The 72089-nt window shown below is 41.7% G+C and overlaps 3 protein-coding genes across 5 annotated transcripts; 2 read left to right on the forward strand and 1 right to left on the reverse strand.

Moving 5' to 3' along the window:
• Nucleotides 1-11558: 11558 nt before the first annotated feature.
• On the reverse strand, nt 11559-45284 carry LOC311138781 (mitochondrial import receptor subunit TOM34-like). Of its 3 annotated transcripts, XM_084173604.1 has the most exons (10): nt 45078-45281; nt 44701-44843; nt 44414-44513; nt 40469-40621; nt 40175-40326; nt 39871-40018; nt 39568-39694; nt 39376-39473; nt 38473-38520; nt 11559-12100 (listed from the first exon to the last, which is right to left on the reverse strand). In XM_084173604.1, exons 2-10 carry the CDS (start codon nt 44831-44833, stop codon nt 11869-11871), a joined length of 1191 nt encoding a protein of 396 aa, XP_084029730.1. In that variant the 5' UTR covers nt 44834-44843; nt 45078-45281; the 3' UTR covers nt 11559-11868. The 3 variants fall into 3 exon arrangements, 2 of the variants coding, with proteins under 2 accessions (XP_084029730.1, XP_084029731.1); XR_014614070.1 differs by lacking the exons at nt 11559-12100; nt 38473-38520 and adding an exon at nt 38084-38434 and having other exon boundaries at nt 39208-39473; nt 45078-45284; XM_084173605.1 differs by lacking the exons at nt 11559-12100; nt 38473-38520 and adding an exon at nt 38084-38434 and having other exon boundaries at nt 39347-39473.
• On the forward strand, nt 20722-30082 carry ywhaba (tyrosine 3-monooxygenase/tryptophan 5-monooxygenase activation protein, beta polypeptide a). Its single transcript, XM_084173278.1, has 6 exons — nt 20722-20850; nt 25743-26043; nt 26373-26496; nt 26752-26915; nt 28809-28904; nt 29050-30082. The coding sequence occupies exons 2-6, from the start codon at nt 25750-25752 to the stop codon at nt 29104-29106; spliced, it is 735 nt and encodes a 244-aa protein (XP_084029404.1). The 5' UTR covers nt 20722-20850; nt 25743-25749; the 3' UTR covers nt 29107-30082.
• Nucleotides 45285-55574: 10290 nt separating the features above from the next.
• cox6c (cytochrome c oxidase subunit 6C) lies at nt 55575-58637 on the forward strand. The gene is made up of 4 exons (XM_084173826.1): nt 55575-55647; nt 57665-57779; nt 58013-58144; nt 58572-58637. Exons 2-3 carry the CDS (start codon nt 57675-57677, stop codon nt 58136-58138), a joined length of 231 nt encoding a protein of 76 aa, XP_084029952.1. The 5' UTR covers nt 55575-55647; nt 57665-57674; the 3' UTR covers nt 58139-58144; nt 58572-58637.
• The last annotated feature ends 13452 nt before the right edge of the window (nt 58638-72089 follow it).

Consider the following 72089-nt stretch of genomic DNA (forward strand, 5'->3'; position numbering starts at 1 on the left):
ACAGATCTCCTGGCGGCTCCCTATCTAGGCGGTATGACTCCCGTTGCCGCTCCGTGAGTGTTCTGTCATCACCTGTCACCAAACCATTGTTTTTAGTTCCCCTAACGCTGAATGGTTCTTCCTTCTCTTCGCTTTCCACGGCAATGATAGATTCCGGATCAGCAGGGAACCTTATCGATAGGGAGCTGGTCTCTGAATGGGGGTTGGCCACCGTGCCACTGCCTTCTCTGCTACACGTCACCTCGCTGGACAATAAACCACTTGGATCAGGCACCATTACGCACGTCACTCTCCCCATCACCATTCCCACACTACCGGAGCACCACGAGGAGCTGTCCTTCCACATCGTCACGTCACCCCTTCACCGGATCGTCTTGGGATTGCTCAGACTACACAACCCCACCATCAATTGGATCACCAAGAGGATCACAGCCTGGTCCCCCTCATGCTGGAGGACCTGCCTGCCGGTGGTTTGTTGTTCCACATCAGTGGAAAGTCCGGAGTCCGCCCTCCAGCCCAACATTCTACGTGAGTATGCAGATCTCTCCGATGTCTTCTCTGCCTCCAAGGCTAAGTGTCTCCCTCCTCACAGGGCCTGGGACTGCGCCATTGACCTGCTGGAGGGACAACACCCCCCCCCCCCCCCCCCCCCCCCCCCCCACCCCGTTCTCTTTCCCAGTCTTTGCAATATTTTCGCCCATATTTTGCATATTTACATGGCATACTGACAGTAGAATCGTGTCATACCAGTAAACTAGCGTGTCAAATCGGTTTGTTCCTCTGTCCTCATCTCTGCACGTTGCTCCATCTCTCCTCTGACTTCAACTTTCTGGCCAATGTTAGCTAGCTAGCTAGCTAGCTACATACCCAGAGAGAAAGCAAATTGTTCGATCCTTTCTCCCTCTCTCTGAAACTGTTAGATGATAATTTCTCAGTTTATCTCCCTTGCTGTGGTGGCTGTAATGACTGGTAGGACTTGGGGCGGTCAGGATACAAAGAACGAAGCAAAGAATAATTTTGAGGGAGAAGTATGTAGTTAGCTAGCTAGTGCCGCTGTTCGTTGTTGAATCTCACATTACTTGTCATTATGTGCGCGCAAGCTGCTCTCCTCTCACTGACGTGACTCAGCTGAGCTACCTGCTGCAGCAGAAGCCGTCTCAACAGTATTACAAACACACCCCTCCGGCCCGCCCCTCCATTCCAATGACTGTATGAAGCTCCTTCCACTCCACCACTCACTCACTCAGCAACAGCAGCCTGTCTCACTGCCTGATAGTCAGCAGCAGCAGGTCACAGTGAAATTAATAGATAATAAAAAAAGAGATGGCATGGCGGCCGCAGTGCAATTTAGAAGTAGCCCAAAAACCTGCAACCCGCGACCAATACATTTTCACACGCGACATCATTTTCAAAGTAGACCAATTTGGCGGGAAAACCGCGAACATGGCAACCCTGAGTCTGGCACAGTGGACGCGTCATAACACCCATAAAACCTAGCAGTGAAACACGGAAATGGTTCCAATCGTTTTTTCACCATTTATCGCGAATTTTACAAACACTTCAAACTCAGTATGTGTTTGGTGTAGGCTTACCTTGGCATGACGTTTTTGATAACCATGTAATTCTCTCTCGGACAAGGTTGGTTTTTATCAATATATTCACCTCAATTTACTCTCAAAAATTCGAAATGTTAATTAGCAACAGAGAAGACCTCAGCAAGACTACAAATTCCTGCAGGAAGCTCCTGCATTTAATCTCTAGCTGACAAAGCTACCGTTCACCAGTGTGATTAAAGACCTTTGCCCAATCCATGATGAATCCATGTGCTGTATTGAAATGAATTGAATAGCGTTGAACTTCTTCCGTCCCGTTTCTCTGTCTTAGCTAGCCACTGACTACACTTTAGCTAGCTAGTTAGCAGAGCAGTAGTTCAAAAAATATATATCTTATTACTTTGCCTAGATAATTGTTTGTACAGTATGTCGACTTTGGTGTCTATTTCAGACCATATGGCATTTTTCAAGGACGAGCATAAGACCATTAAAAGGGGAGAAGACCACTATAAGTCTGGCCATGTGGCGAACTGCAGCTATAGTGAGGGGCAATTTACCGGTTTGGTCAAGGCCAGCATGAGGGATAAGGTTAAACCTGTGTTGGTGAGTGTAGCTATTAAGTTAAGTTTGAAAATCTTAGCAATACAATGGGGTTCTATACTGCTGTCAACATTCTACAAGAAAGAGACACTTAATCAATTATATAATCATTAACCAGATTACCCCGGATACCAGACTTAGATGAGTGATAACTCAGTTCTAGAATGTTGTCATTGATGAGAATGAATCTAAAAATCTATTGACATTCAGAATTGACGTTGTTTAGATATCCAGTCTTTATTGTAGTTTCATGAGACAAATCTTCAAAGACACAGTCTTGATTTATAGCATCCTTCCCACTATATTATTGACATGTCAAGTGATAAAATCCCAAGTTAACAATGAAACGTTTATGGAAAAATGCAACCTCCAAAGCAAATGGAGACATTTGCCATAACTGCAGGTAAAGAGATATGTATTGCCCTTTTAATTATGGAGTGTGGTGCCATCTGTAGATTATAGACTGTGTTGGCGCTTTAATAACGGTTTGTTTTGCTGTATGTTAGCTGTCAGTCAATCTGTGCAAAAGTGAAATAATAAATCATAATACAATGTATAGAAATCAAACAGGGAATGTTATCTAATATGCCTGATACATAACAAATCAGATGGTCTAGAAGGTATTTATGAAATGAACAGTATGTTATGAATATTTGATATCATATCAGTGCTGTGACTTGAAGCTGACAAGCGCTTCCTCTCACGAAATAGTTAAAATCAATGTGCCAACCACAAGCAGTTGGCACTTGTTTTAGCAGTCTGATCAATTTCTCCCAGTACTTCTCAACCTAGTTTCAAAGGAAAATGGAGGCAGGCCTGCCAGTGTAAATAGAAATTGAAGCTCTGATCTTGATGGCCTCCTTTTTATATTTGTAATTCCTCCCTTAATCATATGATGCTGCTCTGGCTGGTGATGTGGGGTGCAAAATGAAGATATCTAAACGTTTTGGGGAGGTTTTTGTCAACAATGAGACTTAAAATCATGCAGGTTAGTGTTTTTCGGCATGAATCTTGTTCTGGAAGCAACTCATATAATGTTATAAAAATCTCTATAAAAATGTAAGACCTTACTTTATGGATAGAATGGAATATACCCTTCAAATAGAATACCATAAAATAAAATAGCTTTATTTTTCAGAGAAGGAACTTCAGTTGTGGAAAGTCGGATAATATATGTAAAGATATTGCACATACAGTATACAGTGCCTTCAGAAAGTATTCATACCGCTTGACTTATTCCAAAAAAAATTCTAACCCATCTACACACAATACCCCATAATGGTAAAGTGAAAACATGTTTTTAGAAATTTTTGCAAATGTATTGAAAATGAAATACAGAAATATCTCATTTACATAAGTATTCACACCCCTGAGTCAATACATGTTAGAATCTCCTTTAGCAGCGATTACAGTTGTAAATGTCTTTCTGGGTGAGTCTCTAAGAGCTTTGCACACCTGGACTGTACAATATTTGCACATTATTATTTTAAAAATACTTCATTGCTAGACAGCCATTTACAAGTCTTGTCATAGGGTTTCAAGCCGGTTTAAGTCAAAACTGTAACTAGGCCACTCAGGAACATTTAATGTCATCTTGGTTAGCAACTCCAGTGCATATTTGGCCTTGTGTTTTAGGTTATTGTCCTACTGAAAGGTGAATTTGTCTCCCAGTGTCTGTTGGAAAGCAGACTGAACCAGGTTTTCCTCTAGAATTTTGTCTGTGCTTAGCTCTATTCTGTTTCTTTTTATCCTAAAAAACTCCCTAGTCTTTGCCGATGACAAGCATACCCATAACATGATGCAGCCACCACCATGCTTGAAAAATATGAAGAGTGGTACTCAGTTCTGTTAGATTTGCCACAAATGTAACTCTTTGTATTCAGGACATAAAGTTAATTTCTTTGCCACATTTTTTGCAGTTTTACTTGAGTGACTCATTGCAAACAGGATGCATGTTTTTGAATATTTGTTATTGTGTACAGGCTTCCTTCTTTTCACTCTGTCATTTAGGTTAGTATTGTGGATTAACTACAATGTTGTTGCTCCATCTCCAGTTTTCTCCTATCACAGCTATTAAACTCTATAACTGTTTTAAAGTCAGAATTAGCCTCATGGTGAAATCACTGAGCAGTTCCCTTCCTCTCCAACAACTGAGTTAGGAAGGACGCCTATATCTTTGTAGTGACTGGGTGAATTGATACACATGCTCAAAGGGATATAAAATGTTTATTTTTACCCATCTACCAATAGGTGCCCTTCTTTGTGAGTCGTTGGAAAACCTCCCTGGTCTTTGTGGTTGAATCTGTGTTTGAAATTCACTGCTCGACTGAGGGGCCTTATAGATACAGTGCCTTCGGAAAGTTTTCAGACCCCTTGATTTTTCAAAATTTTGTTAGGTTACAGCCTTATTCTAAAATTGATTAAATAGATAAAAATCCTCAGCAATCTACACACAATACCCCATAATGACAAAGCGAAAACAGGTTTTAGAAATATTATTTTGCACTCTTTATGCGATGCACACTGCAGAGAACACTGGAAGAAGAATTGTCACTGAATTACCACAGTGAATTATTGTAATGTTTGTTTATGGGTCAATTAATCCCATAAGGGATGGGTTGCCCATTGGCGATTTGACTCGGAAAAAAACATTCATTCATTCATTATTTACATACACTACTGTTCAAAAGTTTGGGGTCACATAGAAATGTCCTTGTTTTCAAAAGAAAATCTTTTTTTTGTCCATTAAAATAACATCAAATTGATCAGATATACAGTGTAGACATGGTTAATGTTGTAAATGGCTATTGTAGCTGGAAACGGCTGATTTTTAATGGAATATCTACATAGGCGTACAGAGGCCCATTATCAGCAACCATCAGTCCTGTTTTCCAATGGCACGTTGTGTTTGCTAATCCAAGTTTATCATTTTAAAAGGCGAATTGATAATTAGAAAACCCTTTTGAAATTATGTTAGCACAGCTGAAAACTGTTGTGCTGATTAAAGAAGCAATAAAACTGGCCTTCTTGAGACTAGTTGAGTATCTGGAGCGTCAGCAATTGTGGGTTCGATTACAGGCTCAAAATGGCCAGAAACAAAGGACTTTCTTCTGAAACTCGTCAGTCTATTCTTGTTCTGAGAAATGAAGGCTATTCCATGCGAGAAATTGCCAAGCAACTGAAGATCTTGTACAATACTGTGTACTACTCCGTTCACAGAACAGCGCAAACTGTCTCTAACCAGAATAGAAAGAGGAGTGGGAGGCCCCGGTGCCCAACTGTGCAAGAGGACAAATACATAAGAGTGTCTAGTTTGAGAAACAGACGCATCACAGGTCCTCAACTGGCAGCTTCATTAAATAGTACCTGCAAAACACCAGTCTCAACGTCAACAGTGAAGAGGCGACTCCGGGATGCTGTTGCAAAGAAAAAGCCATGTCTCAGACTGTCCAATAAAAATAAAAGATTAAGATGGGCAGTCTGAGATGTGGCTTTTTCTTTGCAACTCTGCCTAGAAGGTCAGCATCCCGGAGTCGCCTCTTCACCCCCAAAGCATAATGTTTCCACCTCCATGTTTGACGGTGGGGATGGTGTTCTTGGGGTCATAGGCAGCATTCCTCCTCCTCCAAACACGGCGAGTTGAGTTGATGCCAAAGAGCTCGATTTTGGTCTCATCTGACCACAACACTTTCACCCAGTTCTCCTCTGAATCATTCAGATGTTCATTGGCAAACTTCAGACGGCCCTGTATATGTGCTTTCTTGAGCAGGGGGAACTTGCGGACGCTGCAGGATTTCAGTCCTTCACGGCGTAGTGTGTTACCAATTGTTTTCTTGGTGACTATGGTCCCAGCTGCCTTGAGATCATTGACAAGATCCTCCCGTGTAGTTCTGGGCTGATTCCTCACCGTTCTCATGATTATTGCAACTCCACGAGGTGAGAACTTGCATGGAGCCCCAGGCCGAGGGAGATTGACAGTTATTTTGTGTTTCTTCCATTTGCGAATAATCGCACCAACTGTTGTCACCTTCTCACCAAGCTGCTTGGCGATGGTCTTGTAGCCCATTCCAGCCTTGTGTAGGTCTACAATCGTGTCCCTGACATCCTTGGAGAGCTCTTTGGTCTTGGCCATGGTGGAGAGTTTGGAATCTGATTGATTGCTTCTGTGGACAGGTGTCTTTTATACAGGTAACAAGCTGAGATTAGGAGCACTGCCTTTAAGAGTGTGCTCCTAATCTCAGCTCGTTACCTGTATAAAAGACACCTGGGAGCCAGAAATCTTTCTGATTGAGAGGGGGGCAAATACTTATTTCCCTCATTAAAATGCAAATCAATTTATAACATTTTTGACATGCACTGTTCAAATAAACCTACCATAAAAATTATAGACTGATAATTTCTTTGTCAGTGGGCAAACGTACAAAATCAGCAGGGGATCAAAAACTTTTTTCCCTCACTGTATTATTAGTCCATACAACGTATTATGTGACTTGTTAGCCAAATTTCTACTCCTGAACTTATTTAGGCTTGCCATAACAAAGGGGTTGAATCCTAATTGACTCAAGACATTTCAGCTTTTCATTTTTAATTAATTTGTAATTCCACTTTGACATTTTATGGTGTATTGTGTGCAAGCCAGTGACACAATCTCAATTTAATCAATTTTAAATTCAGGCTGTTACACAACAAAATGTGGAAAAAGTCAAGGGGTCTGAATACTTTCTGAAGGCACTGTAACAGCAACATTCACACATAACAGACCCAAATACTATACAAGATATACAACAAACATTTTACAAGAATTTCATTTTAAATTAAAAGTAATGAGAATTCTGCTTCAAGGGACACTATTAGGTACTAAACATAGTAACCATGAGGTTTAAGCAGCATGATCAAGTGTCCATATGTAACAACCATCAACATTGTGCAATGCACTGAAAGACCATCATGGTAACCTACACTCTTTAAAAAATTTACTCACTAGAGGCAGCATCTCTTTCAAACAGCAGCCACCAAAAGTCAAGTCGATATATAAACCAATCAGCATCACAACCTGGTTGAATCCCCAATGCTTATTGCTTTGTTTCCGCAAAGACTGCTGAGTAAACAAAACAGTGCCTTAACTTTGTCAAACGATGTCTCCATAAATTTACCAGGGGCCGATTGATTGTACAGAGATTACTATACCTTCTCAATGGACAATGTTTTCTGTATTGTGGTGATAGTCTCAAGCGCAAGATGAATCACTTTTTCTTCAATAAAGTGTACTATATCAAATGCAACATGAAACAAAATGGAGTGATGGTAGTTTAACATCCTTTGTCGAAATATAGCTCGATAAGATTAGAGGGAAATGTTTGCTGCTGATTAATGACAGTTTAGAATTGTTGTCATTCCCACTCTCTTGACTATAAAAGTGCTTCCATGAAATCTAACAGTATTTTCATGAAAGCTGGAGAGCCTCATTAACACTATAATGTTGTTAACAAGTTAAGACTGCAAAAACTGAAATCAGCAACCAACTTACAGGTTAGTGTCAATGCAGTATCGATACATTTTTGTGAGGCCTTGATACGGAATACGGAATCAAACTGCTCAAGTATACACTTTCAGTGATAAAGCATTGTTGATGTAGGCCTACCACAACTTTGATATGGCTGTCTCTTGCATTTGTACATTTTGGTTCTTTCCATACCCCTTCTTCAGAATTATTATATTCCTCTCCATTCCGGAGCACATCCACATCCACCTTCCGTTGAATGATTTGATGTCCCAAAATAACCCAAACCCATTATGCATTGAGTCATGCATAACAGTGTATCACAGAAAGAGGCCAGCGATAATCATCTTAGAGACGCTGCTCCATGCACTAATATGGTTACGTCAAGTCATAAAAGTAGCATCCCAAAAAAAGCTGAACTAGAATAATCCCTATTTTGCAAACAGTGGAAAAACTAGAACATTGTTCCAATTGCAAGATAGGATAAATGCAACGTTCTTTGAACAAAGTGTAAGCATGCTCCCAGTATGTAAGATCCCACTGGACAGACAGTGGTTGAATCAATGTTGTTTCCACGTCATTTCAATGAAATTACATTGAAAGAACGTGGAATAGATATTGAATTGACGTCTGTGCCCAGTGGGATGTGACCCCCTGCCAAGAAGTCTTGACCTTTGTGGCACAAGTGGTAGTGTGCTTGTCCAGGGTTGACAGTTCAAGCACCAATCTTAGCGGAAATAAATTTTTGCTTTGCAGGGGTAGGGGGTTACTTAACGGGATACTGCGGAATTTCAAGATTTAGGTCATTTATCTACTTACCCAGAATCAGACGAACTCATGGATACCATTTTTATGTCTCTGTGTGCAGTTTGGAGATGATTGAAGTTAGCATATTGATAGCTTCGCGCAATTGCTTGAAGTCTCCCGGTAAAGTAGCCAGCTCCTCTCAAAAGCAGGGGAATAGACCTTCTAACTACTCCAAAACTGGGTGGTTGGTCATTTATAGTCTTACAAAGCTATATATAGTAATGAATATTTTATAAATTCATTAATTTCACTGATAATCATAAGAAATTAGATTCTATCCACTTCCTAATTATTTCCCCGTTGTCGCATAAAGATGTATCGAGATAGATACAATGTTGCGGTCTCATTATGGCGTCTGTGAGCGCACGGGCAGCGGCATTGAGACAGATCCAACGCTAGTCAATAAAGATGGAATTGCATTGATGCAAAATTAATCAGATGATCCAATGATTTCACAGAGTCATCACAGAAGGTGAGTAATGCCATACATTATTATCACTGTCATAGATTTCAGTATCTGTGAGTCCAGCGTCTCAATGGAGTGTATCTGACCTCTTCAGGCTGTGGATAAAATTAATGGGAAGGAGCTGAATGGAAGACGGGTCTATGTGGGCCGTCCAGAAGAAAGGAGTGCGCCGGACGGAGCCGATACACTAGTTTGAGCAGATGAAGCAGGATGATCAGTAGGATGATGAGCATCTTCGCAAGTGGTGATCATGACAGAGGGTGGCCGCAGCAAGGGCTTCGGCTTTGTCTCAGCGGAGGGGTACGTATATCTGATGATGCACATAAATGATCCCATTTAATTTACAGTCTGTAGTTGGAAAAATGCATTAGTGATATGGCAGGCTATAATCACATCTTTAATCGTGAATATCTAGTCCTCAGCATTGTACAAGTAACGTTACAAGTACCCAGGCAGTGTACACAACCCATCGCATCATATGATTGCCCTGCCATAGGCCCCCATGCAGCAGCCTGCTGTCCATGTCCAAGGCCAGGAGCCTCTGATGGCCTCCATGCTGGCAACGGCTTGTCCTCAGGAACAGAAGCAGATGCTTGGTGAGTTTGGCATCCTTCTGTTCAGTTCACTTTATTAACCTCATTCTGGAATTTTGCAATCCTCCAGTGTGAAGTCCTTTATGATGGTTTGTTTTGTTCCAGCATCTCTCACCCAGATCATGCACCTCAGTCTGGCTGGGAAGATCACAGGCATACTGCTGGGGTTAGACAACAACGAGCTGCTCCACATGAGTCCCCAGAGATCTGCATTCTGAGGTGGATGGCTGTGTATCAAGCTCACTAATGAGGCCATACAGATAGCTGTCCATATCTCAACTTGAAACTTCCTTCACTGAAGAAAAAAGTAGATCATTAAATATTGAAAAATATATAACTCAATATAGATACAGTTTTTTGTGTTTTTTGTTTAATGACTGTCCTGTCTTGACGGTCAAACCTATGTCTGTCAAACCGCACTGCCAAATAACAATATTGTGAAGGACACAATTGATTTCCAATATATTTATTTTTAGGCCACTGTAAAGACTGAGTTATTATATTGTGTATTGATTACCTATTGAAAAATTGTAAATTCCTCATAAATAACTTTAAGCAAGGGCATAGAGAAATGTGTTACTTGTTAAATATATTTACTGTTGCAAGAAAAAGGCTTTTATATCAACAAACAGTTCAGTGGAAATGTGAATATGTAAGACTAATCACTCTTTCAACTGATTATTGAAGACGTCGGTTAATAATGCAGTTGATGCAAACCATACAACAGATCAATGTAAATAAACTGTTCTTACATTTTTGGTATTAGATTTATAACCCTTCGTTTAGCCTATTATAACACTTGACATTGTGCTCATAATGCCCCCAATTCCATATCAGTGATACTGATACCCTCATTATAAGGGTTGTGTTATTCATTTAACAATATCAAAATGTGAAAGTTATCATCTTGAAGATGATCCTATTAGCAGCATTTGGCAAGGCAGGTCAAGGTTAATCGTGAAATAAATTAAACTTAAGTAGGACTAGCCATCCAATACCATAGCCTCCACTACACCCTGCTGGCTGCTTCATAGCATCACACCACCACAGTCAAGAGCACCATTATAGGGGTTGTCTTAACCTTAAAGGGATACTTCGGGATTTTGGCAATGATGCCCACTTTCTACTTCCTCTGAGTCAGATGAACTTGTGAATAAAAACTGTATGTCTCTGTGTCCAGTATGAAGGAAATTAGAGGTAGTTTTGCGAGACAATGCTAAGTAGCGTTGTATCCCTCTACCCAGACTGCTAACCTTATACCTAACCCTAACCTTACATTAAGACCAAAAAGCACATTTTTGTTTTCATAAATTTTTACGGTATAGCCAATTTTGACTTTTGAGCTTGGCCATCTAGTGGGAACCACTCGTAGGTCATTGATACGAGTCCATTGCAAACACTGGTATAAAACATTTGCACCCACGACTTGAGGCTTCCATCTGCCCGGTACAGTGAAGAGCATACTTCTCCAGCATTCCAGTGACCATCGAAGGTGAGCATTTGCCCACTGAAGTCAGCTACAACGCCGAACTGCAGTCAGGTCAAGACTGAATGCGGTCGAGCACGCAGATAAGCTTCGCTGAGATGCTTTCTGACAGTTTGGCGATCCCGCAGGTGAAGAAGCCGGTTGTGGAGGTCATGGGCTGGCATGGTTACACGTGGTCTGCGGTTGTGAGGCCGGTTGGACGTACTGCCAAATTCTCTAAAATGACTTTGGAGGTGGCTTATGGTAGAGAAATTAACATTAAATTCTCTGGCAACAGCTCTGGTGGACATTCCTGCAGTCAGCATGCCAATTGCACGCTCCCTCAAAACTTGAAACATCTGTGGCATTGTGTTGTGTGACAAAACTGCACATTTTAGAGTGGCCTTTTATTGTCCCCAGCAGAAGGTGCACCTGTGCAATGATCATGCTGTTTAATCAGCTTCTTGATATGACACACCTGTCAGGTGGATGGATTATCTTGGCGAAGGAGAAATGCTCACTAACAGGGATGTAAACAAACCTGTGCACAAAATTGGAGAGAAAAAAGCTTTTTGTGCATATGGAACATTTCTGGGATCTTTTATTTCAGCTCATGAAACATGGGACCAACACTTTACATGTTGCATTTATATTTTTTTTCAGAGTGAATGGTGACATCTGTTTGGACACACCTACTCATTCAAGGGTTTTTCTCTATTTTTACGATTTTCAACATTGTAGACTAATAGTGAAGACATCAAAACTATGAAATAACACATATGGAATCATGTAGTAAACAAAAAAGTGTTAAACAAATAATTTTAGATTCTTCAAAGTAGCCACCCTTTGCCTTGATGTCAGCTTTGCATACTCTTGGCATTCTCTCAACCAGCTTCACCTGGAATGCTTTTCCAACAGTCTTGAAGGAGTTCCCACATATGCTGAGCACTTGTTGGCTGCTTTTCCTTCACTCTGCGGTCCAACTCATCCCAAACCATCTCAATTGGGTTGAGGTCAGGTGATTGTGGAGGCCAGGTCATCTGATGCAGCACTCCATCACTCGCCTTCTTGGTCAAATAGCCCTTACACAGCCTGGAGGTGTTTTGGGTCATTGTCCTGTTGAAAAACAAATGATAGTCCTTTTAAGCACAAACCAGATGGAATTCTTGAAATTTTCCAGATTGACTGACCTTTATGTCTTAAAGTAATGATGGACTGTCGTTTCTCTTTGCTTATTTGATCTGTTCTTACCATAATATGGACTTGGTCTTTTACCAAATAGGGCTATCTTCTGTATACCACAATTGCTGATGCTCCAGATACTCAACTAGTCTCAAGAAGGCCAGTTATATTGCTTCTTTAATCAGCACAACAGTTTTCAGCTGTGCTAACATAATTGCAAAATGGTTTTCTAATGATCAATTAGCCTTTTAAAATGATAAACTTGGATTAGCAAACACAACGTGCCATTGGAACATAGGACTGATGGTTGCTAATAATGGGCCTCTGTACGCCTATGTAGATATTCCATAAAAAATCTGCCGTTTCCAGCTACAATAGCCATTTACAACATTAACAATGTCTACACTGTATTTCTGATCAATTTGATGTTATTTTAATATCCCAAAAAAGTGATTTTCTTTCAAAAACAAGGAAATGTCTAAGTGACCCCAAACTTTTGAACAGTAGTGTATATACACACTAAACAAACGCAACACATACAAATATAAATGTAAAGTGTTGATCCTCGTGAGCAGCGGGGGCCCACGTTTGCGGTTTGGTGTTGTTTACCTCGAAGGTGTTTAGCTTGTCCGGGAGCGAGGCATTGGTGTCCGAAAAACAGGCTGGCTTTCCCTTTATAATCTGTGATTGTGTGGAGTCCCTGCCACATATGTCTCATGTCTGAGTTGTTGAATTTCGACTCCACTTTGTCCCTGTACTGTCGTTTTGCCTCTTTGATTGCCTTACAGAGGGCATAGCTGGTCTATTTGTACACGTCCATGTACCTTGTTGAGGTTAAATGTGGTGGTTAAGTTTTTGCGAATGCTGCCATCTATCCACGGTTTTTGGTTTGGATAAGTTTTAATCATCACAGTGGGAACAACATCCTCTATGCACTTCCTGATGAACTCAGTCACCGAGTCAGTGTATACGTCGATACTATTCTCAGAGGCACCTGGAACATTTCACAATCCACGTGATCAAAACAATATTGAAGCATGATTCCAATTGGTCAGACTAACGTTGAACAGTCCTTACCATGGGTACTTCCTGCTTAAGTTTCTGCCTATAGGTGGGGAAGAGCAGAATGGAGGCATGATCTGATTTGCCGAAAGAAGGGCGGGGGAGGGCTTTGTAGCCATCCCGGAAGGGAGAGTAGCAATGATCCAGAGTGTTCGTTGTGCGTGTAGCACAGGAGTGTAGCACAGGAGATGATAGAATTTCGGTAGCGTTTTCATCTGATTTTTTTCCCTTTATTAATGTCTTCATCGACTCGATTGGTTGGAAAACAGTTACGAACATAATACGTGATGTTGCACCCCTTCTACAGGCATGTGGGGGGGAGGGTTTTTGAAATGTAACATCAATCAAAATGTCCTGAACAGGACCAAGAAGTCAGACCCCATCACCCTGATCCTGGCCCAACTCCTCTGGCTACCAGTGAATTACAGGATCAACTACACGCTCTTCTCATCTCACATTTTCCCTTCGCTTGGGGACTTCAGGGCACAACACAACAGCTGTCTGTGCCTAACCATCCTAGCCTAACCATCATACCACAACCGTTAACCACTACTCACAGACTACATCATTGTCTCTATATTTGCTAACATCATAGTCAACATATCTATTAGAACTAACACATTAGTAAACCCACAATCCAATCCATGTGTACAGTCACGCAGTACAGTGTAGAGCAAGCAGTTCAGCAGTTACACTGGCGGGCCCTGGTGGCAATACATTTATAAAACCAAAAGCTTACCTTGACTTGGAAGAGCTGGAATGTTGGATAGCCTTAGCCAGCTGGCTAACATAAACAGCATTCCTCTCTGTTTGAGTCAGGTTGTTGAGTAGAGTAAATTAGCTGCATTAGCTAGCTAAGGAAGTGAAAGTGAAAAAAATAAAATGAAATATAGCTATCTCTCGCTCTCTCTTTCTCTCTCTCTTCTGCTTAATTTTTGAATAAATTAATTTGTTAAAATCTGTTCAACTATTGTCTTTCTTTCTCTTTGAATCAACTACTCACCACATGTTATGCACTGCAGTGCTAGCTAGCTGTAACTTATGCTTTCAGTACTAGATTCATTCTCTGATCCTTTGATTGGATGGACAACATGTCAGTTCATGCTGCAAGAGCTCTGATAGGTTGAAGGACGTCCTCCGGAAATCGTCATAATTACTGTGTAAGTCTATGGAAGGGGGTGAGAACCATGAGCCTCCTAGGATTGTATTGAAGTCAATGTACCCAGAAGAGGACGGAAAATAGCTGTCCTCCATCTATACTACCTTACAGAGTGTTGCAAATAACAATCAGTTATTTGGTGACGTGAATATATTTAGTATAGTTTTATCTGGGGCGGCAGGTAGCTTAGTGGGTAAGAGCATTGTGCCAGTAACCGAAAGGTCGCTGGTTCTAATCCCCGAGCTGACTAGGTGAAAAATCTGTCGATGTGCCCTTAAGCAAGGCACTTAACCCTAATTGCTCCTGTAAGTCGCTCTGGATAAGAGCGTCTGCTAAATATGTAAAATCTAAAATGGATAATGTCTTGCTTTGTACAAAATAATAAAATGCAGCACGACAGGATCTTTCTAAACGTAGCTCTTTATTAGTTAGCTAAAACTGGCATGTTCATGTGTCTCCGGCCATGATCATCTTGAAGATGACCTCACCACCTGGGTGGTCTTAACCAATCATAGCGCAGTATGACAAGACGGTAGCATGCATCCAATTACAATTCAGTATGCTGACACATATGAATATTACATCCCCCTTCTTTAAAAAAATAAAATAAATGTTCTACATATTTTAAGCGTTTCTTTTGCATACATGCTCTGTAGTTTGAACTCGAGGTAAGTAACCATTTATACTGCACCAACTGCATCAACATAACAGACTATGAAACAATGATTCAGCATACTGTTACTTTTAGAACAAATATTTCTCAGCAACTCAGCTTTTCACTGTAGCAATGACATCTCAACATTTCAAACAAATACAATACCAAAGCATTTCAAGTTAACATTTCAATAACAAGTTTACAGTCCGGAACTCTTTTAGGGCAGCGATCCGCCTACAACCTTTGACATTTCACAGGTCTAGGACAGCTCTAGGCTTGACCTCTCTTCCTGACCTTGTGTGATATGAAGCTGAGCATGCTTCTGTGTCAGTCAACAGTTCTTGTGGTGTTGCAGGTAAGTATGGTGTATGTTGTGTTGTGTCTGTGTTTAGTCCATCCCGTTCTCTTTCAGGGGAACAGTTCATCTCGTCAGTGTGTTGTTCTTTTGTGTTCAGTAGGTGACGACGATTGCGGCGGTACACCGCTCCTTCTGCGGTGCGAACGTGATATGAACGTTCAGTGTCAGCTGGTTGGATGACGACTGCTGGCTTCCAGTAGCCATGCTCCTGGATTCTAACTGACTCTCCATCGTTCAGTGGTGGCAGTGGTCTAGCTGACCTGTCGTAGTATCGCTTTTGGTGTTCTTGTCTCTGTGCACAATTTGCATGCATTTCCTTGTAGCTGACGACCTCAGGTTGCAGCTGCTGGTTGGTGCTGGGAAGAATTGAGCGAAGCCTGCGGCTCATCAACAGCTGGGTTGGTGATTCTAAGTTGTCAACTGGAGTGTTGCGGTATTCAAGGAGACTGAGGTAGGGGTCTCTCTTGTCTGCTTTTGCTTTGTCCATGAGTGATTTAGCAATCTGCACAGATTTTTCAGCAAGGCCATTACTTTGAGGGTAATGTGGGCTTGTGGTGACATGTGTGAACTCCCATGCTTTTGTGAAGGATTCAAACTCATTTGATTTGTAACAGGGGCCATTATCAGATATTAAAGTCTCTACAATGCCATGCCTGGCAAAGGCTGCTTTCAGCTTGTGTATCACAGCTGCCGATGTGGTGCTGTGAAGCTTGTCGAGTTCGAAGTATCTGCTGTAGTAGTCCACTGTTATGATGTAGTCCTCGTTGTTCCAGGTGAACAGATCGGATGGCACGACCTGCCAGGGTCGGTCTGGGATACGGTGAGGTAACATTGGCTCTTTGGTGTTTGAGGGGCGTCGTTCAAGACAGGTGGGGCATTTACCAACCATGTCCTCTATTTGTTTGCACATTCCGGCCCAAAACAAAATGTCCCGTGCTCACAGTTTGCACTTTTCCATGCCCATGTGTCCAGCATGGATCTTTGTCAAAATCTCTTCTCTGAGACTGGTAGGTATTATGATTTTCTCTCCTTTGAAAGTGATTCTGTTGATCTGTGATAGTTCGTCACGAAGGTTCCAGAACTCTGAGACGCTCTGAGGGCATTTTCTCCTCTCCTCAGGCCATCCTGACTGTATGACTTTCCTCAGCTGTGTGAGTTGTGTGTCTTTTTCTGTTTCTCGGATCTCCTTCAGTTTTGTGTCACTAACTGGTAAGTTGCTGTACACAGTGTGCACCTGCATGCCCATGCCTTCACTGAGGCTGCTGTCCTTGTAGGTAAGAAACTTCCTGGAGAGTGTGTCTGTGACAGGGATGTCTTTGCCTGGACGGTGAGTGATTGTGAAGTCGTATTTTTGTAGTTGATGGATCATTCTCTGTAGCCTTGGCGGGGCTGCGGCTAACGGTTTCCTCATGATTGACTCGAGGGTCTTGTGGTCGGATTCCACAATGACTTGTCGTCCATAGACTTACTGATGGAAACGCTTACATCCGAACAGAATGGCGTATAGCTCCTTTTCGATTTGAGCGTAGTTGATTTCACAGTCTTGGAAGCGTAGCCGATGGGTTTTCCTTCTTGCAGTAGCACTGCACCTAGTCCATACTTTGACGCGTCCACCTGGAGTCTGAGCTCTTTGTTGGGGTCGTAGTAGGCAAGGATTGGTCCTGGTTCTTTCGTGATCAAGTATTTCACTTTCTGGAAAGCGATGTCGTGTTGCTTGTCCCAGAGGAACTCACTGGACTGCTTTAGCAGCTGAAGCAGGGCTGCATTAGCATTGGAGAGGCTGGGTGTGAACTTCGCTAAGTAGTTGACCATGCCAAGCACTGTTTCCAGCTCTGTGCGGTTCTTTGGTGGCTCCATTTCCTTTATGGATGAGATCTTCTACAGATCTGGCTTGATTCCATTCGCTGTGAGAAGATGTCCGAAGTAGCTGACCTCTGTAGCGCCGACTGTGCTCTTCTCTGGGTTGAGCCGGACTCCTCTCTTGCGGGACCTTTGCAGCATCGCGCTGAGGTTTCTGTCGTGTTCCTCTTTGGTTCGACCATAGACAAGGATGTCGTCCACAATTGCCACAACTCCGTCGAGGCCTTCGTACACCTCGTCGATCTTTCGCTGAAACTCGTCTTGGGCTGAGATAATCCCAAATGGCAGGCAACGAAACCTGTAGTGTCCAAACGGTGTGTTGAACGTTGTGAGCTTAGATGACTCTTCTGTGAGCTTGATAGCCCAGTAGCCTGATCTGGCGTCCATGACACTGAAGTAGCGTGCGCCCGCTAGCTTGTGTGTGATGCCATCTAGCGTCAGTAAGGGGTAATGGGGGCATTTGATAGCCTTGTTCAAATCTCTTGGGTCGAGACATACTCTGAGCTTGCCTGTGAGTGGTTTCTCCACCACCACTAACGCGTTGACCCAATCCGTCGGTTCTGTAACCTTGGTGACGATATCAGATTGCTCCATGCTCTTCAACTCTTTCTTCAGACGGTTGCGGAGAGCAAGGGGAATCTTTCTCGGTGGGTAGACCACAGGGATTGCGTCTGGGTCAAGGTGAATGGTACATTCTCCTGGGAATAGTCTTATTCCTGTAAAAACATCAGCAAACTCCTCCATTAGATTCTCTATCTCTACTGGTGCTGTCACTGATAAAACTAGCTTGATGAGGTCCATTTCTAAACATGCTTTAAGACCTAGCACTGCAGGTGCTCGAGTGTCAACAATGTAAAAGTCCAACATCATGTCACTTTCCTTGTATTTGCATTTGAAGGTGCATGTGCCTTTTACTGGGAGCTGTTCACCACCATAACCAGTCAGTCTGCGCGTGGTGGGCTGTAGCTCGCTCTCAGATGTCAAGCTTCGGTACTTATTCCAAGGAATAATGTTTGCTTGTGCACCAGTGTCTAGTACGAACTTTAGCTCTGTGCCTTGTGTTCCTATCTCAATATCAGCAAAGGCTTGCTCTGTCTCTGATATCTGACTTTTCTGTGTCACTGAATCAATAAACAGTTCATCAGCATTTGACTCTTTGATTGACATTTCATCTTCACTCACTGTATGTGCTGTTTATCCATGGTAAGCTCTGCACACTTTTGCAAAGTGATTCCATTTTCCACATTTAGTACACTGTTTGCCTTTAGCTGGGCAATTTCCCTGTTCGTCATGCACTTTGCATCCACATGTTTTGGGGCGTTTGGAGTCTGTGTCGCTCTGTTTTGGAGTTCTGTCTCTCTCCGTTCTGAAACATGCTCTCTGGACACCGGAGGTGTGCTTAGATGTCTGCCTGACTGCGTGCACTGCTTGTTCACGTGATGCGCTCGTGCTGCCGCCCGAAATGGTTTTCATCTGAACCTATGCTAGCTCGTGAGATCTGGCTATGTCGATAGCTTTGTCCAGCGTTAGCTCAGACCCAACATTCAAAAGTTTCTCTCTCACTCGCGGTTAGTGTATTCCAAATACAATACAGTCCCTGACCATCTCATCCTTGTTTGCATAATCACAGTCTTTCACAAGCAGATGCAGCTCAGTGACAAACTGTTCAAACGATTCGCTAGCTCCCTGTACTTTCTCATGGAATTTGTACCTAGCAAAAATGTTATTGGTCTTTGGCACAACATATGCTTTAAAACGATCATAGTATGTTTTCAGTACCTTTGATTCAGCCTTGGTAAGTGTCCATGTGTTGTAAATGTCTCTCCCTTTTTCACCGATCCAGAGGAGCAGGTAGCTGCACTTTTCCTCTTCTCCTCTTTCCTTCAGAGGACCCGTGAACATTAGCTCCACATGTTGTTTGAATTTACGCCATGCATCAGGTAGATTTGTAGACTCCCAATCCATTCGAGGTGAAGGAACTCCAGCAAAATCCATATTTTAGTCCTTTTACTCTGACACCATGTCTTGTTTTGTATGCTTTGTACAAAATAATCAAATGCAGCACGACAGGCTCTTTATAAACATAGCTCTTTATTAGCTAGCTATAACTGGCATGTTCATGTGTCTCCGGCCATGATCATCTTGAAGATGACCTCACCGCCTGGGTGGTCTTAACCAATCATAGCGCAGTATGATACGACTGTAGAATGCATCCAATTACAATTCAGTATGCTGACACATATGAATATTACAGATAACCATTTTAATGTTTCACAATAAATAAATACACATTTAATTTACTGAGTAGGATGTTCCTCCCCTTCCTCCTCTGAGGAGCCTCAACTACTTGGAAGGTACCTGAACCAACCAATAGGAATCTCTATGCAAATAATATACATTAATTTGAACTCGGAGGTACTAGTTTCCGACATGACGTGAACTTGGCATATTTCCAACATGATGTGAACATGGCATAACATCTGACTGTCAGCTATCTCTTGGAGACAGTAACCACAAATTATCCATTGTATTGACCAGATACTCTACACAATGAAAATAAATGTCTTCAAAAATGGAAGGCAGTCGGAAGGAGGCAAGATCAGGTGGGACCATTAGAGCCAATATGCTGTGTGAACAACAGGCACAATGGTTTCCTAGTTACCACAGCCACAAGGTCAAAATTGGGTTTTAATTTAAGGTTAGGCATAAGGTTAGCAGTGTGATTAAGGTTAATGTTAGGTTTAAAATTATCAGCAGCACAGTTACATTCACCAACGCTCGGGATAACGTGAAAACAGCCTAACGAGCTCTGCTAGGGCAAGTAAAATGGTCACAGTGAGGTGTTCTCTCATTTGTGTCTGGAAGTAGCTAGCAAGCTAGACAACTTTAGCCAGTTAGCTTGGGTGCTTGGCTGCCGTTGCGACGTCAGAACACTCGGATCAACCCTACTCCTCGGCCAGAGCGTCCAGTGTGCGCTCTGAACGCTCCAAGAGCGAAACGCTCTGAATTTAGGAAAGGCCAAAGCACGCTCTGGCACTCCAGATTTAATTTATGAACACACCCAAAGTGTTTTTTTCTCGGTTGCCAGGATGTCACGTGTCCTACTTATATCAGTACACTCATAACAACCTTAATCATTACGAAACTTATATTCGATCAAATAGCCACATGTTGCAAATAAGACATACATTTTTTGCATGTTGCAAATAAGACACATTATTTTGTTACAAAATTCGACACTCCCATTGACCTCCATACAAAAACTCCTGCTGGAGAAGACATATTTTGGGCCCAGTTATCACTCTTGCTTCCCCTCTTCCTTTCTGCAGTAACTATGGCGACCACTTACGTCATTCTATAGTGGTTCCCGTGGACTTTATGACGTCAACGACCCTGTAAAATGCTCCGAAAACCCCGGAGTGCGGTTACCATAGATACTGGCGGGGGGAGGGGTGGGGTTTAGAGGAAGCGGAAGTGTCAGCGCAGGCGGAAGTGGTACTGCCCTGAATATCCCGAGCAGCGAACGGAGGACAGCTTGATACTGCCATCGTTCAGAGAAAAAAAAGCAGGATTGAAAATACATTCTAAATGTGAGTTCACTTGCATAAAGTCGATTCTAGTATTATTTCCTGGGTAAGGTAGAACATTTTGGGCTCATAATAACCTAGCAATGGCTCAAATCGCTATCTATGGCGGAAGGTGCCTATTGTGGTTTGGGGCTGGGTACAAGGATTTAGGCCGAGACGTGTGATTGAATGGCGAGCTAGAGCTCACAAACCAGCTAGGATTTAGATTATTGCAAGCCACATTGGGGAGGTCTGCAATTGAATATATCAATCAAAATCCAAAATTGTTCCTTAATGAAATGTGTATAGAGACTGAAAAACACATTTTGCCAGGCTAACGTGCTGTGCCTGGTCGTCGTGAAATCAAGAAACCTTACAAGCGCTAGCAAGCTAATGCTAACTTGACGCTATCTCCAGCTAATTTTAAAAGTGACTGGACTGCAATACACAGGCCTTTGCGATTCGTGAACAATAAAATAAAACTGGTGCTGATAACGAATTAAAATGACCTTTTAGTAAATCCAACTCATTGGTAGCATTCAATTACGCTAGCTAACGTTAGCTGATTTGCTAACGGTATCTCTCCATCTTAAAATTCCGCAAGGGAATGCGACAGAGGGCGTAGCTAGCCAACTACCAACATCTTCAATGGACTGGAATCTAGCACGCTAGCTAGCGCTTTAGCAATGAGGTTGCCTACGGATCTTATAGGGCAATGCTGCAGTATTTCCGCCATGGACGTTCCATTGCTAAATCCGTGATTAAAGAATAGCAGGTTGTCATGTTATCGAATATATCGCGATAATAACTAATACAGTGGCAGTTAATTCATTTGGCCTTGGTATTTTAGGATACAATACTGTCATAGTATTCCAGGCATTGTAAATAAACATACGCAAGTGACAAATCAGACAGTCCAAATTTACTTGAGATAACATGGCCATAATAATACATTGGTTAAACGATAGAGATCCTATTAATTAAATGGGTTAAACAATATAGCTAAGATCCCCTGCGGCGTTGTCACTGAGTACTGTGACCATTTCGTGTATTTTTTCTATTGGTGTCTAACAGGGCATTTGAAACATTCCTTGCTCTAGGTGTACATCTAGAGCTGTGTTTCACCTCAATAATTTAAACAAAGTGAAGGTTAATTTCCTATAGTGGTTATGTAGAACTGTGTTTCCCAAACTTGGTCCTGGGGTCCTCCCTGTGGACACATTTTGGTTTTTGCTCTAGCACTACACAGCTGATTCAAATAATCAAAGCTTGATGATGAGTTGGTTATTTTAATCAGTTGTGTAGTGCTAGGGCAAAAACCAAAACGTGCACACAGAAGATGATAGTCTTCTGATTATGGCCTAAAAACTTCCTAGAGCCCCAATGGGACTTGATCGACAGTTGTAAGAATGTAGCGTCTGCAATATAAATTGATGACTTTCTTCAGCCTTTTTCACAAACACACTGCTAGGGACTAATAATGTGTAAGCATACGAGGCTGCATGGACGTGTATACTTGCCTACGTTTGGGTTATGCCTAAAACTTTTTTATAATAATTATCTAGCCTTCCTTGTCACATGTGTAACAATGCAAATGGCAGGGCATAAAATTCACGTTTTGGTACACCAGCCACTCAGATTTTTTACCAGCCAAAATATCCCCCCCCCCACTAAAGTTTAACCAAGAAAACACAAACAAACGGATGAGCATGCTTTTTAATGTTTCTAAAACACATGTATTACTAGTAAGGCGTAATGTGGTATATTGTTTATTTTCATTTTCTGTGAGTCTTTTAACCAAAATATCACGATGTTAGTTTGTTGGTGATGTGGACACCAAGGAACTTGAAGCGCTCAACCTGCTCCACTACAGCCCCGTCGATGAGAATGGGGGCGTGCTCGGTCCTCTTCTTTTTCATGTAGTCCACAATCATCTCCTTTGCCTTGATCACGTTGAGGGAGAGGTTGCACCACACGGCCAGGTCTCTGACGACCTCCCTATAGGCTGTCTTGTCATTGTCGGTGATCAGGCCTACCACTGTTGTCATGGGCAAACTTAATGATGGTGTTGGAGTCGTGCCTGGCAATGCAGTCGAGAGTGAACAGGGATTACAGGAGGGGACTGAGCACGCACCCCTGAGGGGCCCCCGTGTTGAGGATCAGCGTGGCGGATGTGTTGTTACCTACTCTTACCACCTGGGGGCGGCCCGTCAGGAAGTCCTGGATCCAGTTGCAGAGGGAGGTGTTTAGTCCCAGGGTCCTTAGCTTAGTGATGAGGTTTGAGGGCACTATGGTGTTGAACGCTGAGCTGTAGTCAATGAATAGTGTTCTCACGTAGGTGTTCCTTTTGTCGAGGTGTGAAAGGGCAGTGTGGAGAGCAATAGAGATTCCATCATCTGTGGATCTGTTGGGGCAGTATGCAAATTGGAGTGGGTCTAGGGTTTCTGGGATAATGGTGTTGATGTGAGCCATGACCAGCCTTTCAAAGCACTTCATGGCTACAGACGTGAGTGCCTCGGGTCGGTAGTCATTTAGGCAGGTTATCTTAGTGTCCTTGGGCACAGGGACTATGTTGGTCTGCTTGAAACATGTTGGTATTACAGACTCAGACAGGGAGAGGTTGAAAATGTCAGTAAAGACACTTGCCAGTTGGTCAGTGCATGCTCAAGAGTACACGTCCTGGTAATCCGTCTGGTCCTGCGGCCTTGTGAATGTTGACCTGTTTAAAGGTCTTACTCACATCGGCTACGGAGAGCGTGATCACACAGTCGTCCGGAACAGCTGATGCTCTCATGCATGTTTCAGCGTTACTTGCCTCGAAGCGAGCATAGAAGTAATTTAGCTCGTCTGGTAGGCTCATGTCACTGGGCAGCTCGCGGCTGTGCTTCTCTTTGTAGTCTGTAATAGTTTGCAAGCCCTGCCACATCCGACGAGGATGTGGCAGAAACTGCAGCATTTATTTCACTATAAATGTGATCATACTTGACTATTTCTATTCGCAAATGCGAGTGAAATGCTCGCACTGTGGAGCCCTGACCACTTGCCAACGTGGCTGGTGAAATATCAATTTTACCCGCCAATGCCAAAATCTACCCGCATTTGGCAGGTAGCAGGTAGCGGGTGTTAATTTTAGGCCCTGGTAAATTGACTGGTCAGGCTAGGTTCACCGAGTTTCCAGTAGAGGGCGTAGCTACTCCAGGAATCCACTGAGGTGAAACCTCCTGGCTTAAAAACGGATGAAGCCGATGCAGTAAAAGACACAAAATTGGATGGTGCTTTCCTGCAACACAAGCTGTTGACTGACTGGCCTAGCCTATATAGACATTCAGATCAACAATAGAGCTATCTTCATTGTCATGGACGTGTTTTTAGCTTGGCTAGCGTGTCGTGTCCAAAAATGGTGTTGATATAGGCTAGCCTACTATAGGTTGAACGTTGCACGCATTCACACCAGATGGTGTCCTCCTTGCTATAACCTATTGCATATGGAACTTTGGTGTAGCCTACACTTCAAATGTTTATTAGGCCTACACAAATTGTGGTTGTGTTGTGAATCGAAGAGCAGGCAACACTTAGTGAATTAATAATATGAAAGGAGCTTCTTGGAGTGACTTAGACCAAAACACAGGCTATATGATAGGCCTAATACAAAAATGTTCGTCACTACAATGAATATACCTGAAATTACATAGACGAGTACACTTAATTATAGGTTTTATATGCATCTTGATTATTGGCTACTTCGTCACATTTGCACTATTTCGCTCGAGTTCCAGCAGTGGAGGGTCAAATCTGATATTTGACAACACTTTGACTTTTACGATGTTTCAATACAAAGGTACATGTTATATATCATATAATGTGCCTACTTTTTTCAGTGAAAGTACATGAATGTGTTAAATAGATGAGCAAAAATGTGTAATTTGGTCATGTATGCGAAAACCCTTTAGAATTTTGTATGACGTCAGTAGCCTAGTCAAAGGTAGCATCATGCTAAAATATATTGGCACACTCCACTTAGACCAGGGTTCTTCAATTCCGGTCCTGGAGGGCCGAAACACCTCTGTTTTTCATCTTCTCCTTCTAATCAGGGGCGAATTCAGACCTGGGACACCAGGTGAGTGCAATTAACTACCAGGTAGAAATAAAAAACAGAAGTGTTTCGGTCCTCCAGGACCGGAATTGAAGAACCCTGACTTAGACCATAGGTAATAAATGAAACCAAGCAGTTTGATTGTTTAACAATCTGCCTCTGGTGGCCTAATTGACCTGTTGAAAAAATGCGATTGGATGGTGGCTCTACTGTTTAAGGTCTCTGATAGGTTATTTTGTTACCAGATCTAATTATCTGCTCAGCTGGTTAATTTAGCCAGGTTGGCCTGAGAGAAAAGCTAGCAGCTAGCCATTTTAGACCAATGGTTTAAACCACGGTCTAAGCAAAAGTTCACAAGTATGGCCCCTAAGGAAATAACTTCGGAGTAACTCCTGACTGGTATCTGAAAGGTTTTTCATTTTGACATATAATGTTCTGGAATTATTAATCAGTTTTAATATATAGCCTATTCAATACTCAGTAATTAGGCCAAATGGAATGTTTAACAAACCATATTTGTACATGGTTCTCTCATTTCTGATATAAAGACAACCCGATAGCATGTCCAGAGTTGTTTCAGGTTTGATGTCAATTCCATTTCAATTCAATCAGGAAGTAAACTGAAATTAAAAAGCATTGAAAAGCAAGTTTACTCAAGTTTATTTCCTAAATTGACTGAATAGAAACTGACCCCAGTGTTTTTCAAACCTGTTCGAAAATGACCATCCCTTTGGGTCCATAGAACCAGGATTGTAAAACTTTGATGCCTTTGTTGCTTGGTGTGACTATGACCACACCACAATGACTCCGTGCCCTTTCACAGCCTCGACATGGACAAGAACGACCTGGTACAGAAGGCTAAGCTGGCCGAGCAGGCCGAGCGCTACGACGACATGGCGGCGGCGATGAAGGCGGTGACGGAGCAGGGCGGCGAGCTCTCCAACGAGGAGCGCAACCTGCTGTCGGTGGCCTACAAGAACGTGGTGGGGGCACGTCGCTCCTCCTGGCGCGTCATCTCCAGCATCGAGCAAAAGACAGAGGGCAACGAGAAGAAGCAGCAGATGGCACGCGAGTACCGCGAGAAGATTGAGGCCGAGCTGCAGGACATCTGCAAGGACGTGCTGGTGAGAGAGCGCGGCCCCTTGCTACTCCCTATGGGCCCCCCTCGCTCTTAAATGAGGGGTCCCGTGATGTTATGGGGATGTGTGATATAATGTAACACTGGGGCTGTAGTTCAATTCATTTAGAGTCCAGGCAATTTAGGAATGCCTTATACTCAACAGGCATTTTTTCATTATGCATTCTGAATGTGAGCTGGAATGAATTTGACCCCAAAGCAAGGTTGCAAAGCATAATCTATTTTGGGTTCATCTTTTGTTTGGTCCTGTGTGTTGAAAGGGCGGACTTGAGTTGACTGACACCCAACCAACCCCTCTTTTTTTCCCTGTTTTAGGCACTCCTCGACAATTACCTCATTGCCAATGCGACTCAGGCAGAAAGCAAGGTGTTCTACCTTAAAATGAAAGGCGACTACTACAGATATCTGTCTGAGGTGGCATCTGGAGAATCAAAGAAGAGTAAGTAGACATCTGTCCTATGAAGAAGCTTCTGAGTCACCCATATTCGTTAACCAGCCACTTTCCTTCAGCCTCTGATTATCATGGAAATAAGCAAAACCTCAAATTTGATGTCCACATACTACATAAGATCTAGACAATGTTGAATTAGTATCCATTATACAGGAGATGCGCTGTGAAATGAAACATGAATTCACTTCAACAAAAGCATGATGCCGTTTAATGAATTGGGCCTCTTCTCTCTCTCTGTCACAGCCACAGTGGAGAACTCCCAGCAGGCCTACCAGGAGGCCTTTGACATCAGCAAGAAGGACATGCAGCCGACACACCCCATCAGGCTGGGCCTCGCTCTCAACTTTTCCGTCTTCTACTATGAGATCCTCAACTCCCCCGAGCAGGCCTGCAGTTTGGCGAAGGCGGTGGGGCACCGTTATACACTCGCTCTCGCACAAACACACACACACACACACACACACACACACGTTCCACCGTCACACAGCAGCGCCTGCGTGATCAGCGGGAGCCTGGCCTAACCGAATCAATACAGAGCGCAAACACGCCCCTCCTGCTCAGCTACACTGTATATACAAAAGTATGTGGACACACCTTCAAATTAGTGGATTCGGCTATTTCAGCCACACCCGTTACTGACAGGTGTATAAAATTGCGCACACAGCCATGCAATCTCCATAGACAAACACTGGCAGTAGAATGGCCTTACTGAAGGGCTCAGTGTCTTTCAACATGGCACAGTCATAGGATGCCACCTTTCCAACAAGTCAGTTTGTCAAATTTCTGCCCTGCTGGAGCTTCCCCGGTCAACTGTAAGTGCTGTTATTGTGAAGTGGAAATGGCTCAGCCGCGAAGTGGTAGGCCACACAAGCTCACAGAACGGGACCGCTGAAGCGCGTAGCGTGTAAAAAATTGTCTGTCCTCGGTTCCAACACTCACTACTGAATTCCAAACTGCCTCTGGAAGCAACGTCAGCAAAATAACTGTTAGTCGGGAGCTTCATGAAATGGGTTTCCATGACCGAGCTGCCGCACACAAGCCTAAGATCACCATGCGACGGTGTAAAGCTCGCCGCCATTGGACTATGGGGCAGTGGAAACGTGTTCTCTGCAGTGATGAATCACGCTTCGCCATCTGGCAGTCTGACGGACGAACCTGGGTTTGGCGGATGCCAGGAAAACGCTACCTGCCCCAATGCATAGTGCCAACTGTAAAGTTTGGTGGAGGAGGAATAATGGTCTTTGGCTGTTTTTCATGGTTCGGGCTAGGCCCCTTAGTTCCAGTGAAGGGAAATCTTAACGCTACAGCATACACTGACATTCTAGACGATTCTGTCCAATGTTGTCGCAACAGTTTGGGGGAGGCCCTTTCTTGTTTCAGCATGACAATGCCCTCGTGCACAAAGCGAGGTCCATACAGAAATGGTTTGTCGAGATTGGTGTTGAAGAACTTGACTGGCCTGCACAGAGCCCTGACCGCAACCCCATCGAACACCTTTGGGATGAATTGGAACGCTGATTGCGAGCCCGGCCTAATCACCCAACATCAGTGCCCGACCTCACTAATGCTTGTGTGGCTGAATGGAAGTAAGTCCCCGCAGCCATGTTCCAACATCTAGTGGAAAGCCTTCCCAGAAGAGTGGAGGCTGTTATAGCAGCAAAGGGGGGGACCAACTCCATATTAATGCCCATGATTTTGAAATGAGATGTTCGATGAGCAGGTGTCCACATACTTTTGGTCATGTAGTGTATGTGTCACAAACCTGCTCATTAACACCGGTGCTCGTGCTGTTGGCATTTGCCAGATATTGAATCAAAAATAGACTTTGATGGATGGTACTTTGTCATCTGGTATGCCCTTTTAGGGGTAATGCGTTTTAAAAAGTGTTTTACATTTACATTACATTTTAGTCATTTAGCAGACGCTCTTATCCAGAGCGACTTACAGTTAGCGAATAGATCTTTTTTTTTTATACTGGCCCCTCGTGGGAATCAAACCCACAACCCTGGCGTTGCAAACGCCATGCTCTATCAACTGAGCTACATCCCTGCCGGCCATTCCCTCCCCTACCCTGGACGACGCTGGGCCAATTGTGCGCCGCCCCATGGGTCTCCCGGTCGCGGCCGGCTGCGACAGAGCCTGGATTCGAACCAGGATCTCTGGTGGCACAGTTAACACTGCGATGCAGTGCCTTAGACCACTGCGCCACTCGGGAGACCGGGAGGCATTGTAGGTTTTTGTATTCTGGGACTTTCAGAACATATTTTTTACCTCCTTCCATATGCCTGTTTTCCCTCTAGGCTTTCGACGAAGCGATTGCCGAGCTTGACACCTTGAACGAGGACTCTTACAAAGACAGCACCCTGATCATGCAGCTACTAAGGGACAACCTCACTGTAAGTGCTTACCGACAATACACGCCTTGCCAATGTAATGCCATTCAAATGCATTATCGTTTGATACTCTTGGAACTGAATACCTCGAGTGTATGAATCCAATGAACTCAATGGTTGGGTTATTATTTTTTCTTCCCCTCTGCAGCTGTGGACATCAGAAAACCAGGGTGACGAGGGGGATGCCGGCGAAGGGGAGAACTAAAGGCGTTGCACTTCACTGTTAATCCACCCACACTCTTCTCTCTCTCTCTCTCTCTTCTCTTACACATATACAGCCCGTACATTCCCGCTCCATCCAGCCCCTTCCTTTCTGTATGACAAGCAGCATGAATTGTACCTGACCTACCAGTTGTGCCCTTTTTCCAATATGCCCCAAGGCAACAGGGTAACGCTCAGTTGTTAACAAGCAGTCTTGTTTTGTGAGGATAAAAAAGAAATAAAAATTGCCCAGTTGAGTGGCAAGGCCATTCCCTCCTCCCCCCTCCCTCCCTTTTGATTCCCTCCAAACATTTCAAAAATATGTTCTTTCACCTAGCAAGTTATGCATTTATAGTATCCTTTTTTTGCTTTCCTAGTGTACTAGCGATTGCTGGTTTTACTCAAAAAGGTTATTAAACTGTCTGTTTATTTTCAACAAACACTGTGATGCTTAGTTTTTCTCCACATAATCACAAAAATTCTGGTTGATAAAATTCAGCACTTTATAGTTTGAGTAGCAGTGCAATTCTGCTGTGGCCTCATACAGAATGGTATAACAGGCTGTATTGTGACACTGACTAACATGCATATTGCTGTGTATTGTACGTTTATTTTGCATATTGAATTAAAATGAATAAAAGGGACCCTAGGTTTTGCCATTCCACATCTGTCCAGTTGAAAATAAGAAAAATATAACATTCCATCAGAACCTAGCATTAAGACAATATACCTTTTTTGAACAAACCCGGAGCATTCTCCTTATGTGCTGTCCTAGAACAGTTGACATAAAGGTGCTGTTTGAAAATAGTACAATGATCCTTGTTTGTTCTTAAATGTTACTTTTTGCTTTGCGTAATAATAATGACTCACACTTTGGTTCAAACTGTAAATTGTAAACATTTTTAGAGTTAAATATAAATCTGTCTTAAATGTGATGTTAACCTGCTTGCAAACAAACACCTTAAAGCCGTTAAGTTGAACTTTGACATCTTGGTTATTCAAGCCTTTCTTGACAGCCTTATGCTGACAGTCCAAACTGACCAGTCAAAAGTTATGTATGTTTCCTTCATGAAATGATATCTAAGCGAATGCATGCTTTTGCCCACGACGAGTGTGTTAGCAAGTCCCCTAATGTAAGTTGTGTAAGGGGGTTGTCTATCATAGTCGGAGATGGCATTGATGCTTTTGTTTTGTGCATCTCGAGACTTAAGGTGTATCAGAGGAGACCATATTGTAGTGGAATGTGGTCAGTGGATGGGTTAGATTCTGGAGTAGTGCAAGGACCCTGTAGAGGAAGCTGAATTCACTCAGTGTCACAATACCTTGTCATCACCATAACATTCCACTTAGGTGTAGAATTGATCTGTCTCAGTCGGTGTTGCTGAAGACGATGTTTCATGCACTGAAGAAAAATCTCCCCCTTAGCTGAACAAATGGCAGTTATTCTACGCTTGATTTAAAAAATAATGCAGTAGTGAATGTGAAACCGAGCCTGTCTGTATATCTGGTATCTCCAATTGCTTTATTTTTACTGACCGGTATTCTTTCTAAAGTTTGCTTCTGTGACGGTTTTATTGCTTAGTGCGCACGTGGTTGTGAAATTTTAGAATAGCATAAAAAAAATAAAAAATACAACAAACAAAAAAACTGGTTATTGACGTAATACTAGATGTGTATGTCTTTTAAAACAGTTCTAGTTTCACCTTACATGTTATCAGGAAAGTGTAAAAGACAATTTAAAGTGAAATAAAAGTTTTATCAGTTCCAAATGTTCCTGTTTTGTTTTTGTAACCACTGGTTTGTGTCTCTGACAGAGTTGCTGCCTAAAACACCAGTTGAAAACATTGGCTACTTATTTGACAGAAAAATTGCATTCCACCTCAGAAAAAAGGCTTAATCTTTTCCTCAGGCATCCTATTTTTATTTGTTCCAGTCTACTAGGGGCTCTTGAATATTTTAAACGGGGTAGTTTGGGTCCTGGATGCTGATTGGCTGAAAGCTGTGGTATATCAGACCATATACCACAGGTATGACAAAACATTTATTTTTACTGCTCTAATTAGGTTGGTAACCAGTTTATAATAGCAATAAGGCACCTCGGGGGTTTGTGGTATATGGCCAATATACCATGGCCACACCTCCTCAGGCCTTATTGCTTAAATATATTCCATAAAACCTAGAAATTGAAATGAAGCATCAAGGCATTACACGCTCTCAGGCTAGATTCCTTTGTTCAAATCATATCACTGAAAGGATCTTATGATATAGGCCTAGGTCTAGATAGTGTTTTTCCTAATTGTAGGCTACTGCCTTTAGCACTTAAAGTTAATAAAGTACTTTAATGTTGAAATCTTGTTTGTTTTTTAGGAACTACCTCACTGCTTTAGCACATGGCCACAGTCACGTTTCAATGTGAATCCTTTAAGAGATGGTGTGGGTCTAAAAAATGTATGCACTCACTAACTGTAAGTCGCACTGGATAAGAGCGTCTGCTAAATGACTCAAATGTAAAATGTACACTATATATACAAAAGTATGTGGACACCCCTTCAAATTAGTGGATTTAGCTATTTCAGCCACACCCGTTGCTGACAGGTGTATAAAATCGAGCACACAGCCATGCAATCTCCATAGACAAACATTGGCAGTAGAATAGCCTTACTGAAGAGCTCAGTTACTTTCAACCTGGCACCGTTATAGGATGCCACCTTTCCAACAAGTCAGTTCGTCAAATTTCTGCCCTGGTCAACTGTAAGTGCTGTTATGGGGCGGCAGGTAGCTTAGTGGTTAAGAGCGTTGTGCCAGTAACCGAAAGGTCGCTGGTTCTAATCCCCGAGCCGACTAGGTGAAAAATCTGTCGATGTGCCCTTGAGCAAGGCACTTAACCCTAATTGCTCCTGTAAGTCGCTCTTGATAAGAGCGTCTGCTAAATGACTAAAAATGTAAAATGTAAAAAATGTTATTGTGAAGTGGAAATGTCTAGGAGCAACAATGGCTCAGCCGCGAAGTGGTAGGCCGAGTGCTGAAGCACGTCCTCAGTTGCAATACTTACTACCGAGTTCCAAACTGCCTCTGGAAGCAACGTAATATTTCTTCACAGGTTCCCGAGACAAAATGTACATTTGTTGTATAATTTTACTGCAAGAAACACATCATTCTGCAGGAGTTAATATTATAATAGGAGAGGTTATAGGCCTATAGTCACTGTCCATATTTCAGTTACTATATTTAACCCATATTAATTTAAATTAGGAATATTCAGTTTATTCATAGTAACAGGAATATCAAAGGTGCATGTAAACAGCTAATCCGAATAACGGGATATGAGCTACTATCCGGAATGCTTGCTCATTTGGATGCCTGGGTTACTGTTGAGCACTTTCTGGGAGTGGGAGTGTCATTTCCACTACTCCGGTGTGAGCTGACTAATCTACCAGCTCACGTTTGTTGCCTATGGTTATGTTCCTCTTCTCAAATGTTGCTGATCTTACAATGCCTGGATAGGTATTTTACTTATCAGCTAGCCACATCATATAGCAATCTGGTGCCCAACAGCACAGTTGATGACGTGGCACGCAACCATTGGTTGATGCATGCAATGTCTCAGCAGGGTAACCCGACCATTGTTTTAGGCCTAGTGCTTATTTGACCCATGATGGTGTATGAAGTCATATCTTCATTATTTTGCACTATGAGGTAACCATTCTAACGTTCACAGAAATGAAAATAAGTGCTGCAATCAATAATATACCCTGAGATGACATTGCTGAAACGTAAAACACCCAAAGATTGTAACTCGCTTCACCGCTGCAATAATATTGATAATCCCAAAATACATTTACCAAAAAATATGTTCAAACATTCTGTAATTGAAGCAATATCTGAACAATTAAAAACAACTGGTTTCAAAACTGGTATCATCTAATTCAGCCCCCGTCAGGCAGGATGAGTGTCTCTGATTTGTCCCCCGTTTGTTTCCCAAATCGAAATCTGCCAGAAAACTACATTTAAAGATTATGCATTACTGATAGAATTGTCATGTCAGGTGATATAAACTCAGTAAAAAAATGTACGTCCCTTTTTCAGGACCCTGTCTTTCAAAGATAATTAGTAGAAATCCAAATAACTTCACAGATCTTCATTGTAAAGGGTTTAAACACTGTTTCCCATGCTTGTTCAATGAACCATAAACATTTAATGAACATGCACCTGTGGAACGGTCGTTAAGACACTAACAGCTTACAGAAGGTAGGCAATTAAGGTCACAGTTATGAAAACGTAGGACACTAAAGATGCCTTTCTACTGACTCTGGAAAACACCAAAAGAAAGATGCCCAGGGTCCCTGCTCATCTGCGTAAATGTGCCTTAGGCATGCTGCAAGGAGGCATGAGGACTGCATATGTGGCCAGGTAAATAAATTGCAATGTCCGTACTGTGAGACGCCTAAGACAGCGCTACAGGGAGACAGGACGGACAGCTGATCGTCCTCGCAGTGGCAGACCACGTGTAACAACACCTGCACAGGATCAGTACATCCGAACATCACACCTGCGGGACAGGTACTGGATGGCAACAACTGCCCGAGTTACACCAGGAACTCACATCAGTGCTCAGACTGTCCGCAATAGGCTGAGAAAGGCTGGACTGAGGGCTTGTAGGCCTGTTGTAAGGCAGGTCCTCACCAGACATCATCGGCAACAACGTCGCCTATGGGCACAAACCCACCGTCGCTGGACCATGCAGGACTGGCAAAAAGTGCTCTTCACTGACGAGTCACGGTTTTGTCTCACCAGGGGTGATGGTCGGATTCGCGTTTATCATCGAAGGAATGAGCGTTACACCGAGGCCTGTACTCTGGAGCAGGATCGATTTGGAGGTGGAGGATCCGTCATGGTCTGGGGCAGTGTGTCACAGCATCATCGGACTGAGCTTGTTGTCATTGCAGGCAATCTCAACGCTGTGCGTTACAGGGAAGACATCCTCCTCCCTCATGTGGTACCCTTCCTGCAGGCTCATCCTGACATGACCCTCCAGCATGACAATGCCACCAGCCATACTGCTCGTTCTGTGCGTGATTTCCTGCAAGACCGGAATGTCAGTGTTTTGCTATGGCCAGTGAAGAGCCCAGATCTCAATCCCATTGAGCACGTCTGGGACCTGTTGGATCGGAGGGTGAGGGCTAGGGCCATTCCCCCCAGAAATGTCTGGGAACTTGCAGGTGCCTTGGTGGAAGAGTGGGGTAACATCTCAAAGCAAGAACTGGCAAATCTGGTGCAGTCCATGAGGAGGAGATGCACTGCAGTACTTAATGCAGCTGGTGGCCACACCAGATCCTGACTGTTACTTTGATTTTGACCCCCCCTTTGTTCAGGGACACATTATTCAATTTCTGTTAGTCACATGTCTGTGGAACTTGTTCAGTTTATGTCTCAGTTGTTGAATCTTGTTATGTTCATCCAAATATTTACACATGTTATGTTTGCTGAAAATAAACGCAGTTGAGAGTGAGAGGCCGTTTCTTTTTTTGCGGAGTTTAGATGGTAATATGTTTCAATATGCTCTTAAATGCAACATGTAAAGTGTTGGTCCTATGTTTCAAGAGCACAAATTTGGTTACATCCCTGTTAGTGAGCATTTCTCCTTTGCCAAGATAATCCATCCACCTGACAGGTGTGGCATATCAAGAAGCTGATTAAACAGCATCATTACACAGGTGCATCTTGTGCTGGGGACAATAAAAAGCCACTAAAATGTGCAGTTTTGTCACACAACACAATGCCACAGATGTCTCAAGTTTTGAGGGAGCATGCAAACTTTATTTTTTAGAATTTGGCATAATGCCCAACCGGCCTCACATAACCATGCCAGCCCAGGACCACCCAGACAGCTGATGAAAAGTATTTCTGTCTGTAATAAAGCCCTGTTGTGGGGAAAAATTAATTTAGATTGGCTGGGACTGGTTCCCCAGTGGTTGGGCCCCTGCCCAGTCATGTGAAATCCATAGATTAGAGCTTAAAGAATTCATTTCAATTGACTGACTTCGTTATATGAATTTTAACTCAGTAAAATCGTTCAAATTGTCGCATGTTGCGTTTATATTTTTGTTCAGTATAATACGGTAACCATCCATCTCTCTGGTCTAGTGTTCCTTCCTAGACTCAATGAAAAGGTCATAGTCTGTTGTAGATATCCATACAATTTTAAGATAACTATGATCTTAAAGGGATAGTTTACTTATATACGTACAATAATAACATAATATAAATAGGTGCCTATATTAGCATTTTCATGCGTCATGTCCAAATCATTCTAAAGTATCTAAAAATGTACTGTGTAACTCAATTAAGTTACTTATAGATAATTTGGACATGAGGTGCAAAAATTCTAATTTACAGTGCATTCCGAAAGTATTCAGACCTCTTGACTTTTTCCACATTTTATTACGTTACAGCCTTATTCTAAAATGGATTAAAAACAAAATAAACCTCATCAATCTACACACAATACCCCATAATGACAAAGTAAAAACAGGTTTTAGCAAATTTTTGCTAATGTATTAAAGATAAAAACCATAAAAACCTTATTTACTTAAGTATTCAGACCCTTTGCTATGAGACTCAAAATTGAGCTCAGGTGCATCCTGTTTCCATTGATCATCCTTGACATGTTTCTACAACTTGATTGGAGTCCACCTGTGTGGATTGATCGGACATGATTTGATCGGACATGATTTGGAAAGGCACACACCCGTCTATATAAGGTTCCACAGTTGACAGTGCATGTCAGAGCAAAAACCAAGCCATGAGGTCGAAGGAATTGTCCGTAGAGCTCCGAGACAGGATTGTGTTGAAGCACAGATCTGGGGAAGGGTTCCAAAAATGTCTGCAGCATTGAAGGTCCCCAAGAACAAAGTGGCCTCCATCATTCTTAAACGGAAGAAGTTTGGAACTACCAAGACTCTTCCTAGAACTGGCCTTCTGGCCAAACAGAGCAATCGGGGGAGAAGGGACTTGGTCAGGGAGGTGACCAAGAACCCAATGGTCACTCTGACAGAGCTCCAGAGCTCATCTGTGGAGATGGGAGAACCTTCCAGAAGGACAACCATCTCTGCAGCACTCCACCAATCAGGCCTTTATAGTAGAGTGGCCAGACGGAAGCCACTTCTCAGTAAAAGGGGCTGTGCCGGTCTTGACACCTTAACACTCTGCCATAAATTAGAGAGTAGTAGAATCTATCTCTGGTCCTCTAGTATGGTGAAAGGAATGTGCTTTGTCCCCCAGAAGACTTTTGCAGCCAAAATTATAACGTCCAAAAAGTAAACACTGGAACAATATTCCTAACATCCAAGTGTTTGGAATGGTCAGTAGGGATCTAAAGACTAATCATGTCATATTGTGTATTATTTTGTGATGTCATTAAAAATGTTATAACAAAAATAGAGTAATTTGGAAAGTATACAACTTTATCTGTCAAGTTTACATCCAATTGTGTATATATATTATGGAGAATTACGAGAGTATTTTTGTGAAGATAGGAATCTCATTTTAGTTTTCTAACAAGATCATAGATTTTCATATAAGCTATGCACGGTGACTAGACACGCCCAAGTGAGCTCAGAGACCATGTCAGCAAGTTGGAACGCCCCTTTTACCAGAGTGCATAAAAAGCCTTGGTAACGAAATGTACATTAGACCAGAAAGCGTGGAGACGGTAGTCCACGGCTGAAATGGTTAGAACTTTGAATCTCTACACAAGGAGAAGAAGATGAACTCACTAGACCAGAACATTGCCAGTCTACAGCTGTACATGTAAAGTGATCTAGAACTTTCACTAAAGACACGAGGTGGGAAGAAAGGAGAATCCCATCTCAGACAACCAGTAGAATGCATCTGAGTATCTGTTCTATTTGAACACTCCACTCCCAGCCAGGCCAACTAAGGATGTTGTGACCTCTGGTGGACAAGCAGAGCCTTACACTGAAACGGGACACTAAAACCTACCCCTTCCCATAGAAGGATTGATTGGTTTCAACAGAGAAACGAAGAACAAAGACATCTACACGTAAATACATTCATGACTTCTTACCCAAAAGGGCGGTGGTTCGTGAGCAAGTATTATGATTACTTTGAGGGTAGCTTCCAAATGTATCAACGATAAGTTTGACTCTCTCTTTGTCTCTCCCTCTCCACCCCTCCCTCTTTTGATAAGCAAGCGGTCATGCTGTTGTTAGTCCGCTAGGGACATTTTCTCATGTATTAAGTATGTATGTTATTATTTAGAGAGCTAGTAAATAAATAAGCCAATATGTGTAGTGGTGAATCATAAGTAAAGCTGGGGTTCTTGCGGATCTAAGAATTCTGCGACCGTTCAGAATGACGACTGATAAGAAGTAATGATTGATACGTTGACTGTTTTATACATACTGATAGGTAAAGACCTTTTAGAGTTTAATTCGGGATTTGGTAACTATAAACAACTTCTTCCGTGGTGCCCCAAATCCTAATGAGTTGTTACATTATTAATTTAATCGAGTAACAATTAAACATAGTTGATTCGATAAATAACAGTCATCATATTAATGAAAGTCACGTCACGACACAAGCTTGTAGTGTCATACCCAAGAAGACTCTAGGCTGTAATCGCTGCCAAAGGTGATTCAACTAAGTACTGAGTAAAGGGTCTGAATAATTATGCAAACGTGATAATTCCTTCTTTTTTTGTGGGGTATTGTGTGTAGATTGATGAGGGAGGAAAAAACTATTTAATACATTTTAGAATAAGGCTGTAACAAAATGTGGAAAAGTCAAGGGGTCTGAATACTTTCCGAATGCACCGTATGTACCATTGAGTTGCATTGGATTTGTGCCACAAATGCTAAAAAGTTAGCATTCGAAAACAGTGGCCATGTAAACAAAAGCAACGCATGGATTGTTTTCATACCTTGTCCATAGACTGCTTACAGAGTAAAGAAACAAATATGTAATTTTGTTATGTGGGTGAATTATCCCTTTAACTACAACAGTTATTTTATTGATCATGACATGACTAACATAAATGAAACATTGTTTGATAAACAAACAATCTCTTATTATACTAGTGGAAATACAGTACAAATGAATAGTCCTTGTTAAACAATTGTTGAATGCTATATTTCCAGTTTCATGCAGTGATTGCATTATGTATATGAAGGCTAAATATGCAATGCATTAACTGTGCTTCCTCTCACAGCAATACTCCAACTTGAGTGCGTTTAAAGGATACTTTTATTTATTTTTTTACAACCAAATCTCAATTTGTTGTGTACATTTCATGTACAGAAGGGTCCAGACACCTTTTTTCAGATTTCGCTTGTTTTTGAGAAACACTTACCCCAAACAGCAAATCACTTCCTCATCCTCTTTGTGCAGTATTGGGGCCCTAAAAAAAAAACAAAAAAAACACCCAAATACGTCATTTTAGAAACGGCAAAGCTCTCAGTATAATGATGCAGGTCTTTAGACGTTGTACACATGAAATTGTCATTCCAAACTTTATCTGCAACGTTATATCCCCTTCTGTGCGACTCCTGCCGTTTCCCCTATCCAGCTGTTCCATTCTGTGTAGCCTGCTGCTACAGGTAACTGTAAAAATAAAGGAAACACCAACATAAATTGTCTTAATAGGGCGTTGGGCCACCACGAGCCGACAGAGCAGCTTCAATGCGCCTTTGCATAGAGTGTCTGGAACTTCCTGTTTGGAAGCACCCCATGCTTTCAATATACTCTGTATCCCTCATTTACTCAAGTGTTTCCTTTATTTTGGCAGTTACCCGTAGAATGGACAGAGCGGTATCACAACAAAATGTAATATAACGTTTTGCGGATTAAGTTCTAAATGACACAATATCATGTGTACAACATCTAAAGACCTGCATACCTATGCGGAGAGCTTTGCCGTTTCTAAAAGGACGTATTTGGGTGTTTTTTAGCCTTTGTTCATGTTTTTTCAGGGCCCCCATACTACACAACAAGGATGAGGAAGTGATTTTCTGTTTGTGGTAAGTTTCTCAAAAACAAGTAAAATCACAAAAAAGGTATCTGGACCCTCCTATAACATTCCATTTACATCAAACATAGAAATATGGTTGTAAAAAAAAAGAACTTCTCTAAGTTAAAGAGGCCAGGAAATAGATAGGAAAAACTGCTTCTGTGGGTGAATACAGGCACTTCAGGCATGTACACCAGGTCAGCATAGGGTCCTTCACATCCACAGGCATCCGAATCACAAGCTCACTTTTTCTTTTGCACGTTCAGCAGTAAATTCTGTGCGGCTATGTTCTTTGGCTCAATCTTCAGCAAGCTGTTTAGATCTTCAACGCAAGCTTTGTAATCCTGAAGGGCAAAATTAACACAAATCAAACAAAATGCTAAAACAGGTACATACGATCTATACACTACATTTCTTGTTCATCGGAAAGGCTCTTACTTTCAGCTCCTTGTGTGCTTGAGCTCGTCTGTACAGTGCCTTGATATTAGCAGAGTCGAGCTGCAGGGCCGCTTCACAATCTCGCACTGCCTCCTTGTACATCTTCACAGAGAGGTAGCAGAGTGCCCTGTTTAGTACAAAGGCACAAATTAGTCCCCATATAGAAATTATGCACATCCCAAGTCTGACAGGAGCTGGGCAATAACATTTTACAGAATTATATGACAATGCAGAGATGGGAATACCACTCCAAAGGTTTCTTTGGCATTTGTCTACACACCAGATAGACATTATAAGCCTCACCTATTTGTGTACGTTGTGATTTCTGAGGAATTGTGTTTGAGGCTCTGAGTGTATTTCTCTATGGCTTTCTTGTACTCAGTTTTTTTCACCAGTGCATTGCCTTCCTCTTTCAGGCATAGGGCTTTTTTAATGACATCCTCTCCTGGGACTGAAAGAAAAAAAATAGACATCTTATTTATGACACTACTTTGTACACTTTTGTGTATATTTCTGTTACAGGTTGTGCAAAGAAGATTATTAACAGTTTTCTGTTTCCATTCATATTTGGACAGCAAAACAAGACTGAATCATATGAAAGACAAACCAGATGTATCTTTTTCTCTGGTGCCATTGTGCGTCGTTTGTTGGCGTGTTGCCTGAGACAATTTTTCTTTGACGGCCATTGGAACAGTGGGAATGGGTGGGAGCTTCTCTCGCCATGATTGTCCATCCACCTCTGTCAGACACTTTGTCATTCTGGAAGGAAAGGGGGTTATCCAGTTGTACATTCCACTATCTTGATTATGTCCTCTATGCGTGACATAGAGAAGTTTCCAGAAGTTAAAGGACTTGAAAGGCTTTTAGTGAACAAGAATAAGTTCAAATGGATATGTTTTACCTGTTGGTACCATCTTGGGCTGCAGGTATGTTACAGTCTATCTGTAAGGCCGTCTTGTAGTCCACGTAGGCTAACCTGTATCTCTCAAGTGCTTCATATGCTGCACCCCGGCGAAGGAGAGGCTTGATGGCAAACGGAACCAGGTCAAGAGATCTATAAAATAAAAAATGTTTTAGGTATGAGTGTTGCTGCTGTAGCAAGTACAAAAAAGACAGAACCTATTCAACAACACACAAAGTAATGAGCTACTAGAGTATTGGGAAAATATGTTGATACATTTTAGGTAATAGTGTTACTTCACCAGTATGAACCACCTGTAGCCCTGATCATGACTCTCAGTTCCATTACATTACACATAAAAATCATTGGACGAAGGAGTCTTCTGTAGGGGGGAGTTTTGTTAAGAGCCACGACGCTCGGTCTGAATATTAACACGCATTGCTTGCCGTACGGTTTTGGAAGAATAAGGACCTTATCTTTCATATCGGCAAGAAATAATAATAATAAAAATTTAAAAAAGGTTAAATTGATAAATCAAATGATCAAATCCAATCAAATTGTATTTGCCACATGCGCCGAATACAACAGGTGTAGACATTACAGTGAAATGCTTACTTACAAGTCCTTAACCAACAATGCAAAGTAAAACAAATACAAAAAGTGTTAAGCAAAAAATAAATAAAAGCGAATCACTAAAGAGCAGCAGTAAAATAAAATAACAGTAGGGAGGCTATATACAGGGGGGTACCAGTGCAGAGTCACTGTGCGGGGGCACCGGCTAGTCGAGCTAATTGAGGTAATATGTACATGTGGGTAGAGTTAAAGTGACTATGCATAAATAATATAAAGAGTAGCAGCAGAGTAAAAAAGGGGGACAGGGTGGGGGTGGGGGTGCAGTGCAAATTGTCCGGGTAGCCATGATTAGCTGTTCAGGAGTCTTATGGCTTGGGGGTAGAAGCTGTTGAGAAGCCATTTGGACTTGGCGCTCCGGTACCGCTTGCCATGCGGTAGCAGAGAGAACAGTCTATGGACTAGGGTGGCTGGAGTCTTTGACAATTTTGAGGGCCTTCCTCTGACACCGCCTGGTATAAAGGTCCTGGATGGCAGGAAGCTTGGCCCCAGTGATGTACTAGGCCGTACGCACTACCCTCTGTAGTGCCTTGCGGTCGGAGGCAGAGCAGTTGCCATACCAGGTGGTGATGCAACCAGTCAGGATGCTCTCGATGGTGCAGCTGTATAACTTTTTGAGGATCTGAGGACCCATGACAAATGTTTTCAGTCTCCTGAGGGGGAATAGGCTTTGTCGTGCCCTCTTCACGACTTGGAGTGTTTGGACCATGATAGTTCGTTGGTGATGTGGACACCAAGGAACTTCAAGCTCTCAACCTGTTCCACTACATCCCCGTCGATGAGAATGGGGGCGTGCTCAGTCCTCTCCTTTGTCTTGATCACGCTGAGGGAGAGGTTGTTATCCTGGCACCACACGGCCAGGTCTCTGACCTCCTCCCTATAGGCTGTCTCATCGTTGTCGGTGATCAGGCCTACCACTATTGTGTTGTCGGCAAACTTAATGATGGTGTTGGAGTCGTGCCTGGCCATGCAGTCATGGGTGAACAGGGAGTACAGGAGGGGACTGAGCACGCACCCCTGAGGGGCCCCCGTGTTGAGGATCAGCGTGGCGGATGTGTTGTTACCTACTCTTACCACCTGGGGGCGGCCCGTCAGGAAGTCCAGGATCCAGTTGCAGAGGGAGGTGTTTAGTCCCAGGATCCTTAGCTTAGTGATGAGCTTTGAGGGCACTATGGTGTTGAACGCTGAGCTGTAGTCAATTAATAGCATTCTCACGTAGGTGTTCCTCTTGTCGAGGTGGGAAAAGGCAGTGTGGAGTGCAATAGAGATTGCATCATCTGTGGATCTGTTGGGGCAGTATGCAAATTGGAGTGGGTGTAGGGTTTCTGGGATAATGGTGTTGATGTGAGCCATGACCAGCCTTTCAAAGCACTTCATGGCTACAGACGTGAGTGCTACGGGTCGGTAGTCATTTAGGCAGGTTATCTTAGTGCCCTTGGGCACAGGGACTATGGTGGTCTGCTTGAAACATGTTGGTATTACAGACTCAGTCAGGGACATGTTGTAAATGTCAGTGAAGACACTTGCCAGTTGGTCAGCACATGCTCAGAGTACACGTCCTGGTAATCCGTCTGGCCCTGCGGCCTTGTGAATGTTGACCACATAGTCATCCTGAACAGCTGGTGCTCCTTGACAGCGGCAGCTCTAGCCTTTAGCTCAGTGCGGATGTTGCCTGTAATCCATGGCTTCTGGTTGGGGTATGTACGTACGGTCACTGTGGGGACGACGTCATCGATGCACTTATTGATGAAGCCAGTGACTGATGTGGCGTACTCCTCAATGCTATCTGAAGAATCCCAGAACATATTCCAGTCTGTGCTAGCAAAACAGTCCTGTAGCTTAGCATCTGCGTCATCTGACCACTTTTTTTATTAACTGAGTCACTGGTGCTTCCTACTTTAGTTTTTGCTTATAAGCAGCAATCAGGAGGATAGAGGTATGGTCGGATTTGCCAAATGGAGGGCGAGGGAGAGCTTTGTATGCGTCTCTGTGTGTGGAGTAAAGGTGGTCTAGAGTTTTTTTTCCCCTCTGGTTGCACATTTAACATGCTGGTAGAAATTAGGTAGAACGGATTTAAGTTTCCCTGCATTAAAGTCCCCGGCCACTAGGACCACTGCCTCTGGATGAGCGTTTTCCTGTTTACTTATGGCCTTATACAGCTCATTGAGTGCAGTCTTAGTGCCAGCATTGGTTTGTGGTGGTATATAGACAGCTACGAATAATATAGAAGAAAACTCTCTTGGTAAATAGTGTGGTCTACAGCTTATCATGAGATACTCTACCTCAGGCAAGCAAAACCTTGAGACTTCGTTAGTATTAGATTTTTTGCACCAGCTGTTGTTTACAAATATACACAGACCGCCACCCCTTGTCTTACCGTATATCCCGCAGCTGTATGTTATCAATGTTGTCGTTCAGCCACGACTCGGTGAAACATAAGATATTACAGTTTTTAATGTCCCGTTGGTAGGATAACTGTAATCTTAGGTTGTCTACCTTATTTTCAAATGATTGAACATTGGCTAATAGGACTGATGGAAGAGGCAGATTACTCGCTCGCCGTCGGATCCTTACAAGGCACCCCGACCTACGTCCACGATATCTCTGTCTCTTTCTCATGCGAATGACAGGGATTTGGGCCTTGTCGGGTGTCTGTAGGTTATCCTTCGCGTCCGACTCGTTGAACAAAAAATCTTCGTCCAATACGAGGTGAGTAATCGCTGTCCTGATATCCAGAAGCTCTTTTTGGTCACAACAGACGGTGGCAGAAACATTATGTACAGAATAAATTACAAATAACGCCAAAAAACACACAATAGTAGAATTGGTTAGAGGGTTAGGCTTCCACACAGCCATATTTCCAAGTTACAGCGTTTGTTTAAGGAAAACAGATGAAACACAGAGTGGACTACCTGTGCTAATTAGCTATCTGCGTCTCCGAACAACTCTGTGTAAACTGAAGACAAACACCACAAACGTGTTGTCACTGAAAAATACTGTCAGCTGCAACTGTGTTAAAACCGGTTAAAACAGTGTACACTGTATTTTGCATTTGTGAAATTATTTTGATGTGAGGGATTTATGTTTGTAGAACTGTACCGCAATTGAGAATTGATTCACATTTTGATGGAGTATTTGGCTGTTTTGGCTTCCAGAGCCAATTCGCCCTTTAAACAGAACATGTAAGGTCCTTGGACTAAGGAGTAACATTGGGCACCTTCAGTCCAATATTGGGCTAAAACTACCTGTCAAGCAGAAGATACAGGTCTGCGTGGCCTACCACTAAACATAATGTCCACAATGTAGGCTACTTACACTGTGCAGTCCTTCACACACTCCCCACAATTTCCATCCTTCAGATAACTGGCTGCACGGTTAGAATACAGGATACTAAGATCCTCTGGATTCTTCTTTCCTGTAAATTAATTTACAGTGGTAACAATGTATCAGAACATGGCAGGCTTGTGCTGGTTTCAGAAAACGTGTCTTAAATTATGCACAATATAGAAACACACGTAGCTAGATCTGAGAAAACACTAGATTATAATCTAGAACATTGAGCCGATTCTTGTGACTGGTTAGAGGACTAGTTAGCTGCCTACCTGATTTCTCCACTTCTTTGATCGCCTGGCTGTAAAGACAGACAGCCTCCCCATACTGTCCAGCTTTAAAGCATTCGTTGCCTGTTTTTTTCAACTCTGTCCAAGAAGACTGGGAACGACGCTTATGTGGCATATTGGATTTGCTGTAACATGATAGACACAGTTAAATGAAAGGTTAGCTAGCTAGCTAACGTTAGCTTGCTAGCTAGCCAACTTTTACAAACCAAAATAACTTGTTGTCCATTCTAAGTTAGTTAGCTACATACTTACCTTGAATAATGAATATATTTGTATAAATATGTGTCTGGCTAGCATAACTTTAGCTAGTTAATTCCTTAAAAGGGGTTAGCAAGAAGCTAGCCTATGTGTCGACTTACCAATGAGTGAATTAATGTTGATTGCAGGGCAAACTAGTGGTTGTGTAGCTATCTATAATCTACTGTACTGTATTGTACTCGTCCGCAAATCGTCTAATATATAACGTAGCAAGTAAAACCAAGATGTTAAACAATCTAGCTACCTAGCTAGAGGTGTAAAATGTGTCTTGCTTGCACGATAACCAACATCAGCGTGTCGTCCGCAACACTAAAAAAGTACTTCCGGGTCACAGAATTTGGAAAATGTTCTAAATAAAAGAACTCCACGTAATAGTAGAAACTTGTCAATAACCTATATTTATTCATGATATATGAAAAATAATTGTCTAAACATTAACAATGATTCATATTTGTTCCTATTTAAGTGACATTTGCATTAAATGTGGGTTTTAATACCAGTTCCAAGGTCAAATAAATGGCCACAATGTGAATAACTGTATATGGAATACATATTGGCTTATAGAGCAAAATATATTCTGGGTGCCGCAGTAAAAGTATTGTAGGGAATACTCAGTAGGGTCTGTAGAATGTATTTATGGTGTCATTTCATGGGGCTCTGAATAATACATAGTGTTTCTGTTTTACTCCACCCATTCCATTGGCCATAATGTGAATCACTGTATATGGAATACATTACATACATTAATTAAAATGAGATTTGTTTGGCACTTGCCTACACACAATACCCCATAATGTCAAAGTGGAATGATCTTTTTTGAAAATATTACAAATATGCAGGCGTCTTTCCTAACTCAGTTGCCGGAGAGGAAGGAAACCGCTCAGGGATTTCACCATGAGGCCAATTGTGACTTTAAAACAGTTACATAATTTAATGGCTGTGATAGGATAAAACTGAGGATGGATCAACAACATTGTAGTTACACAATACTAACCTAATTGACAGTGAAAAGAAGGAAGCCTGTGCAGAATAAAATAAGATAAGAGTGTCTGCTAAATGATGTGAATGTAAATGTAAATAAAAATATTCCAAACATGCATCCTGTTTGCAAGAGGGCACTGAAGTAATACTGTAAAAAATGTGGCGAAGCAATTAACTTTTTTTCCTGAATACAAAGTGTTATGTTTGGGGCATATCCAATACAACACATTACTGAGTACCACTCTGCATATTTTCAAGCTATGTGGTGGCTGCATCATATTATGGGTATGCTTGTAATCGTTAAGGACTGGGGAGTTTTTCCGATAAAAAATAAACAGAATGGAGCTAAGCACAGGCAAAATCCTAGAGGAAAACTTGGCTCAGTCTGCTTTCCACCAGACACTGGGAGATGAATTCACCTTTCAGCAGGACTATAAGCTAAAACACAAGGCCAAATCTACACGGGAGTTGCTTACCAAGAAGACCGTGAATGATCCTGAGTCGCAGAGTTACAATTTTGACTTAAATCTACTTGAAAATATATGGCAAGACCTGAAAATGGTTGTAATGACCAACAACCAAATTGACAGAGCTTGAAGAATATGTAAAATAATAATGGACAAATGTTGCACAATCCAGGTGCAGACCCAGAAAGACTCAGCTGTAATTGCTGCCAAGGTGCTTCTACAAAGTATTGACTCAGGGTTGTGAATAGGCTACTTCTGTAAATTAGATATTTCTGTATTTCCTTTTCAATAAATGTGCAAACATTTCTAAAAACATGTTTTCACTTTGTCATTATGGGGTATTGTGTCAATTTTTATCAATTTTGAATTCAGGCTGTAACAGATGCACGTTCACTTCTGTTCTGGGCAAGGAGGTGCACGCTATCTCAAGAACATGTACTCTTGTATGGTGTTAGATTTCCTTTTTGGTTCTTCCTTTCGTTGGAAAGGTGCTTGCCTCGTTTCTATTTGAAGATCAGGCTGCATGACCAGTAACCCATCCAGTGTCACTCAGCAGCAGCCTAACGTAGCTAAAATCCTTAACAAAAAAACACAACTAAACAGTTGCAAAACGAAATTAAAACGAGAGTTTCTATTGGAGAAATTCAAGGTAGGTCCCTCCCCATTCCGTTCTGTTTGCTTCCGTTTAAGAAATGTTTTGCAACAGAATAGGCGTAATGAATATGGCCAAGCTGTCTTTTCATTTTTTTTTTTTCATTTTAGCAGACACTCTTATCCAGAGCGATTTACAGTTAGTGAGTGCATACATTTTTCATACTGGCCCCCCGTGGGAATTGAACCCACAACACTGGCGTTGCAAGCGCCATGCTCTACCAACTGAGCTACAGGAGGCCCTGTAGCTTTCTCTCAATGTACTTTCTCCACTGCTCATGAGGCCACTCAGGGTTCTGGGGCCAATCACTTGAACAACACTGCTGTTAGTAGGCCTATCAGTCAAGGAAATGTATGTAAATCCTTTTTTACATCGGGTGAGGTACTATACAACATGACAATAACCCAGAGTCATGTCTAGATGGGATACAGCGTTTGTCAAATTCATTTCAAAAGTTAATTGTTTTATTTTTATATTAGCTAACCCTAACCCTTTTCCTAACCTGAACCTACTTATCCTAACCTGCTACATTAATTATCCTAACCTGCTGCGTAATTTCTCCTAAACCTGCTATGAAAAGTCAAATTTGACAAAAGATGTATCCCTTCTAGACAAAACCATAACCCAGCCCAGCGCCATATACCCAGCCTAAAAAACAAGCAGAAGCAGGTGGCAAGCAAATACTACATGGAAGGAATATATGGGTTGTTCCACGAAATGAGTGCCTTTTGCGACCCTTTGATATTTTAAGTAGAAATTATGCACAAGTATTGCATTTTAAAATCAGTGATATTAAGTGCCCTTTAGACCACATGGAAAATTCAATAAATCAGATTTTTTATATTAATAAATAAAAATAAATTCTGCATTTTGACATGTCTCCATGCATCCTCTGTGACTTCTACTAATATTTATTTCAGGGTCGGCGTTATGTCCTGGCCCCCCCAACTGTACCTCCTTTCCCATCCTAAATAAAATATTGAAATATTGATCATTTATTTGACGAAGACAGAAAGACTCATCATTCTCAGATAAAGCATCCGAGCGAGCAAAACAGCGCCCCTCTGTCTCAGTATATGTAGGCCATGTTTCTGATGCTGTCTGGACAAAAAGAGTATGGCATGTCATACTCTTTTTAATCAGACAGTATCAGATACATGGGCTACATATAGCAAGACAGAGGGGCACTGTTCCGTTTGCTCGGAAGCTTTCTCTGGTGAGATAGTGTCAGCAGAGAGGAAGAGGCGAAGTGATACTATTAAGCTATATGAAATTGTTTTAAGAAGGTCATACCAAGGATCATGTAGCTATCTGATTTAGAATTTTAAGACCCCTTGAAGTATAAAAAAAATATTAAACAATAATTTGATGAAAAATAATTTTTGGCCTTACTGCTATTAGCCCATACAAATGCATTGAATAACATATTCACTACATGCAACAACAGATAGTCCGCCCAAAAAATCTAAAGGAAGTTTGTTCTGAAGTGTCTGTCCTATATCTGAGAGATATAAGTAGGATCAGGAATGTATTTTACATGTATTTAACCCCTTATTTTGGGCATTAAACAGTCTCCTATACAGTGAACGACTCCAACACCATCATTAAGTTTGCCGATGACACAACAGTGGTAGGGCTGATCACCGACAACGACGAGACAGCCTATAGGGAGGAGGTCAGAGACCTGGCCGTGTGGTGCCAGGACAACAACCTCTCCCTCAACGTGATCAAGACAAAGGAGATGATTGTGAACTACAGGAAAAAGAAGAGGACCGAGCACACCCCCATTCTCATTGACGGGACTGTAGTGGAGCAGGTTGAGAGCATCAAGTTCCTTGGTGTCCACATCACCAACAAACTAACATGGTCCAAGCACACCAAGACAGTCGTGAAGAGGGCACGAAAAAAACCTATTCCCCCTAAGGAGAAAGATTTGGCATGGGTCCTCAGATCCTCAAAAGGTTCTACAGCTGCACCATCGAGAGCGTCCTGACTGGTTGCATCACTGCCTGGTATGGCAACTGCTCGGCCTCCGACCACAAGGCACTACAGAGGGTAGTGCGTACGGCCCAGTACATCACTGGGGCCAAGCTTCCTGCCATCCAGGACCTCTATACCAGGCGGTGTCAGAGGAAGGCCCTAAACATTGTCGAAGACTCCAGCCACCCTAGTCGTAGACTGTTCTCTCTACTACCGCACGGCAAGTGGTACCGGAGAGCCAAGTCTAGGTCCAAGAGGTTTCTAAACAGCTTCTACCCCCAAGCCATAAGACTCCTGAACATCTAATCAAATGGTTACCCTGACTGTTTGCCTTACCACCCCGCCCCCCCTTTACGCTGCTACTACTCTCTGTTTATTAACTATGCATAGTCACTTTAATAACTCTACCAACATGTACATATTACCTCAATTACCTCGACTAACCGGTGCCCCCGCACATTGACTCAGTACCGGTACCCCCTGTATATAGCCTCGTTATTGTTATTTTTACTGCTGCTCTTTAATTATTTGTTACGTTTATTTCGTATTATTTTATTTTGTATTTTTTGGGGGGTATTCTTTCTTAAAACTGCATTGTTGGTTAAGGGGTTGTAAGTAAGTATTTCACTGTGTTGTATTCGGCGCATGTGACAAACAACATTTGATTAGATTTTATGTGTCTCCATGTGTCCACTTTACTCACTCAGCCAGAGCGGGACACCTGTGTACAGGACAGTTCTTAATCAGCAAAAATTTGCCTCTGTTCCCTCCCTATAAAACACCACACAAATCCACACAGCAGACATCTGACACATTGCATTAGTGATCTAATGTAATGTTGTCACTTCTGTTGACAATGAATGAATGTTCAACAAGAAATGCAATTGTAGAAAAGAAGCACCCAGAGCATTGTTTATCATCGTTCCTCTTGTCCATACACACAGGGCATCTGGACACGGTACGCTTCCTGTTAGAGGCTGGGGCCAACCAGGATCACAGACGAGAGGCACACAGCACTCATGGAGGCTTGTATGGTGAGAACACACAGACACACACACCCACACACTTTATGCAGCACTATTTGTCACGCCCTGATCTGTTTCACCTGTCTTGTGCTTCTCTCCACCCCCCACCAGGTGTCTCCCATTTGTCCCCATTATCCCCTGTGTTCGTCTTGTTCCGTCAAGTCCTACCAGCGTGTTCACGTGTTTCCTGTACTCCAGCTTTTTGTTTTTCCTTGTCTTCCCAGTTCTGACCTTTCTGCCTGTCCTGACCCTGATCCTGCCTGCCGTCCTGTACCTGCCTGACTCTGATTTGGATTACGACCCTTTGCCTGTCTTGACCTACCGATTGCCTGCCGTCCTGTACCTGCCTGACTCTGATTTGGATTACGACTCTTTGCCTGCCTGGAATTACCTGCCCCTTGTACTATTATAAACTCTGAGATGCCAAGAGTGTGCAAAGCTGTCATCAAGGCAAAGGGTGGCTACTTTGAAGAATCTCAAATATAAAATATATATTGATTTAACACTTTTTTGGTTACTACATAATTCCACATGTGTTATTTCATAGTTTTGATGTCTTCATTATTATTCTACAATGCAGAAAGTAGTAAAAACAAAGAAAAACCCTGGAATGAGTAGGTGTGTCCAAGCTTTTGACTGGTACTGTAAGTGGTCAGACCCTTTAATATAAGACTCGAAATTGAGCTCAGGTGCATCCTGTTTCCATTGATCATCCATGAGATGTTTCTACAACTTGATTGGAGTCCACCTGTGGTAAATTCAATTGATTGGACATGATTTGGAAAGGCACACACCTGTCTAAATAAGGTCCCAGTTGAAAGTGCATGTCAGAGCAAAAACCAAGCCATGAGGTCTAAGGAATTGTCTGTAGAGCTCCGAGACAGGATTGTGATCAGGCACAGATCTGGGGAAGGGTACCAAAATATTTATCTAGCATTGAAGGTCCCCAAGGACACAGTGGCCTCCATCATTCTTAAATGGAAGAAGTTTGGAACCACTCTTCCTAGAGCTGGCCGCCCTACCAAACACAGGAATTGGGGGAGAAGGGCCTTGGTCAGGGAGGTCACCAAGTACCCGATGGTCACCCTGACAGAGCTCCAGAGTTCCTCTGTGGAGATGGGATAAACTTCCAGAAGGACAACCATCTCTGCAGCACTCCACCAATCAGGCCTTTATGGTAGAGTGGCCAGACGGAAGCCACTCCTCAGTAAAAAGCACATGACAGCCCGCTTGGAGTTTGCCAAAATGCACATAAAGACTCTCAGACCATGAGAAACAAGATTCTCTGGTCTGATGAAACCAAGATTGAACTCTTTGACCTGAATGTCACGTCTGGAGGAAACCTGGCACCATCCCTACGGTGAAGCATGTTGGTGGCAGCATCATGCTGTGGGGGGGTGTTTCAGCGACAGGGACTGGGAGACTTGTCAGGATTGAGGGAAAGATTAACAGAGCAAAGTACAGAGAGATCCTTCATGAAAACCTGCTCCAGAGTGCTCAGGACCTCAGACTGGGGCGAAGGTTCACCTTCCAACAGGGCAACGACCCTAAGCACAAAGCCAAGACAACGCAGGAGTGGCTTCGGGATACGTCTCTGAATGTCCTTGAGTGGCCCAGCCAGAGCCTGGACTTGAACCTGATCGAACATCTCTGGAGAGACCTGAAAATAGCTGTGCAGCGACGCTCCCCATCCAACCTGACAGACCTTGAGAGGATCTGCAGAGAAGAATGGGAGAAACGGTGTGCCAAGCTTGTAGCGTCATACCCAAGAAGACTCAAGGCTGTAATCACTGCCAAAGGTCAAAGGTGCTTCACCAAAATACTTGGTAAAGGGTCTGAATATTTATGTAAACGTGATATTGCAAAAAAATGTAAAACATTGTTTTTGCTTTGGCAGTATGGGGTATTGTGTGTGCGTTGATGAGGGGGGGAAAAACAATTTAATCAATTTTAGAATAAGGCTGTAACGTAACAAAATGTGGAAAAAGTCAAGGGGTCTGAATACTTTCCAAATGCACTCATAAAGTCACTCACTGGTACATATACATTTGCAGCACTCAAACTCAGAGAGGTTACAGAGGCAGCACATACGTCAACCAGCCTCTCTAAAGACAACTCTCCAACAGACTTTAAGCAATGGTCACCAAACTTTTCCCAGTCTGCTTTATGAAAGCACCATCTTCTGAATGGTACCCTATCTGGAATAGTAACATCAAAGTTCATGGTACACGAAATCGGAAAATGATCACTTCCAACAGTAGAATCATTCATTACATTACATTCACACATTGATGCAATAGAGTTAGAAGCCAGTGTGAGGTCCAGGTAGGATGTAACCCCTCTAACAACATCCACTCGTGTACCACATCCATCGTTAAGACATACTAATGCTCTTGTTTCCATCATATCTTCCAAAATAGTACCATTAGCATCTGTATGTGTGCTTCCCCATAAACTATTATGTGCATTAAAGTCGCCGCACCATAACTCTCTAGTGCCCAATTCTCCTGATATTTCATCAAACATCGCTACAGATAGTTGACGACAAGGGTTGTAAAAATGTTGTGACTTAATATTACTACTTGCACTGTAGATTTCCACCATCACACATTCATATTCAGATAGAACAGGTATATTACGATATACAAGACCTTCCCTTATGAATTGGACCACCACCCTGTCCAATTGATCTATCAGATCTGATTGAGCAATAACAAGGACTAATAAAATCAAGATGTGGTCCAAGCCACGTTTCTTGAACACATATTACATCAGGTTTGATCTTTACGCGGCACCTGTCTGCTTTTCTCCTGTGTTTTGACGGCACACGCCTGGCTGAGGCTCTCTGAATCCATCCAATCTCTGCACTCTCATGCTGTTGACCAATGAAGCGGACGTACTGTAAGTAGGCTGGAAAACACCCATAGCTGAAAAGGGGCGTGGCTTTGGCTAAACTCGTTTGGAGAAGGAAAAAAGACCTGCGCCCAATACAACAGGTGTAGACCTTACCATGAAATGCTTACTTACAAGCCCTTAACCAACAATGCAGTTTTAAGAAAATAGAATTAAGAAAATATTTACTAAATCAACTAAAGTTAAAAAAAAGTAATAAAAAACAGTAACACAATAAAATAACAATAATGAGGCTATATACAGGGGGTACTGGTACCGAGTCAATGTGCGGGGGTACAGGTTAGTTGAGGTAATATGTACATGTAGGTAGGGGTAAAGTGACTATGCATAGATAATTAACAGCGAGTAGCAGCAGTATAAAAACAAAGGTGGGGGGGTGTCAATGCAAATAGTCCGGGTGGCCATTTGATTAATTGTTCAGCAGTCTTATGGCTTGGGGGTAGAAACTGTTAAGGAGCCTTTTGGACCTAGACTTGGCGCTCCGGTACCGCTTGCCGTGCGGTAGCAGAGAGAACAGTCTATGACTTGGGTGGCTGGAGTCTTTGAAAATGTTTGAACAAGCCCTTAAACAACTTTTTGAGGATCTGGGGACCCATGCCAAATCTTTTCAGTCTCCTGAGGGGGAAAAGTGGTTGTCGTGCCCTCTTCATGTGTATGGACCATGATAGTTTCTTGCTGTGTATTGAGCGCTAGCTGAAGAATGAGATGATTCAATGTATTTGTGAGAATAGATCATTGTAATACTTGTTTATTAATTGTTTTAAACTGTATGTTGGCTATTTATTTAGTAATTGTATAAGAATAGAGCTTGTTGTCAGTTGAATGAGTGACAAGCCAACTGTAGCTATACTAAGAAGAGCAACCAGATATAAACTCATTGTTTTAAACTTGATTTCCAAGGTTTCAGGCTCAATCATTCTAACCACCACCCAATTACAAGAGGGCAACAAGTGCACGACCAAATATTGCACATTTCAAATTGAGTACATCAAAAACACCAGAAAACACATTGTAGAATGAGTAGATCACTACATCAACGAATTGATAGCATCATTAAATTAAATTAAATGTACTACCCATTTAACAAACGTCCCTTTTCAAAAACATTATAGGCTACGTAGAAAGGCTCCTCTTCAACAAGGTCACCCTTGATCCACGCTGTATGGGGGAAGCTGTGCGAGCTGTCCATCCCAGGAACCCTGTCTGCCCAGTGTGAGAGGCCTGTCAAGGAGGAGGCCATAGCTGGATTTGTCTCCCACTTCAATCTTGGTTGGGGGTAACTGAAGCCAAGTGGGTGACTGAAGCATGCTTGATTGAAGTGGTGTACATGGGTCCCCCTCTTCACCCACTCCCCCATCAATCTCTGTAGTTGGTTGCATTTCTTAAAGCCTAAGTAATTCACTTTTATGTGATATGGTATCACATTTTGATACTTTGTATTGTTTTTTTCAAGCATTCGGACGGGAGATGAGTGTTACAAATTGTACGAATTAATGGGGTCCTGCACACTGTAGGGCGGCCGGGTCCCTATATTAGGCTTATGGCTCTAATATTTTTTTAAATGTTAAATGATGTCTCACCATTATTTCTCACCTTTATTTCGCATGAGTGTTCATGTTGATCAATATTTCGGCTATGCTGTAAATTATCAAATAAATGTCTGATCAATACATACAATTCTGAACATATTGTCATTTATAATGCTAATGCAGAGGCACCAATAAATTGTCCAGTACACTTATTGTATGCTGTTTTCATGTACATTCCCTTATGTCAAAGCTTCTAAGGTGACTCTGGCTTTACTAATTATTGTGAAGAAGTGTCTCAGTGAACTTTATTCTGTAATTAGCTACAAAACAATAGAAATGCAATTGTGTATTGTTGCTGTTTGTCTGATATCCAACAGTCAATGATCAGCTCTGTTGACCATGAGAGCATTTTGCAGAGAAAATGTGTTGAGGCATACTATTTAGGTATACTGATATATTTCATGTTTTTTTTCTTGTATGTTAGTTTATTGCACCATAAAGAATATAAGCAGGAATCACTAGGGCATCTCTGATGATCATTCTTGTGCGCTGATACTTACATCGATGGACATTTCGCGTGTCCTGGATTGTCCCTCTGCAAGAATAGTAGTATTCCTTCTGCAAGATTGTCGGTCTTCACTAGTTACTACAGCCACAAAGTCATAAACCCTGCATATTTCTACAGTTGATTTTCTTACAATTTGATTTTAAACCTAACCTTAACCCTAAACTTAACCACACTGCTAACCATATGCCTAACCCTAACCTTTAAATTAAGACCAAAAAGCTCATTTTTGTTTCCATTAATGTTTACGATAAAGCCTTTGTGGCTGTGCTATCTAGTAAAAACCAAGCTTGACCCTCCGCAAGACCAGCAGAATTCCTTCCATCCCTTTTCCTTTTTGTGCCAAAGTGTAATGAAGTCACACTCTAGAACAGTAGGCGGAAACACAGGGCTAGATAAGAGAAATACGTATATGAATAGGGAGGCCGACCGGCCTCCAGTACAGTAGGTGGCGGTGTATGCGCCTTTCAGTTAGTTGCGATCCGCCAATACAAATTGAAAGAAGAAGAGATATTCCTTCCGCATTAACACATTTTGTTGAAGGTCGTGAGTGCTACTTGTAAGTAAATGTGTAACCAAATACTTTCTATCAAACATGTACAGAAAATATATAGTTCAAGTTGTTGAAATGTTATGATTCTCTCCATTACATAGTCAATTTGTAATTGTCGACATTACCCGCTAGTTTGTTGCTAAATTTGCTAACCTCTGACTGTCGATGTGTTCTCTTTGCAATGCACTGTTTCAGGTATTGGTGTAGTAGTTTTACTGTCAGACCACATAAATATATACCTAGCCAATTGCAGCTAACGTTAGTTTAGTTAATTATGTTGATTTTCTTTTCTTAACAAAGACTAGCGGCCGACAGCGCTCCATCTACCCAATGGCCTGGGTACCTACGTTAGCTAGCTAAGCTAAGGGGTAGGCTGGGTCAAACGAGTCAAAATTCACCCAAGGCTGAAAAACGGCAATAGAACGTTGGCTAAACTGGAACACTAGCGCGAGCCCATAGCAAATGAATTGAATCGAACGTTCGCGGAGCCTATTTTGACTGGAATTATGCTTAGAATTCCATTTCCAAAAAAGGTATACCTTTTACAACTACAATCTGTGTTTTAGGACGAAACTGAAAAATAACTCGTGTAGAAAGTAAACATCCACACCTCGATGGTGTGAACTGTGCTTATGTCTGCATAACGAGGAAGTAGGAAAAAGATGTCAACTTGACTATTTATGGTCTAGCGATCGATGACAATGGAGTACGCTGCCCAGTCTTACGTAATTAGAAAGAGGAGATTGTCGTGATTAAAATGGTGTCCTACTTGAAAAAAATCAAAATATACACATTGCTAGATATTTGGCAAAATATACCAACATGCCTCTCCATAGGAAAACAATGGGGGGGAGCTCAGCGTTCCAAGGGCAAAACGTATTTCGGGGCTAGCGTTTGACGGCAATGGAGTACGCTGCCCAGCTTTACATAATTAGAAAGAGGAGATTATCATGATTAAAATGGTGCCCGAGTTGAAAAAAATCTAAATATACACATTGCGAGATATTTGGCGAAATAGACAGACATACATATATTTCCCCTATAGGAAACAATGGGATGACCTCAGAGTTCCATGAGTAATTTTTTGTTGTTATCTAACGTTTTAACTATCAGCAATTGGTTCAACCTGGGCAGGTCTCATTGCCAACAATAGCGAAGCAGGCATTGTGACATGGAACAATGGGCTGGGAATAAAACATTCGGAAGGCGAGATGGTGCCACGGTGCTCAATAGAACTAATAGGAGCTGGCAGGGTGAAAAATGCCCTAAAATAACGCCTGTTTTTTCGTGATTACGTCAAAACTAAGGCAAGCAGCTGGGACATATGGAAGTATTACGAAACTGGGCTCCACTGCGGATGCAATGAACTCGTTTTTATCAGAAAAAAGCATGTTAAAAATGTCATGTGTCCAGCCTACTAAGGAGCTTGTTAGCATTACATTTTACATTTGAGTCATGACATTGATAGTTTAATCTGTAAATGTGACACTAAGTTAACTAGCTAGGTAAGTAAATAAACTATTGACATAACTAGCTGCCAGTAGCTAACGAAGGTAGCACTTTTATTTTTATTATTTATTATTATTTATTTATTTATTTATTTATCACTTGATTCTGTACCAACACACAAATTGGCTAGCTAGCTAGACATACTTTTTCTAATGGGCTATTTCTAAATAGAGGCATTTTACATGCAATATATGGATCACATTGGCCAATGTCAATAGTATCACCAGCTTCAGATGCTTTTCTGAATTGCCAATCCGATTGGTGACCTTTCTTTGAAGGGGAATCTGCTAGCTACCACTTGGGATTGATCCAAATGTGACTTGGATGTTGGTCATGCAGCTAAAAGACTGATTAAACTTCACCATACAGCAAATTCCTTACAATCAACTTAACTACGATCTTAACTACAACCAATATATCAATAATTTTCTTGACATAAGGACATTTCTGAAAGCAGCATTGTTGTACTTCAACCCAAGTAAATGATGTGCCATTTCTCTTCTGAACATTCCAGGTATTCCACAATGTCTCTGGCTAAGCCTGCAATGCGAGGACTCCTTGGGAAGCGTCTGAGGTTCCACTTGCCCATTGCCTTCGCCCTGTCATTGGTGGCTGCAGCAGCTTTCAAGGTCAGCTGACAATCTTGTTTTTGTTTTCTAAGGCGGCCCGGGATATCAGCAAGGCGGCCACCTTAACATTATCTATGTAGGAAAAGTGTGAAATGGAATGGTTAAAGTCCATCATGGAATTTATGTTATGTTATCACATTGAATGGATGTCTTCAGGAACAGACAGGATGACGTTTTTGTATTCATAAGTAAATACTTCATTCTGATGAGGTGATATTGTCTTGTCTTCTCAGTACGGTGTGACAGAGCCCAGGAAACAGGCCTATGCCGATTTCTACAAACAATATGACACCACAAAGGAGTTCAACAACATGAGGGAAGCTGGCATTTTTGAAAGTGTCAGGCCAACTGGCGAATAAACCCCAGTGAGTATTTTGCAACCAATGAGGCATCATTTCATATATCTATTAGGCCAGGGTTCTTCACTCCTTGTCCCGGAGGGCTGCACTGGTTGCAGGCTTTTGTCCCAGCCAGCCCCGCATTGGCACCCCTCGGTTGTGTTCTTTAGGCAGAAATCAGTAGAAAATGTTTCAAAATATACAACTTCAACTTGTCCTATAAGTGTGCAAATGTTTCAAAACGTTGTTGCCTACTGAATAAGCCCTTGAATTGGCTAAACAAGGTCTCGATGATTAGTTGAGTGAAGTTTGTTGGTGCTGACCTTAACAAGGAGGATAAAAGCATGCTGCAGTCCTCTTGGACCATGAACGATTGGTTTTATAATAAATTGTCAAATTTGTCAATGTTATAGCTGCAATACTGCAATGTGTTTTATGTCCCTTTGTATTACAGCTGGACTCCCATTGTGCATTCCTGGTCTGATGTTCCTGCTCTGTGATTTACTCATCGAACATTGTGGTTATGTTCTCATAAATAAATGATTCTCTCTATGGGTGCCTGTGCCTCATCGTTATGATTCATCTGTGTTATTGCGATAAAGAAACTGTTTTGAAACAGTTTTGATTAAGAATGCAACACTGCTTTCATTCCCAAAGAATACCAAGAGTGTATTCATTACGTCTTGCAACGGAAATAGTTTAGGAACCAAACGGAAGCAATCGGAACAATTTTGCAACAGACACAATTTTTTTTGCCACATAATAGCCGTAATTAATACACATCAGTTGAAGTCAGCTTCGCCAATGCTGTGTTGAATTTACATTATTGTCTGGGGGGGTTCCATCGGAAGGGTTCACCACAGGTAGTCTATGCATTAATTCAATTGCTGCTACTACATTACCTCATTGGTGAAAGTATGGTACTGTAAAGATGGTGAAATAATGTTCTATCACAAGTGAAATACATTTATTTACATGAATGACATACTTGGTACCATCAGGCTGCAGGTATTCGTCTATTTCTGACTACTGTGAGGATCCATCTTTGCTGCGCCTTCTGTTGGGCCCACAGGACAGTCTTTTGCAGCATTTCCAATGAGGATTTACCCCAGTGTTTTACCCAAAAGGCTCAGACTTTTAATTTTCCATCTATGCGGGCCGACACCTGTGTCCCACTGGGCCATGGCTCCGGCAAACCTGCTCTAACTTGGAGCCAAGGCAAGGCCCTGGGTACTTTCCAGCTGTCATTTACATTAATTGCTATTAAACAGAATTTTAACACCTCACAAAGCAAGTCTTGAATGATGCAGAGGTTGATTCTGCATGCCACAAGTTTAGTGTCACACTCCTGGTGGAAACACAACACAAGAGCAGAGGTCGGCAAAATGCAGCAAGTGATTTATTCTTTAGCATTTTTAATTTGTCGTTTTTTTATCAAGACTAAAATCACCAGGAATTCAGCTGAAAGAGTTTTAATTTAGGAAATCTGTTCCCAAGTATTCCCACAAATAAAAAGATGTGATCGTGTCTCAATGTAGGTATGACATTATTTTAAAATGCAATCTTTTTGGGGGTTTAGTTGAGGTCAATTTGCAGTGTACAAATTATAATTTTCCGGCCCCCGAACATTCGCTCTGACAAAACAAACGTCTCGCGGCTGACTTGTTGCCTACCCATACCCTATAGTTGACATTTAATATAAAACACTTTCAGAAGAACAGAATAGCAAACTCCTTATGTCCTTATGTTAGGCCCTGATCTGGCTATGCCATATGGCTGTGGGCTACACTAGTTCATTTAGCAGACAAGATTTGCTTAGAATTCCGTAGCATTATTTTATAGTATGAAGAATACAATTGAACATAGCTGAATAAAATAGAAAGGATATTTTCTCAACGATTTGAGGGAGTGCGCACATGCGGCTATTTTGTGTTGAGCGGTTAACAAAGAAACAAGTCTGATTAATTTAGAGTTAACTATGATTTGAAAGGCATGAGCTCTGCTTCGTTTTTTGCGTAGGCTGTACACACTTCATCAGTCTCTCATTCACAATTTGACAAGCACTTGATAATGCCTCAAATTTCCCTGGTGCCTCCCCTTTGTGTGGCCATAATCCTCCTAAAATAATCCATGCCTTTTGCGGCCAGTGGCCATTATGCCCTTGAATATAATAATAATCACTCACATGATCGGGTCTTTCTCACAGGCTACAAGTGAAGACGGACACATCGGGGACGCAACTGCGCGCGTCCTTATCCAATTCTGAGGCACATATTGAAGGTATTGGAAGAACTGTCCACATTTACTTTTCGTCAGCCAACAAGATGAGTAGGCCTAATGAACAGCAAAAGCACTCACTTATGTCAATCTACTATCCCCCATAGTACAAACGTTGAGCTATTCTATTCTGTGCAAGAAATAAAGATTCCAAACATAGTCTGTGAGAGTTGCGGGATGCGATAGATCCCAAATTAATACAACCACTAGCATAAAAAATAACATTTTTTAAGCAATGAGCATGACGAAACAGATGAGAACGTTTAGCTTAAAATGTTGATAAACTATTAGGTTATTTATTCACATTATAAGCCCAGCAATGTGCACACTGCAGCAGGCTATAAGCGTGAATGTTCCATTACCAGGAAAACACTATTCTCAAAAGTGACCACAAATGTGATTATGCATGTAATGCCTTTATTCTAAAGGTACATTTTTATGGTGAAAATTATTTTCAACAAAAATTCAAACTCACATGCTACGTGTGTATGCCAGTTAGGCTCTACACCCATTGTAAAGCGGATTCATGTGCTTCATTTTAAGAAGTTATTTGGCCACTTTAGTTGTGATATTATTATTATTATACAAACCTAATCAAAACATATAGGCCTATGGGTTAGGCTAAATGAGGTGTGCGACTATGATTTGAAAAAGTCGCCAAAGAAAGTTTGCCTTAAGCTGGGCATCATTCACAAGTGATAATATATCATTCACAAGTGAAAGGCTAATATTGTCCCCCATCACACTATTCTTGATTTAATCTTGTCTTTATATATACTAAATAATATATGTGTGAAATCTGTTTTGATTTAGAATGGACCATTATCATGCACCTGTTTCGAAACTGGGGCAGCGGAAAAATAATACATGTCATCTATGCACTTAAATAGCGAATGGAGGACGCTTTTCTCGTGGTTCATATTCATGCCAACCACGTAGGCTATACTCCTCTTTTAAAGAGAAGCAATGTTTTTAATAATAGGAAGTTTGAGAAATAAATATAGTAGGCCTAGCCTATAGAGAGCTGATGGGATCTTCACTCTGTTTTCTCATGCAATTGCATAGCCAATAGAAATGTTGCGCAACATGAGCTCATGGGCTCTCATGAAGTGTTTGATTAGATTTTCGAATACATTTGCATTGATGTCAGAGTGATTAGAGGGACAATAGAGTGCGGAGTACCAGGCAGTTAGTAAGTTTGGTAAGCTACTAATGATCATCAGCAGCATCAGAGCTTGGAGAAGCCTAATTACCGTGACTAAACGGTCACATGGAATTTGACTGCCTTCATGACTCGTGACTGCCGGTGTGGCGGTAATACGGTCACCATAACTGCCCTAGTAACTTAACAAAATGTGGAAAAGTCTGAATACTTTCCGAATGCACGGTATGTCCAATAGAAAAATTACTGGTAAGTCCTGTCTGCACAACTATTAAAATGATCAGAAAGAAAAAGGAGAAAATCATTTCAGCCTTAGTAGTTGCTCAGTGAAACATTGTTGACATTATATTGAGATGTTATTCACAGTACACTCTGGGGGAAAAAGAGTGCTTTGGGGTACCATTTGTGCCTGTAGGGGAACCCTCTAAAAAAAAGGTTATAGATCGAACCATTTAAGATCAGATAAAACTCTTTCTTTCTGAGAGTGTAAATTATCCATTGTCCCACAGCTCACTGTCTTTATTGACAATCAGGTAAAACACAGAATGACTGTTGTAGCCTAAATTTGTGCCCTGGGACAGCATCAGTGGCAGCATCAATGGACTAGACTGGGAAGGCTTACTGTCCAACAAGGATGTGACCAGGCAATAGTGCAACCAATAACACTATATGACTTAGGCAAGACTGCCCTACAAAGGCAAAACGCAGTAACGAATTTGTAAAACATATTTGATCTGTTGTAATGGTTTCCTGACACAAGAACAAGCCAGTTGATCAGAATATATCATGGATTATCATAAATTGCTGTCTGTCTAGACAGAAAAATAATTTGATGTCAGATTTTGCAGTCAAAAAATGTGCGTAGTTCCTGCGTTTTGCCTTTGCAGGGCAGAAGTGGGAGCCTAATAATAATAATAATATCTTACTATCAATATATAGAAACTATACAATACAATATAGGCCTACAACATTTAACAATCATGGAGGAACCCAGTCTTAGTAGGCTAAAGTACGGTCATAGAAACAAAAAAATAAGAACTATTGCATTAGGTAAAACGAACCTCCTAAATGTTTCTGTTGAGCACTTTGGCATTACAAAGTGCTCAACAGATATCCAGTTTCTGTCTGGTTCTTTGCTCTGTCATGACCTCCAGAGAATTTGGAGTCAGGCCAATAACTAACTCCAATAACTGAATCAGCCTTCTTAATCAGTTTATTGATCTTGTTCCTGATGTGGACAATTTTTAATATCTAAAATAACCCTCTACTTACTACCTCATTCTGGAATTATGATTCACATAAATTACATGATAGTATGAGTATGATATTAAACAATTAGCCTTTTGTGTTAATATTGACAGATTATAAAGATGCCCAATGTCCTCAATTTCAGAAATGCTGGGATCAACAAAACGAACTTGTCCAAGCCCCAAACCCTTTGGGAGAGGTATAAAAAATGTAAGTTCTGTGGGGCCCCACAGCCTACAAAGAAAAGAAAAAATGGAGGCTTGAAAAAAATTGGGGGAAATATCAAACAAGGGGGTCCAGAACTGACACTGAATTCGTCAGGTCCCGTGTAGCTCAGTTGGTAGAGCATGGCGTTTGCCACGCCAGGGTTGTGGGTTTGATTCCCACGGGGGTCCAGTATGAAAAAATAATGTATGCACTCACTAACTGTAAGTCGCTCTGGATAAGAGCGTCTGCAAAATGACTAAAATGTAAAAATGTCAGACTGTGTATAATGCATACCTCCATGTGAGTGAAAATATTGTCGTTACAAGCATACAGTTGAAGTCGGAAGTTTACATACACTTAGGTTGGAGTCATTAAAACTCATCTTTCAACCACTCCACAAATTTCTTGTTAACAAACTATAGTTTTGGCAAGTCGGTTAGGACATCTACTTTGTGCATGACACAAGTAATTTTTCCAACAATTGTTTACAGACAGATTATTTCACTTATAATTCACTGTATCACAATTCTAGTGGGTCAGAAGTTTACATACATTAAGTTGACTGTGCAATTTCCTAACGCCTGAAGGTACCACGTTCATCTGTACAAACAATAGTACGGAAGTATAAACACCATGGGACCACGCAGCCGTCATACCGCTCAGGAAGGAGACGTGTTCTGTCTCCTAGAGATGAACGTACTTTGGTGCGAAAAGTGTAAATCAATCCCAGAACAACAGCAAAGGACCTTGTGAAGATGCTGGAGGAAACAGGTACAAAAGTATCTATAGCCACAGTAAAACGTGTAACGCCAAGGTAGTGGGTTCGATCCCCGGGACCACCCATACACCAACCAAAAAAAAACATGTATGCACACATGACTGTAAGTCGCTTTGGATAAAAGCGTCTGCTAAATGGCATATTATTATATTATAAAACGAGTCCTATATCAACATAACCTGAAAGGCCGCTCAGCAAGGAAGAAGCCACTGCTCCAAAACCGCCAAAAAAAAGCTAGACTACGGTTTGCAACTGCACATGGGGACAAAGATCGTACTTTTTGGAGAAATGTCCTCTGGTCTGATGAAACAAAAATAGAACTGTTTGGCCATAATGACCATCGTTATTTTTGGAGGAAAAAGGGGAGCTTGCAAGCCGAAGAACATAATCCTAACCTTGAAGCACGGGGGTGGCAGCATCATGCTGTGGGGGTGCTTTGCTGCAGGAGGGACTGGTGCACTTCACAAAATAGATGGCATCATTAGGAAGGAAAATTATGTGGATATATTAACGCAACATCTCAAGACATCAGTCAGGAAGTTAAAGCTTGGTCGCAAATGGGTCTTCCAAATGGACAATGACCCCAAGCATACTTCCAAAGTTGTGGCAAAATGGCTTAAGGACAACAAAGTCAAGGTGTTGGAGTGGCCATCACAAAGCCCTGACCTCAATCCTCAAACATTTGTGGACAGAACTGAAAAAGCGTGTACGTGCCAGGAGGCCTACAAACCTGACTCAGTTGCACCAGCTCTGTCAGGAGGAATGGGCCAAAATTCACCCAACTTATTGTGGGAAGCTTGTGGAAGGCTACCTGAAACGTTTGACCCAAGTTAAACAATTGAAAGGCAATGCTACCAAATACTAATTGAGTGTATGTAAACTTCTGACCCACTAGGAATGTGATGAAAGAAATAAAAGCTGAAATAAATAATTCCATCTACTATTATTCTGACATTTCACATTCTTAAAATAAAGTGGTGATCCTAACTGACCTAAGACAGGGCATTTTTACTAGGATAAATGTCAGGAATTGTGAAAAACGTAATTGTTTAAATGTATTTGGCTAAGGTGTATGTAAACTTCCGACTTCAACTGTATCTTTTGATATTTTGTTCGTTGAGGCAGACTGGAAAAACTTTCTACATCGACGAGCAAGGAGACTTGTGTGACTTTCCTTTGAAATTGTACAGAAATAATGACCATAACATACTTTGGGGTTTCAGCTTCTAAGTCTAAAGGCAGCAGGGTATGTCCCCATCCTGCTTCTGGGGAAAAATAAGAAGACGGGGAGGTTAAAGCCCAGGTCCTCACCACCTCTAGGGACCGCCCAGAGGAGGAGACGGTGGCTCACACTGCCCATAGATTTGTGTTTAAGAAGTGAATCTACTGTAAGTACACTTGATTGATATACACTGAGTGTACAAAACATTATGAACACCTGCTCTTTCCATGACATAGACTGACCAGGTGAATCCAGGTGAATGCTATGATCCCTTATCGATCTATTTGTATTTACTATGGATCCCTATTAGTTCCTGCCAAGGCAGCAGCTATTCTTCCTGGGGTCCAGCAAAAATTAAGGCAGTATTATACATTATAATAACATTTTAAAACATTAAAATACATCTTTATAACAGAATGGCCGGCAGGGATGTAGCTCAGTTGGTAGAGCATGGCGTTTGCAACGCCAGGGTTGTGGGTTCGATTCCCACGGGGGGCCAGTATGAAAAAAATATATATATAATAATAATAATAATAATGTATGCACTCACTAACTGTAAGTCGCTCTGGATAAGAGCATCTGCTAAATGACTAAAAAAAAATAAGGACAATTTTAAAAAATACAAAAATAAAAGGTATTTTATTTTAAAAAAGCATGTTTTTAAGAAAGCAAGTACCATCGCGCTAAACATCAAACTCAAAATGTTGGTGTGTTAAACCAATATACAACGAAGTCCAAAAAATGAAAGGTGGTTTGCACACAAAAATATACAAAACTTCCAAACTTCCTCTTTCGTTTTTTTGCTTTTCAGCAGGCAGGGGGAACACAAACGTTTCTGTGTCCACCTTCTTCAGTGTATGTCTGTTTCTCTTGGTTTCAGGCATCAGTTATCTAGAGTAGAGTGAGACACAGGCGTGAATTATAGTAATCAACAGGACCAAGTTTTTAAACTTTTCTAGTCAGATTTCGGCAATCGGATTGGATTAAATGTTAGAATTGGGTATTTCTGGAGGCGGAAGAAACGCACACCTGTTTAGGCGAGGTGCTGGCTAGCGGAGTAGAACACTTGAAAAATAACAGGGTATTTCAAAACTGAAAATGAGATTATGATCTTTGATACATGTGTGAATGATAGTACAGTTGATTGGCATTCTTACATGTTTTTGGAGTGGATCATGCACTCACCTATAAGAAAAACTTAGTCTCTTCCCTCACCCCTCCACTTGTGCATTCATTAGCACCTCTGTTGTACGCACAAGTGTCCCAAAACAGAGAAGTCTGTATGTCAGGAAAAAATTCAAACATAAAAGTTATTTATTGAATTCTTCCATTTGACCCACGTATCTCCATATAATAAATCCTCTTCATTTTCCAATGTGTGGTCTGTGCTTTATGAAGACATTGTGAAGAATTATTAGGATCTAATATAATCTTATATTATTGTTTAATGGCATAAACAAACATCTACAGTGAGGGAAAAAAGTATTTGATCCCCTGCTGATTTTGTACGTTTGCCCACTGACAAAGACATGATCAGTCTATAATTTTAATGGTAGGTTTATTTGAACAGTGAGAGACAGAATAGCAACAAAAAAATCCAGAAAAACGCATGTCAAAAATGTTACAAATTGATTCGCATTTTAATGAGGGAAATAAGTATTTGACCCCTCTGCAAAACATGACTTAGTACTTGCTGGCAAAACCCTTGTTGGCAATCACAGAGGTCAGACGTTTCTTGTAGTTGGCCACCAGGTTTGCACACATCTCAGGAGGGATTTTGTTCCACTCCTCTTTGCAGATCTTCTCCAAGTCATTAAGGTTTCGAGGCTGACGTTTGGCAACTCGAACCTTCAGCTCCCTCCACAGATTTTCTATGGGATTAAGGTCTGGAGACTGGCTAGGCCACTCCAGGACCTTAATGTGCTTCTTCTTGAGCCACTCATTTGTTGCCTTGGCCGTGTGTTTTGGGTCATTGTCATGCTGGAATACCCATCCACGACCCATTTTCAATGCCCTGGCTGAGGGAAGGAGGTTCTCACCCAAGATTTGACGGTACATGGCCCCGTCCATCGTCCCTTTGATGCAGTTGTCCTTTCCCTTAGCAGAAAAACACCCCCAAAGCATAATGTTTCCACCTCCATGTTTGACGGTGGGGATGGTGTTCTTGGGGTCATAGGCAGCATTCCTCCTCCTCCAAACACGGCGAGTTGAGTTGATGCCAAAGAGCTCGATTTTGGTCTCATCTGACCACAACACTTTCACCCAGTTCTCCTCTGAATCATTTATTGGCAAACTTCAGACGGGCCTGTATATGTGCTTTCTTGGGCAGGGGGACCTTGCGGGCGCTGCAGGATTTCAGTCCTTCACGGCGTAGTGTGTTAGCAATTGTTTTCTTGGTGACTATGGTCCCAGCTGCCTTGAAATCATTGACAATATCCTCCTGTGTAGTTCTGGGCTGATTCCTCACCGTTCTCATGATCATTGCAACTGCACGAGGTGAGATCTTGCATGGAGCCCCAGGCAGAGGGAGATTGACAGTTATTTTGTGTTTCTTCCATTTGCGAATAATCGTACCAACTGTTGTCACCTTCTCACCAAGCTGCTTGGCGATGGTCTTGTAGCCCATTCCAGCCTTGTGTAGGTCTACAATCTTGTCCCTGACATCCTTGGAGAGCTCTTTGGTCTTGGCCATGGTGGAGAGTTTGGAATCTGATTGATTTATTGATTGCTTCTGTGGACAGGTGTCTTTTATACAGGTAACAAGCTGAGATTAGGAGCACTCCCTTTAAGAGTGAAGAAATCTTTCTGATTGAGAGGAGGTCAAATACTTATTTCCGTCATTAAAATGCAAATCAATTTATAACATTTTTGAAAAAAATGGAGACCACCATATTCATATGTGTTCATAATGACAGATGAAGTTGAAAAGCATCTGGTCAACTGCTTTACCTATGTTGTTGTCAAGATGTAGGGACTTGGCTGCGTAAGTAAGTCTGGAGATACCCTCAGCTTTAGAAAGCAATACGACCTTTCAAGGATGAATCCCTCTGCAACCATTGGTTCAACTATTTTTAGTTTTTTTCAACAATGGGTATGAAATTTCATACGCATCTTTCCTGTTGATCCTTAGAAATGGTAATCCCAAGGTATGTTACTTTTTCCTTGACTGGAATATTGCAGATAGAGGGTATCACACAGTCTTTAACAGCAAACAATTCACACTTATTTAGGTTTGGGCAAAGACCAGATGCTTTGTAAAAAATATTTATCACATCGACTGCTCTAGGAATCTGGTCAGCATCTTTCAAAAAGAGGGTGGTGTCATCTGCATGCTGACTTATGATAATATCTCTGTCAGCAACAGAGATCTTTTGTACAGTATATCGCTGGATTTAATCAAATGTATAAGAAGTTGGGTTGCAAGCAGGAAGAGATAAGGCGAAATTGGGCAACCTTGCCTAATTCCTCTTTTCAAATCAAAACTAGGAGAAGTTCCATGCTTTAATTGAATGTGTTCCCATTCATATAAAGAGTTTTAATAGTAATACAAAATAATTCCACAAAACCACATTTTTCCAGGGGGAGAAATAAAAACTCATGTTCCACTGTAGTGAAGGCTTCATAACAATCTAAGAAGACAATAAAACTATCTTCAAAGATTAGATCAGAATAGTCAATAAGGTCTAACACCAGTCGGATATTATTAGATATATGTCTATTCCTCATGAAGCCAGATTGGGTCTCCTCTATAATTGAGTGCTTTCATTCTTTTTGCAAATATAGAGGCTAACATTTTGTAGTCATTGTTGAGAAGACAGATTGGACGGCAATTATCGAGGAGATGTAATCAGATCTTGAGTCAAACTGAGAGGGAGAGCATTATTTGCGATCTTTCAGAAAAGACCTCCAACAGAAAAGGGGCTAGCTGTTGAGAAAACGTTTTGTACAACTCAGCAGATATACCATCAGTCCCAGGAGACTTACTTTTTTTAAGGTGTTCATTAGAATAAATGATCTCAACTATAAAAGGGTCATCACACTGTTCCCTCTCAGCCTCCCCAATTGATTTCACATCCCCCAGAGAATATTTGTTGTTGTTGTTGAGGACACCATAATTCTTAGAACTATAGAAATTCCTGTAGAAGTTGCAACTAAAGATGGAGATTAATTTGGGATCATCTGTGATGAGACCATTAATATTTAATTGTTGAATGGTATTATTTTTAGAGTGGTATTTTTCTAATCTGATAAAATAAGATGAATTTTGTTCACCCTCCTCTAGCCATTTCTTCCTAGATCGTGCCGAGGCGATGTACAGTGTCGACAACATCTGCTAGCTTAGCCTTCTCCTCAGGTAGGACAGCTTGGCAGACTTTGATGGTCTCTTGCCGTCCCTCTGCTTCAGTTTATACATATCCTCCAACTTGTGTTGTAGATCAAACAGAACAGATTTGTCCTCCTCTGAAAGACTTTCAACAGGCTTTTGAACAAGAGAAGTGATCTTTGTAATTACACTTTCTTCTTCAGCTCTCCTGGTCTTGGCAAGAATTCTCCCGTATTGTCTTAAATATTTTCCAACCTCATATTTAAAAAGCTCCCAGTTATATTACTGTGTGAATTGTCATTTACAGCTTTGTTCCAGAAGTGTAATTAAATAGTTTGATCTCCATCTTGACCAACTCATGTTTTAATATAGAGCTATTACGCTTCCAATAGGATGCTCTGCCAAGGCCATTATCAGAGATAAAAAGTTGAATGTCAATATACATAGCTCTATGATCAGGCTCTACAAAGTCAATACTTTGTAGAGCCACCTTTTGCAGCAATTACAGCTGCAAGTCTCTTGGGGTATGTCTCTATAAGCTTGGCACATCTAGCCACTGGGATTTTTGCCCATTCTTCAAGGCAAAATTGCTCCAGCTCCTTCAAGTTGGATGGGTTCCGCTGGTGTACAGCAATCTTGAAGTCATACCACAGATTCTCAATTGGATTGAGGTCTGTACTTTGAATAGGCCATTCCAAGACATTTAAATGTTTCCCCTTAAAACACTCGAGTGTTGCTTTAGCAGTATGCTTAGGGTCATTGTCCTGCTGGGAGGTGAACCTCCGTCCCAGTCTCAAATCTCTGGAAGACTGAAACAGGTTTCCCTAAAGGATTTCATGTACAGTGGGGAAAAAAAGTATTTAGTCAGCCACCAATTGTGCAAGTTCTCCCACTTAAAAAGATGAGAGAGGCCTGTAATTTTCATCATAGGTACACGTCAACTATGACAGACAAATTGAGATTTATTTTCTCCAGAAAATCACATTGTAGGATTTTTAATGAATTTATTTGCAAATTATGGTGGAAAATAAGTATTTGGTCAATAACAGAAGTTTCTCAATACTTTGTTATATACACTTTGTTGGCAATGACACAGGTCAAACATTTTCTGTAAGTCTTCACAAGGTTTTCACACACTGTTGCTGGTATTTTGGCCCATTCCTCCATGCAGATCTCCTCTAGAGCAGTGATGTTTTGGGGCTGTCGATGGGCAACACGGACTTTCAACTCCCTCCAAAGATTTTCTATGGGGTTGAGATCTGGAGACTGGCTAGGCCACTCCAGGACCTTGAAATGCTTCACTGTGGGGATGGTGTTCTCGGGGTGATGAGAGGTGTTGGGTTTGCACCAGACATAGCGTTTTCCTTGATGGCCAAAAAGCTCAGTTTCTGACCAGAGTACCTTCTTCCATATGTTTGGGGAGTCTCCCAAATGGCTTTTGGCGAACACCAAACGTGTTTGCTTATTTCTTTCTTGAAGCAATGGCTTTTTTCTGGCCACTCTTCCGTAAAGCCCAGCTCAGTGGAGTGTATGGCTTAAAGTGGTCCTATGGACAGATACTCCAATCTCCGCTGTGGAGCTTTGCAGCTCCTTCAGGGTTATCTTTGGTCTCTTTGTTGCCTTTCTGATTAATGCCCTCCTTGCCTGGTCTGTGAGTTTTGGTGGGCGGCCCTCTGTTGGCAGGTTTTTTGTGGTGCCATATTCTTTTCAATTTTATAATGGATTTATTGGTGCTCTGTGGGATGTTGAAAGTTTCTGATATTTTTTTATAACCCAACCCTGATCTGTACTTCTCCATAACTTTGTCCCTGACCTGTTTGGAGACCTCCTTGGTCTTCATGGTGCCGCTTGCTTGGTGGTGCCGCTTGCTTAGTGGTGTTGCAGACTCTGGGGCCTTTCAGAAAAGGTGTATATATACTGAGATCACGTGACACTTAGATTGCACACAGGTTTTAAACAAGTTATTTTTTTCATTTCACTTCACCAATTTGGACTATTTTGTGTATGTCCATTACATGAAATCCAAATAAAAATCAATTTAAATTACAGGTTTTAATGCAACAAAATAGGAAAAACGCCAAGGGGGATGAATACTTTTGCAAGGCGCTGTATATTTTGATTTGTTTAACACTTTTTTGGTTACTATATGTGTTTTTTCATAATTTTGATATTTTCACTATTATTCTACAGTGTAGAAAATAGTAAAAATAAAGAAAAACCCTTGAATGAGTAGGTGTGTCCAAACTTTTGATTGGTACTGTATGTAAATGCTCATAAACACGGTGTTATATCAATATTATAGCCTTGATAACCTCGAAAATATACTATTTAAATATTCTACACCCTTTATATGGCCATTCAACCCCTATACCCATTATCTGCATAATGGCCATAACCGCCCCTCTATTGCCATGGTCTTTGGCACAGCATATTTCTGATAAGTAAGACAATTATGCACTGAATTCTCACCACCTATCCAAATAGAGTAGCTGTGCCATGATTTTGCTTTCACCTTCAGAAAATACATTCCTCTTTTAGTAGCCCACAGAACCCAAGCAGATAAACGCACCTGTCGCAAAACCGCATGTCAATTTGATGCAGTGGTAGCCTACAGAAAGAATGCACGTAAGGTAATAAACTTAATAGCATGGTAAACTATATATACAGTATATAAGCTCTGATGATTTACATGTAGGCCTATATAAAAAGCCTGAAAGCCTGTTATACTGTAGGCCTATAATAAACTCCTCTATG

This window comes from Coregonus lavaretus (genome assembly GCF_964263955.1).
Source record: "Coregonus lavaretus genome assembly, chromosome: 12".
NCBI lineage: Eukaryota > Metazoa > Chordata > Actinopteri > Salmoniformes > Salmonidae > Coregonus > Coregonus lavaretus.

What these genes read in the sequence shown, in the direction of transcription:
- ywhaba (XM_084173278.1), top strand. Translation starts at nt 25,750, where the DNA reads ATGGACAAGAACGACCTGGTACAGAAGGCTAAGCTGGCCGAGCAGGCC. An exon ending in ACATCTGCAAGGACGTGCTG is followed by an intron (nt 26,044 to 26,372) that starts GTGAGAGAGCGC and finishes TCCCTGTTTTAG; the next exon opens with GCACTCCTCGACAATTACCT. An exon ending in ATCTGGAGAATCAAAGAAGA is followed by an intron (nt 26,497 to 26,751) that starts GTAAGTAGACAT and finishes TCTCTGTCACAG; the next exon opens with CCACAGTGGAGAACTCCCAG.
- cox6c (XM_084173826.1), top strand. Translation starts at nt 57,675, where the DNA reads ATGTCTCTGGCTAAGCCTGCAATGCGAGGACTCCTTGGGAAGCGTCTG. An exon ending in TGGCTGCAGCAGCTTTCAAG is followed by an intron (nt 57,780 to 58,012) that starts GTCAGCTGACAA and finishes TTGTCTTCTCAG; the next exon opens with TACGGTGTGACAGAGCCCAG.
- LOC311138781 (XM_084173604.1), bottom strand. Translation starts at nt 44,833, where the DNA reads ATGCCACATAAGCGTCGTTCCCAGTCTTCTTGGACAGAGTTGAAAAAA. An exon ending in TGTGTGAAGGACTGCACAGT is followed by an intron (nt 40,622 to 44,413) that starts GTAAGTAGCCTA and finishes TTTATTTTATAG; the next exon opens with ATCTCTTGACCTGGTTCCGT. An exon ending in GCCCAAGATGGTACCAACAG is followed by an intron (nt 40,327 to 40,468) that starts GTAAAACATATC and finishes CTTTCCTTCCAG; the next exon opens with AATGACAAAGTGTCTGACAG.